The sequence below is a fragment of the Schistocerca nitens genome, chromosome 1 (genome assembly GCF_023898315.1).
Source record: "Schistocerca nitens isolate TAMUIC-IGC-003100 chromosome 1, iqSchNite1.1, whole genome shotgun sequence".
Classification (NCBI taxonomy): Eukaryota; Metazoa; Arthropoda; class Insecta; order Orthoptera; family Acrididae; genus Schistocerca; species Schistocerca nitens.
In genome coordinates this window covers 864,971,303-865,043,391 of record NC_064614.1, presented here as the reverse complement: position 1 = coordinate 865,043,391, position 72,089 = coordinate 864,971,303, and the positions used below count along the sequence as shown (strand labels likewise).

The 72,089-nt window shown below is 38.7% G+C and overlaps 1 protein-coding gene across 1 annotated transcript; it reads right to left on the bottom strand.

Annotated features, from left to right (window-relative positions):
• Nucleotides 1-58,966: 58,966 nt before the first annotated feature.
• On the bottom strand, nucleotides 58,967-66,861 carry LOC126263542 (leucine-rich repeat protein soc-2 homolog). The gene has a single exon (XM_049960638.1). It carries the CDS (start codon nucleotides 66,552-66,554, stop codon nucleotides 64,866-64,868), a length of 1,689 nt encoding a protein of 562 aa, XP_049816595.1. The 5' UTR covers nucleotides 66,555-66,861; the 3' UTR covers nucleotides 58,967-64,865.
• Nucleotides 66,862-72,089: the final 5,228 nt, after the last annotated feature.

The window sequence follows — 72,089 nt, the reverse complement described above, 5'->3', positions numbered from 1 at the left end:
TGAAACTGAACAAACTGCAAAAAGGTGGGAATTTAAGGAGATGGGACCTGGATAAACTGAAAGAACCAGAGGTTGTAGAGAGTTTCAGGGAGAGCATAAGGGAACAATTGACAGGAATGAGGGAAAGAAATACAGTAGAAGAAGAATGGGTAGCTCTGAGGGATGAAGTGGTGAAGGCAGCAGACGATCAAGTAGGTAAAAAGACGAGGGCTAATAGAAATCCTTGGGTAACAGAAGAAATATTGAATTTAATTGATGAAAGGAGAAAATATAAAAATGCAGTAAATGAAGCAGGCAAAAATGAATACAAACGTCTCAAAAATGAAATCGACAGGAAGTGCAAAATGGCTAAGCAGGGGTGGCTAGAGGACAAATGTAAGGATGTAGAGGCTTGTCTCACTAGGGGTAAGATAGATACTGCCTACAGGAAAATTAAAGAGACCTTTGGAGAGAAGAGAACCACTTGTATGAGTATCAAGAGCTCAGATGGAAACCCAGTTCTAAGCAAAGAAGGGAAGGCAGAAAGGTGGAAGGAGTATATAGAGGGTTTATACAAGGGAGATGTACTTGAGGACAATATTATGGAAATGGAAGAGGATGTAGATGAAGACGAAATGGGAGATAAGATACTGCGTGAAGAGTTTGACAGAGCACTGAAAGACCTGAGTCGAAACAAGGCCCCGGGAGTAGACAACATTCCACTAGAACTACTGATGGCCTCGGGAGAGCCAGTCATGACAAAACTCTACCATCTGGTGAGCACGATGTATGAGACAGGCGAAATACCCTCAGACTTCAAGAAGAATATAATAATTCCAATCCCAAAGAAAGCAGGTGTTGACAGATGTGAAAATTACCGAACTATAAGTTTAATAAGTCACAGCTGCAAAATACTAACGCGAATTCTTTACAGACGAATGGAAAAACTGGTAGAAGCCGACCTCGGGGAAGATCAGTTTGGATTCCGTTGAAATGTTGGAACACGTGAGGCAATACTGACCTTACGACTTATCTTGGAAGAAAGATTAAGAAAAGGCAAACCTACGTTTCTAGCATTTGTAGACTTAGAGAAAGCTTTTGACAATGTTGACTGGAATACTCTCTTTCAAATTCTGAAGGTGGCAGGGGTAAAATACAGGGAGCGAAAGGCTATTTACAATTTGTACAGAAACCAGATGGCAGTTATAAGAGTCGAGGGGCATGAAAGGGAAGCAGTGGTTGGGAAAGGAGTGAGACAGGGTTGTAGCCTCTCCCCGATGTTATTCAATCTGTATATTGAGCAAGCAGTAACGGAAACAAAAGAAAAATTCGGAGTAGGTATTAAAATTCATGGAGAAGAAGTAAAAACTTTGAGGTTCGCCGATGACATTGTAATTCTGTCAGAGACAGCAAAGGACTTGGAAGAGCAGTTGAACGGAATGGACAGTGTCTTGAAAGGAGGATATAAGATGAACATCAACAAAAGCAAAACGAGGATAATGGAATGTAGTCAAATTAAGTCGGGTGATGCTGAGGGAATTAGATTAGGAAATGAGACACTTAAAGTAGTAAAGGAGTTTTGCTATTTAGGGAGTAAAATAACCGATGATGGTCGAAGTAGAGAGGATATAAAATGTAGACTGGCAATGGCAAGGAAAGCGTTTCTGAAGAAGAGAAATTTGTTAACATCGAGTATAGATTTAGGTGTCAGGAAGTCGTTTCTGAAAGTATTTGTATGGAGTGTAGCCATGTATGGAAGTGAGACATGGACGATAACTAGTTTGGACAAGAAGAGAATAGAAGCTTTCGAAATGTGGTGCTACAGAAGAATGCTGAAGATAAGGTGGGTAGATCACGTAACTAATGAGGAGGTATTGAATAGGATTGGGGAGAAGAGAAGTTTGTGGCACAACTTGACTAGAAGAAGGGATCGGTTGGTAGGACATGTTTTGAGGCATCAAGGGATCACAAATTTAGCATTGGAGGGCAGCGTGGAGGGTAAAAATCGTAGAGGGAGACCAAGAGATCAATACACTAAGCAGATTCAGAAGGATGTAGGTTGCAGTAGGTACTGGGAGATGAAGAAGCTTGCACAGGATAGAGTAGCATGGAGAGCTGCATCAAACCAGTCTCAGGACTGAAGACCACAACAACAACCACCATACACTACTGATGTAGAGTCAGTACCAAATAGCCTAATTACTCACAACATCTCACTAATTCCCATAACAGTTCAAGCTTGGTGCGCATAGGCACTGAAGGGATCTCTGGCCATTTTAGCCTTTATTATATATATAAAAACAAAGATTATGTGACTTACCAAACGAAAGTGCTGGCATGTTGATAGACACACAAACAAACACAAACATACACACAAGGTTCAAGCTTTTGCAACCAATGGTTGCTTCATCAGGAAAGAGGGGAGGAGAGAGAAAGACGAAAGGATGTGGGTTTTAAGGGAGAGGGTAAGGAGTCATTCCAATCCCGGGAGCGGAAAGACTTACCTTAGGGGGAAAAAGGGACAGGTATACACTCGCACACATACACACATATCCATCCGCACATACACAGACACAAGCAGACATTTGTAAAGGCCTGTTCCAGGCAGGGTTCAATTTGGATAGTGTCTTGGCGAGTTGGATCATTAGGAGTACGATTAGGATCATTTTTCTTCGTGGCAAAGTGATATTTCCAGCAGAGAGTACGAGTGTAGGACAGTAAATCTTTGACAAGGGCTGTTTGGTTGAATCTGGGAGTAGGGCTGAAGGTGAGGCCTTTGGATAGGACAGAGGTTTCGGATTGGGAGAGAGGTTTGGATGAAAGGTTAACTACTGAATTAGGGTGTTGTGGTTCCAGATTGTGTTGATTAGAATTTTGAGGTTTTGGGGGGAGTGGAGCTGGAAGTGGGAGATTGAGTAGATGGGAGAGACTGGGTCTGTGTGCAATGAGAGGAGGTTGAGGTTTGCTGGAAAGGTTGTGAAGGGTGAGTGAGTTGCCTTTCCGGAGGTGGGAAACCAGGAGATTGGATAGTTTTTTGAGGTGGAGGGTGGCATGCTGTTCTAATTTGCGGTTGGCCTGTAGGAGGATGCTCTGAACAGCTGGTGTGGATGTGGGAGAGGAAAGATTGAGGACTTTTATTAAGGATAGGAGTTGACGGATGTGTCCATTGGCTGAGTTGATGTGTAGGTGAAGGATTAGGTGGGTGAGGGCAATGGATTGTTCAGTGTGGAACTGGTATAGGGACTGATGGAAAGAAGGGTTACAGCCAGAGATGGGAACTTTAAGTGTGAGGCCTTTGGGGGTAATGCCAAATGTCAGACATGCCTGAGTAAATAAAATATGGGAGCATAATCTGGCTAGGGCGAAGGCATGTTTGCGGAGGGAATGTAAATGAAACTTAATGGGGTCGTTGTGGGGATGTTGTGAGGGTGACATGGTATTCGAAGGTGGAAAGTGTAACAAGAGGCTGAAATGAAAATGAAAATAAAAATATATGGGGAGAGAAAAAGTTGAACTAGAAAGCAACTGGAGATCTGGTGTGAAAAAAGTCGAAAAAGTGTTGGTTAAAGCTGAGCTATGTTGATCCTGTGGTGAACTTGGGTTGGTAAACAATGATGTGCACAAAGGTTAGGTGGTTGTGTTGCCACAAAAACACGTTAATGGGTGGAGAAATGTGGGAAAATTTCGAAAAAACTGCATGTAAATGTATTAAAAGGAGTAGTTGTGCGGTGGCAGATTATGAAAATGAGGCTAACAATTGTCTGACGAAGAAATAATGACGTTAAAACCTGTGGGAAGCGGCTAAAAGTGATCAGTGATGTGGGAAAAACGGAAATGGAAATAAAGCAAAAGTTATTAGAACTAACCGAAATGGTTGTTTAATAGGTGAAAGGAACTGTTTGTGAACTGGGGATGGTGGATTTTATAGCAGTGGTAGTGTTGAAAGCTGAAAAAGAATTTTTTTTTTTTGGTTATGGTTTGGAAGTGGGTTACGTATTATTGAGTATATATAGGCGGGATAAAATTGTATGGTAGATTACCGTAAAAAGGAGAAGGTGAATACAAAGTGAAACTACTTGCAAAAACAGAAAGAGAAAGTAAGATGACAGAAAAGATTTCGAAATGCAACAGTGACAATGACAAACGTAATTGTTGGGTTCAAATTAATGATATGAATATAATAGAGGGAAACATTCCACATGGGAAAAATATATCTAAAAACAAAGATGATGTGACTTACCAAACGAAAGTGCTGGCATGTTGATAGACACACAAACATACACGCAAAATTCAAGCTTTCACAACCAACGGTTGCTTCATCAGGAAAGAGGGAAGGAGAGGGAAAGACGAAAGGATGTGGGTTTTAAGGGAGGGGGTAAGGAGTCATTCCAATCCCGGGAGCGGAAAGACTTACCTTAGGGGGAAAAAAGGAAAGGTATACACTCACACACACACACATATCCATCCACACATACACAGACACAGACACAAGACACAAGCAGACACTTGTAAAGTGTGTATGTATATATTGTGTCTGTTCTTTCGTATAGTAAAATATTGGGAAACAAAATACATGACAGTTCAAAGATGTAGAGATGCAACCATTCATACCCAATAATCAGTAAACATATATTTGAACACATTGAACAGTTCAGCTTCTGAGCACAATCATAGATGAACAAAATCAGAGACAAGTGGAAGTGAAAATGAGATTGCAAAATGTTAATAGAGCCTACCATTCCATACAAAAATTTTATGGACTAAACTACTGACAAGGAAAATTACAATGGGGCTGTCAAACAATGGAAAGTCCAGGATGGGATAACAATAATATTATGAAAAGGACAGATTGCTACTCACCATACAGAGGAGACAGTGATTTGCAGACAGGCACAATGAAAAGACTGCTATACATTTAAGTCTTTTGGCCAAAAGGCATTCCTCTGAAATAGGATTACTTTATTTCTCATTCGATCTGCCAGATACATTTTACAAAGAACAGATAAGATTAATATAAATCACAATAAACATTTGGAACTTACAATGTGGAAACAAATTATATCAGTTATTACATTACAATTATGTCAGGGAAACTACATTATTACATTAAATGGAACAAAAATCACATAAATTGAAGACAATTAATTACACAGTAACATTAAGATTATGGAGCCGTTTCCTGGCATTGTCCGTTAACTTGTGGAGGGACATCAGAGAGCCGTCTCTGAAACCATGAATGTTACAAACCAGAAGATGGTCCATTGTTTGTACCTCGCCACAGTCACAACACGAATTGTATGTATAGCTCCATTTGGTTGTTTGCTGTCTGCATCGTCCAACTCCCTTGCGAAACCTGTTTAGAGCCGACCAGTGTTTCCTGTTGAGAGTGAAGCCTTCAACCCTTTTGGTTGGGTCATTGATTAGGTGATGGTTTTCCATGACGCCTCTTCTCAGACCCTGTCATGCATTCTTCCATTCAACATCGAGACCCTCTGTGCCCAATGTTCCGATCCAGAGGATAGGTTTCCTGGACTTGAGTTTTGTGGGTCCTCCCATGTCAGCATGTATGGGTAGCCTTGGGTTTGCTTCAATTTTTTCTACTATGTCCTGGGTTGCTTTCTCTCTACATATGGAAGCAGGGGCGATGTTTGTCAGCACCGGAAGCCACTCAATGGGAGTTGGCCTGAGAGTGCCGGTGACGGTTCTCAGAGTGGCATTTAGTTGTACATCCACTATTTTGGCGTGCGGGCTTCTGCTCCAGACTGGGGCACAGTATTCTGCAGTGCTATACACCAGTGCCAGTGCAGCAGTTCATAGAGTGGCAGCAGCACAACCCCTAATTGGTGCCTGCCAGTCTGATGAACAGGTTATTTCTCATCTTTAGCTTTTGGACAGTATCAGTCAGGTGTTGTCTGAAAGTCATACTGCAATCTAGCTTAATACCGAGATATTTTGGAAAATTCTTGTGGCTGACAGCTTTACCATTTATAACCAGGCACAGTTCCCTTCTCGCTTCCTTGTTGTTTAGATGCATGACTGTACTTACTGTTTTTGTTACATTGATTTTTAGATGCCATGTGTCATAGTATTTTTTCAGTGTAGCTAGATCTTCATTTAGTGTTGATTCCAGGTTTTCAAACTAGTTACTTTGCGCTGTAATAGCTAAATCATCTGTGCAGGCAAATTTACGTGAGTGCAGATCAGGCAAATCTGCTATATAGATGTTGAAGAGCCAGGGAGCTAAGACTGATCCTTGCAGAAGACCAGAAGAAGAAGGTTTAGGGTATGGCACTTGCTGGTTTCACCATTTAATTTGACCCTGAACTTCCTTTCACTCAGAATGTTGTTCATGAGCTTCAACGTTGTTTTGCATTTGACTATCTTTGCCAGTTTTACATGAGACCATTTAGCCATACAGTGTCATATGCTGATGTAAGGTCAATGAGGACTATCCCTGTTTTCTTCTTTTCCTGAAAGCCTCGTTCAATGTGGGTGGTAAGTGCCAGCATCTGGTCGCAGCAGCTTCTTTCTTGTCTAAAACCTGCTTGCTCCACTGGTAGTTGTTCCTCCACTACTGGTTTAAGTCTTTCCAACAGTATCCTTTCACACAGTAATAAGATTGGCCTGAGGTTCCCTGCATCAGTTCCACTCTTCCCTGGCTTAAGTATGGCAATGATTTTGGCTGTTTTCTGTTCTCTGCGGATTTCACAGGTTTCCATTATTCTCATGAATAGTTTGCATAGCCATTTCAGCGCTTTTGGTCCAAGATTTTCCAAAAATTCAGGGAGGATGTTGTCTGGCCCAGCTGCCTTCCCTGCCCATGTGTGTTGGAGTGCCATCTTCACCTCTTCTTCTTGGACTGCTGCCGTGAACATGTCGGCTTTTTCTTCACATTCCTGCAGTGCCACAGCCATCTGAACTTTTATGTTTTTTCTTTGCTCAGGAGTCACTGTTATCTTGGCGTTATCCCTGAGTTTCTTGCTGATTTTGTTTGGGTGGGTACTGGCCTCTGCTGACTTCCTGTGGTTGGCTCCTCCCAGCTTTCCCATGAGACTCCAGCTTTTACGGCTTGAATGTGTGAGGTCCATTTGTTCCACCAGCTTGTGCCATCTTTGTTTTCATTCATCGTCCAGTAGGTAGGTAAGAGCCTGGGCAGTGCCCTCATCTTCTGTTCTGTTAAATTCTTCCAGTAGGTTGCTGCATTCTTCAGACCAGCACGGGATGTGGTATTTTCTGGCTCCTCGGAGGATATTTTTATGAGCTGCAAGGATGAGTAACTTACAGAAGCGTGCATAGTTTGCAGCAGTAGGTGGTATTCTCATTATCATTTTTTCCACACATTATCGATATGTTTCCCAGTTGGATTTTCTCAGATTCCAACGTGGGATGGGAGGGCTTGTTACAATTTGTAGCTGTAGGTTTATTTTTATTAACACTGGGCAGTGTTGGCTTCTAGGCAGGCGGTTTAATACTGTCCGTGATGCTGGCATTGCTGCTCCTGTATTTGTGCTGGACACGAAACATAAGTCGGGGGTAGTTTTGGTCTTCAATGAACTCGAGTGAAAAGTGGGCTTGTCTTTGGCATTGTACAGAAGGTGGTAGTTGTTGATTTCAGCCCAGTCTGCCCGAAAGACGCTATCACTGTTGTTCTTGCTGTATCCCCACCTGAAGTGATGACAGTTGAAGTCTCCTATGTATGCAGAGGGGTGGAGTGTCACAGGGAGCAAGGATGGAGACCAAGAGCTGGAGGGTGGCTTGTACACATTAAATATCGTATGTCGTTCACCTTGATTCCCACAGTGAAGTCATGGCTATTCTTTATTTTTGTTGTGTTGCTCAACAAGTTGTTCCTTACCAGGGTGGCTATGCCATGTTTTTCATGCCCAGCATAGGCAACTGTTGTGAAGCCATGCACTTTGATCTTGGAGATGTTGTCATCCATTAGGTGGGTTTCTTGCAATGCAAGTATGTCCACTTTATTGTTGTTCATGATTTTGGACAGTAGATTTCCTTTCGCTCCACTATAACCTTGTATATTAACTTGACACACAATCAATGTGTGTTTCACCTTTTCTTGGTGATGATTGCACTTATGCTTCTTCTTTTTGCGTATCTGGCTAGGCCGGGAGGCACAGAGGCATTCGGCCATCGCTAGGTCTGAAAAAAACACACACACACACACACACAGGATGGATATGTGATATGTCTCTTATACAGGGCCTATGAAATATATAGAATAAATGTGATGCTGGAAATGACCACTGTTGATGTCACAGTGCTGTGCTCAGTTCATCAAACTGTAATAGGCTAGGCGCAAATCGAGACACATATAGCACGTGTGACGTGACACGACACTACAGGGCGACACGCACATGCTGCACGAGTCGCGCGGGTGCAGCGCATATTGCAACGCGTACACCATACTTCACACGCGCTGACTGGCGATGCTCTGCGCTGACAGAACCGAAGCGCGCGCAACCTGTTATCTTTCTCAAATGATTTTACAGAAACTGTTCACTGAAAACATATGATTTTTGCCTTACTTGTAGCCTTATATGTCAGCTTTGTGGCAAAGTGCCCATCACCTCGCTAATGACCATTCTTATTGTGATGTACACATTTTAGTAAGACACTTGGCAAAACTCAAAAAGTTTGCAACGAAAATTAGGGGTCGCTATGATTTCGCGTTTGGTGTGTATTACACCATATGTTGCTGCATATGAAATTTAGCCAACATGCTGAATTTTTGTTTAGACTTGGGAGGAGGGCTCTATCTGCCTCCGATCTCGAGAAAATGGATTCCACGTAGCGTGCTCACTTCCGATTCACGCCCGCGAGAATGAAATACTCGCAACATATCTCATATCTCCTAAACCGCTCGACACATCGAAACGAAAGTTTGGCGAATGATAGCACACAAGGAGGAGAGTGTTTTGCCAATTCTTAAACACATGGAACTTTGAAACTTCCTGGCAGATTAAAACTGTGTGCCCGACCGAGACTCGAACTCGGGACCTTTGCCTTTTGCGGGCAAGTGCTCTACCATCTGAGCTACCAAAGCACGACTCACACCCGGTCCTCACAGATTAACTTCTGCCAGTATCTCATCTCCTACCTTCCAAATCGGGCGTGAGTTGTGCTTCGGTAGCTCAGATGGTAGAGCACTTGCCCGCGAAAGGCAAAGGTCCCGAGTTCAAGTCTCGGTCGGGCACACAGTTTTAATCTGCCAGGAAGTTTCATATCAGCGCACACTCCGCTGCAGAGTGACAATCTCATTCTGGACACGGAACTTTCTTATCTATGGCGTTATACCAGTATTTATACTTCCCTTTTTATTTATTTCACTCCAGTGACTGTAATTTTTAAGAGTTATCGACAGCTGGCAAAACAAGAGCTTCGTAGTATGAAAATAAACATTGAATTTCTTCTTTTATGTAACTGCAAACCGACACTATGAGGTTTTTCATAAGCTATTGAGCTCTGTGATTGCCAATTACTTGTTTAATGAGGCACTCCATTTCGGAATTGTCTCAATGGCTGCTGTGAGATGAGTTTGGCAAATTACACTGTGACGAAGGAAGTACAATTAAACCAGTCACCAAGAGAAATGTGGCCGTTACTCAAAAACGGTGATGCTTCTACGAATGAGAAAAGGTTAACAACTCACACAAAAATAGATTGCCAATTCTGTTGGAATTTTGGTGGAATCCCCGTAACACTGAGCGACTGGAATGGAAACTTACCAAAGGATTTTATTCCTTCTCTTGAATGGAGCAGTATTAAAATAATGACGAGCGTTCCTTCAGGCAGAATGATAGGCACATGCCAGATACTGGTTACTCACCCATGGCTTGCCAAACTGACAATGTGTGATCGCGAATAAAATAGTTGTTATTGAGAAAAATAAACAATTGAGCTGTCGCACAACACAGTGGTCAATGTATTGTCAGTAGCAGAGGATAATGCGCATGACAGGAATGCACAAGCTAGCCATGTGTGCACTATGCTGCGAGTTGGAGTTCGAAAAACATTGTCATGAAAGTAGATCTGCTTTTGTTAGCAGTACATTTCAACAAATTAAATATATCTCATCATAAAACTCTTTTAGGATATTCTTACTTTCGTAATAATACCGACCATTTTCTTCATTTGAGTAGCCTGTTGTTGTATAATTAGTTTATTAATGCTGATAATGCCCATGCAACAATTGAAATGCTTTTTCTCATCACGGCGAACCAATTAAAACATTGTTATTTGTGACTGCTTTTCGACTGTTTCTAGCTTGCAGTGGAAATATGTAGTTCACATGCATGTAGTACAGTGTGCTGTATTACATTATTACATACATATCAGAGTGATCACAGTGAGACTTCTATACTTCAGATCTTGGACGTTTTTTTACCAGGAGCAGAAAGGGATCACACCTGTGGAGATTATCCCTTTCTAAATTTTTGTAACAGATCATACGGATACGCCAGCATACTAGGCAGTGAGAAGATAACCTTGTTTTACTTTCATGCCTTGCTTCTTAATCACATGATTTTATAATATTCCTTGCTTCCTTATTCACTACTCTCTGTCCCTTCTTGCGATCTGAAAACATCGCGGATGCATATGATACAATTCCAGCGGCAAATGGCTCAACAGTTACTGAAGTATGCATTTTTCTTGACAGAAGAAAAACAAAACAAAACTATACAGATATAAATAACAGAAAAGTATAATGTACTAACGAAGAAAGCTGGAGCGTTTAAATGGCGAAAAACAAAACAATACCCAAAGGCAATAAAATTTAGTACACAATGAGGCAAAATTTATCGTATGGGCAATACTACCACTGCTCATATGCGCCGTTCCGATGTGAGTATATGGCTGGGCTACTTTTCCGCTCCCCGCCTCAAATTTCCCGCGCACGAGAAACTGCGACCTGGCGCAGGCTCGTGTCGCGTCGCAATTTGCACGTTCCCATTTGAACCTGTGATGTTACAAAAACAATAATACATGACAAATATTTAAAAATCAAACAAATAAGCTAATGTACCATTCCACAGGTCCCAAGTGGAATGATCATCAATTTATTAATGAACAGTACATGAAAGAATCATTTTACAAACATTAATGCCCACATAAATCAGTTGGTTCTACTGAGAAATTCATCAATGGAGTAGAAGGAATTGACCACCAATAAATCCTTTAGGTTTCTCTTAAAATGAATTTCATTGGTTGTTAAGCTTTTTATGGCTGCTGGCAATTTATTGAAAATGTGTGTTCCTGAATAATGCACACCTTTTTGTTCAAGAGTAAGTGACTTTAAATCCTTGGGAAGATTATTCTTATTTTTAGTATTGATTGTTCTCTCTTTACGAAACACCTCATGGACTCATGACAAGGTCATCAGGATGATGTGTGCTGTTGTTGCATTATGCTCCCTGTTGCTCCACCTTGCTGAAAATATCCACACTGTCAGTCATGTGCTGTGAGATGATACAATATGGACTGAACAGGCTTTGGACATACTGGTTAGCTTTAACAGGTTGAGGAAAGAATCTTGTTATGATGTGGATACCAGATAGAAATCACCAAATATCAATACTGAGATTATGCAGTGGCTCTTCAAAGTACTGATGAGGATTGTATGATGCATAATGGCACGTATTCTCTGAGTTCACATGAGCTGGCAGGCTGGGCCACACCTTACAAAAGAAAATGAAAAGCTGAGGATCCAAAAGTCATGTTTCCATGTCACTCATAAACCACCAGCAGAACTCAACATATGAAAGTTTTTCTGGATGTTTTCACTCATGTACAACACTAAATTTGTATGGATACAGACACTAGTCTTTCTGGTAATGTTTCAACATGCTCTCTTAATTCCCACTTGCACAGATAAGCTGCATCGAAATTTTATCAGACTTTTTTCCATACTTTCCTTCATTTAAGTGATGTTTTGTGGTGTTTGAATTCTTTTCAGGTAGTTACAGTTTTTTATTTGCTACAGAGCCCATTTAGCACCATTTTACCACTAAGTTTTACATTTCATACTTTCTTGGAGGTTTTACCAAAAACACTCCCAGCCTTAAGCTCTATCAGAAACAGTTCTGCACATATTTTCCATGAATTGTGCTTTACATAATACTTGACAATACTTTTATCATGAGCACTATTTTCAGCAGCTGACTTAACATGTCTGCTCCTCTCACTCAGATGCAGTGATAAAGTAAAGTACTTGGGACAGGAGATGCACAGGCATGTCAGGTCAAGTTTTATTGTACTCACCCCACATATCTTAATAAGGTCTTTGTCATTCACTATCCATCTCAGTAACAAAAAATAACTGAAATTCTTTGGCAATACAAATTACATGAACATCAACCATGTACACAAGAAATACAGATACTAAACATAGCGAGAATCCACATTTTAGGTTCCTTTTGAAAATAAGACTCCACTCACACTAGGGAGATGCTGTTAATGCTGTCACATTTTAATTTACCAAGTAGAATGTTATGCTCCACAAAATAACACACCTGTCTGTGAAGGCATTCATGAGGCCTTCAGCATACTGGGAAAGGGAGTTCTCAACACTGCAGATACGTCATCCATGGGAGGGTAGCCATGTACTCATGTTTCTTGATGATTCTTTCTATTCTTGAAAAATTTGGTTAGTGGGTGCCTCTGTAACTTCATTTATGACCCTACATTGAACTTGCTTTGATCAGAATGCATTTACCAGAACAAATTCTGTTGAAACACCATTCTTATGTGTTGCAGCTTATCTAGCAGGCTGTTGGAATCAGAGCACATATGCTCTATGTACCAGGAAGAATAAGAAGACACTACTGTAATGTGCAGGATAATGACCCCACACCCGTGGTCTAGGGGTACTGTCTTATGTCCTTGGTCGTGGGTTCAAATCCCACCACTGCTTAAATTTTGATTAACAATCAGCAATGGTGGCCGAAGACATCAGGCATAAGAAGTCCCCTTCATTCTGCCAATGGCCTTGTCAAAAAGGGTGGAGGAGTGGACAGAGGTTCAAGGCACTCTTTTGTCCTTGGGGTGGGATACTGCTCCTAAAGGCAGAAGAATCAGCAATGATCAATGGCATGAGGATGCAGAAGGCAAAGGAAACCACTGCATCATAGACATGTAATATTTATCCACAGGACATGTGACCTGTAATTGAAAAAGTGTCGTGATGATCCCTCCATTGGCAAAATATTCCGGAATAGTCCCTGATTCAGATCTCTGGGAGGGGACTGCCAAGGAGGACGTGACCACAAGAAAAAGAGTGAATAACCAACAAAAAGATAATGTTCTATGAGTCAGGACATGGAATGTAAGAAGCTTAAATGTGTTAAGGAAGCTATAAAATCTGAAAAGGGAAATGCAAAGGCTCAATCTAGATTAGTAGGAGTCAGTGAAGTGAAATGGAAAGGGGACAAGGATTTCTAGTCACATGAGAATAGTATAATATCAACAGCATCAGAAAATGGTATAACAGGATTAGGATTTGTTATGAATAGGAAGATAGGGCAGAGAGTGTGTTACTTTGAACAGTTCAGCGATAGGGTTGTTCTTATCAGAATCGACAGCAAACCAACACCAACAACGATAGTTCAGATATACATGCTGATGACAGAAGCTGAAGATGAAGAGAAATAGAAAGTATATGAGGATATTGAAAGTGTAATACAGTACATAAAGGGAGATGAAAATCTAATAGTCATGGGGGACTGAAGTGCAGTTGTAGAGGAAGCAGTAGAAGAAATGGTTACTGGAGAATATGGGCTTGGGACAAGGAATGAGAGAGGAGAAAGACTATAATTGAATCTTATCATAAATTTCAACTATCAATAGAAAATACTCTGTTCAGGAATCACAAGAGGAGGAGGTATACTTGGAAAATGCTGCACGACATGGGAAGATTTCAGTTAGATTACATCATGGTCAGACACAGATTCTGAAATTAGATACAGGATTGTAAGGCATACCCAGGAGCATACATAGACTCAGATCATAATTTCGTAGTGATGAAAAGTAGACTGACATTTAAGAAATTACTCAGAAGAATCAATACACAAAGAAGTGGGATACAGAAGTACTAAGGAATGATGAGATACACTTGAAGTTCTCTAAGGCTATAGATACAGCAATAAGGAATAGTTGAATTGGCAGTACAGTTGAAGAGGAATTGACACCTATAAAAAGGGCAATAACTGAAGTTGTAAAGAAAATCATAGGTGCAAAGAAGGTAACTGCAAAGAAACCATGGGTAACAGAAGAAACACTTTCAGCTGATCTATGAAAGAAGAAAGTACAAAAACGTTAAGGGAAATTCAGAAATAAAGAAATACAAGTGCATTAGGTGATCAAAAAGTGATTGTGATTGGTGTACAACACAGGCATGACCTTACAGAATCTTCTTGTGTAAATAAAGAGATTCAAAAAGCAAACAGGAGTTAAAGAATGCAATTCAAGATGGCAGCAGATATGGATCTACTGGTAAATCACTCAGTAAGTATCAGTAAACTACCATCAGTAAATTGTCTACCATGTGAAAAAAAAGTGATAAAAGGTGTCAGAACATGTGTAGCAACACATAAATGGTATCATTCATGTTGCTTCATGGAAGCAAATCTTAGTAAAAATTTGTCTGATTGTGGAACTGAGTGCAATGGTCCTGAAGCTGCTTTAGAAATGTGTAATTCAAGAGTCGAATTAAGTGAGAGGGAAGAACTACAAGCGTATATCATGTTCCACTAATGAGCAGATCTGAGATGTTAAATTCGGACAGTCAAAAGCCGCGAAAAAAATCTCAGTGCTGCAGGAAACTGCTTATACATATCTATCGACCAAAAAAGTGCCTGTGGCAACTCGTTACCGTTATATCCTGTTAAACATAAACATGGTATTAACACAATACATGACAACAAGGAATGGAAGACAGAAAAACAAACAGTGAAGGAAAAGAAGGACTTTACATTCTATCAAGGAGTGATGGTAAGGGACTAGCTACAATCATGTCCGATATCCAGTCAGACTATAAAGTCTCTAGAATTACAAAACCTGGAGCTCCTTTACGAGAAGTGCTGAAAAACTGTGAAACTGCAGTAAAAGGTGATGTGAACTGTCTCTTAATCGGAGGAGATAATGATGTGTATAAAAAGGAGAGTAACCTTGCTGTAAAAGCACTGAAAGAATCACTAGGAAAAATGTCACAAGTGAAAGTATTTGTTGTAACATCCTCACCAACTTGACTTAATTGAAAACTCATGTGTAAATAGTGAAATCATTGCAACAAACCAAAAACTCAGAAAGGTCTGCAACAGTTTTGCGCCCAAAAGCATCAATGAGGCAACCAGATCTGCCAGAGAGCATTTTACAAGACATAGACTGCATAAAAATCACCTAGGCAAGAATGTGGTGGCCAAAGAAATTCTCCAAGCAATAAATGCTGTGGGTTATACATGCACAAAAAACTTGCACTACCTGCAATAGATTCACTGCCAATGACAAAAGAAATGGAGAATGCACCAACAGCACGTGAGGAAGAAACATCTCTGGCTACATCTCTAGAAGAAATTAGGCCTACATCAGCATCAGAATGGGAACCATCATTGTTACCATTGGCATCACCAGAAGCAGTAATAGAAAATGTATCAGCTACAGAAGCACCTCCACAAACCGCAGCAGAAGTTACACCAGCAACAATAACTAAATCCCCGCCAAAAGGAAGGAAGAGAACTACAGCAGAAGAAGCAGTATGAAGTGCTGTGGGTAAGTAGAAAACAGTGTCTCCTCTCCATCTACAAGATTTTTTAGTGGAACACAGCAAGATGAAGAAGCCCATAAAATAGGTAGTGTAAAAGATATAGCTCCTAACTAAACTGTCCATTCTAAAGACAATAACAATTCTGATCTTAAAATTTGCTATCTGATCATTCAGGGAGTAAAACACAAAGAATTTATTGTAAATAATTTTGAACTAGAGAACAAATTTGATATTTTTTGTCTGAATGAACACTGGGCAACAGAGAGTGAACTTAGAGCTATCATATTTGATAACTATAGAACAGCCAACAGCTACTGTAGAAAAGTGCATAAAAGGGGTGATGTGGCATTGTATACTAACCAGTCACTCAGCCACTCCATCAATAGGTTGGATCTAGACTATTTGTGTGATGAACAGAATTTTGAAGCCACTGGTATAGTTAGTGATAATTTTAAGTTAATGATAATAGCCTTATACAGATCACTTAAGGGTAACATTAGTGTTCTTTTAGAAAAACTGGACATGCTGTTAGATGTATTTAGAAGACAAAATGGTTACATTATGACATTGTAATAGGTGGAGATTTGAATGCAGATTTTGATGTAACAACAGCCAAACATAGTGTCTCTGAGCTCATAAATCGAATAAGACAGTACAATCTGCACTTTATCTTTGTCAGTTTCAATATTACAGAAGAATCATGTGATGTGACAGTATTTCCATTGTCAGATCATGATTCTGTATCATTAAATTACACAAGTAGGTTCTGTGCTGATAAGAGTAACATTGATAAGTCTGTCCTAAAAATGGTAATCACTAGACCGGTCACAAAGGATAAAACTGACAGGTTTTGTAAGTCCCTTACTAAAAGAGACTGGTTTGGCCAATGGTCTGGTGACACAAATTATAGTCTATGTAAAGATCTGTCAGCAAAACTAATACTTGAAAGGTTTTTCAAAGCATTTTTGACACAATTCAATGAGTGCATTCTGATAAAGAAATGCAAAATAATTGACAAAGGCTCCAAAGGCAAGTATATAAACAAACAAAACCCATGGTATACTGCACAATTACAAATCTGGTTCTCCATATAAAGCACACTGCAAACCATTTTTTTCTGTGAACAAAAAATCCTGACTAATAAACCTATATATTTACTATGAATATAACAGAGGGAAACATTCCACGTGGAAAAAATATATCTAAAAAGAAAGATGATGAGACTTACCAAACAAAAGCGCTGGCAGGTCGATAGACACACAAACAAACACAAATATACACACAAAATTCAAGCTTTCGCAACAAACTGTTGCCTCATCAGGAAAGAGGGAAGGAGAGGGAAAGACGAAAGGATGTGGGTTTTAAGGGAGAGGGTAGGGGTCATTCCAATCCCGGGATTGGAATGGCCCTCTCCCTTAAAACCCACATCCTTTCGTCTTTCCCTCTCCTTCCCTCTTTCCTGATGAGGCAACAGTTTGTTGCGAAAGCTTGAATTTTGTGTGTATATTTGTGTTTGTTTGTGTGTCTATCGACCTGCCAGCGCTTTTGTTTGGTAAGTCTCATCATCTTTCTTTTTAGATATATATATTTACTATGTTTTACTCAACACAAAAAAGAAGTTATCGGAAGCAAAACATAGAGAAAATATACATTTCTACAACACAAGAAGGAGCAGATGCATTTATACTCCTCGCCACAGACTGTCAAAGTCACTTAACAGCTATGGACTGATGGGGCACAAATTATTTAATAAGCTTCCACAACATGTACAAGAACTACCTGGACAAGCATTCAAACAAAAACTGTACAAATGGCTAGTTGCTCACCCATTCTATGACATAAATGATTATTTCAAATGTAATATAATTTTGTAATATTAATGACATGCCTCTTGGTCTCTTTTTTTTAATTAACAGTTATATTGTATTATTTGCCTGATATTGTCTATTGCTGTAATGGCCAAATGACAATAAAATTACTATTATTATTATTATTGTTAATAGAAAGATCTGCAAGACCACTTCAAATGATTTTTTTCTCCCTGATGATGATTTAGAAATAAAACATTTCACAACACATGAAATGCATCTAAATAAATGGGGCAAATCACAACTCAGCCAGAAAATCAAAGCCTCAGTGAAAAGTGCTTTTTATGACAGTCATAAATGTGACAAAATTTCACTGCCAACTATAAAGGAGATGTGCAGAATATCTTCCCTACAATTAAATCCTGCTACAGCAGTACTAGAACAAAAAGAATCGACTATAGTGGGAAGTGTTGAGAAAGAAGTTATAAGAACAGTCAGGGCCAGAGAGCAAAGACACATCAAGAGTGACAACACATTCAGCTACAGAAGCAACTACATCGTCAGATACAACAGTAAAAATATCCACAAGGACACAACCTGCTATAGCAAGGCAACCACCATGAAGAAGTGAGGATTTTTACTGGCCACAGATGAAGACAGCATCTCCATAGTTCACTCCAGAAGTTTTCTTGAGATTAAAACAAAAGGAAGGCAGGAACAAATAAAGTTAAGTGATGAATCAGATATGCCAAGCAGAAAGCCAAGTTTATAATTGTCCATCAAAATGTGTAGTCATTGTGAAACAAAATTAATGAGCTGGAAGTATTACTGTCAGATCAATTAAAAGAAGCATCTGTTATGTGTTTTAGTGAACATTGGCTAACTGATGAGATGTTAGCAGTCACAAGTATACAGGGTTATGTTATGACATCTCATTTCTGTAGAAAAATATCTACACATGGAGGAACATGTATATTTGTGAAAGACAGTATCAGTTATTGCTGCCTAAAATCTCTCGAAAAGTTCGGGAAAGAAGGTGATTTTGCTGTTATGCTACCTTTTCTTCCATCCTCTTACGATTCCATTACTTATCACTAACACAACACAATATACACAGATAACACTGGAGAAACCTTGTTTCAAATATTTCTATACTAAAGTATCTTGCTGTAAAAAATCACATGAAAGTCGAAGACAGAATGTCTCTGATTCACTTATAAACTACAGATATGCTAAGAGAAGAGTTTGACAGTCCCAGGAAACACAAAAAATGAGACAGACAGCTGGGGTAAGCATTATCACCACATAATGAATCCAACACAGAGTGTTGAACCCCTACTTGCTATTTGCACAAGAAACTAGTCCCAAATATTACATCAATGCTGAGATTTTGAATCATGAAGAAATTGTGCTTCAACAATCTGTCCTGTCAGTTCCACAGTTAATAGTACCTTTTGTTCCTTCAATAGCTTACCAGTAGCACCAATAATTTTTACACCAGAAACATGCATCACTACTATACCCTATGTGTTGTTAATAGATTCAAAAAATGACTGTGAAATGCCATTCAAATCACTACCACTGTCGTGTCAACACTTAACGTGTATACCTTGTACACTTTCTCTTATTACAGGGTGCCACGCTTTCTTTTTACTTACCATATGATCTTCTACATACAACAATTCCTCATTAATCCATTCCCTGGAAAAACTAGCATCCTGCTTACCAAAACAAGTATCAGATACAGTCAAATGACATATAGCATGGTCCTCTTCCTCATTACCACTCTCATTAAACACTAACTCATCCTTAGGCCTAATATTATCCTTCTTTATTCTTTCTTTACTTAACACATTGCCATCATTATCAATTATAAATTCAAATACCTCATAAGGCGGCACATAATTTTGGTGCATGGAGGTAGGGAGAATAATCAGCATAATTTTCGTGTGCAAAAGTAAGGTTTAATTCTGTGCAGAGCATGAGCTAAAAGTTGGAAGATCAGTTTCATTGGGGTAGCTTTAATTTATTATAAGTATTATTTTGGAGGGGTTTTAATATGTTTATATGTGATGTTATTGCTGGAATAACTGTAGTATGTAAAATTCATAAGGGGAAATTATTTGGGTTTGAAAACAAATTGTATGGATGGGAGTATGTTAAGATTTGTATCGTGCAACCTACATGCTGATATAAGAAACTTCAGTTGGGAGAATTCTGAACAGAGTAATTTAATTGGAAAGTTTTGATTTTGGCAGATTTAGTATTGATAGTAGGAATATTAGTTGCTTGCTGTCTCTAACAGATCTTAGTAACACAAAAGCCATATTTTCTTGTGGAAACATGAAAGGAATGTTATAATAAATTTTGGTTGAAGAAAGTGTATTGTGCCAAAGCTTTTTTGCATTCCTATTTTGTCTTGTAAATGTATCAATTCTGATGAGAAGGTGTTCAGGGCCTGATCCAAGGGGATCTGCTATTGCATTTGATTTTTGGGGACAGTACCACTTTCGTATTTCAACAGCTTTAATTCTTCAGTCCTGATGATGGCTGCAAATTGTCGCATATAGGGGTGTACTATGGGGTTGCTGGCACCATGAAAGTAGGAAAAGGCATCAGAAGAATGAACAATACTGAATATTGATGCCAGAACATCACAATTGTGCAGTGTAAGAGAGTCAAACTGCATCTGTATTGTGCAGTGTAAGGGTGTCAAACTGCAGTGAAACAATGTGCCAAAATGTTAAATGATACAGCACACTAGATAACTGGAGTCAAAATTTTAATGGTTCCACTGAATGCCACATATCTATTCATATTTTGTTTATTGAGTTATTGTGCGTTTTATATTCTTTCAATTACATAAATGTGTCAGGTCATTGTAGTCCCCATCACACAGCAAATGAAAACAGCATAGCATTGCTTATATTCTGATGACTTAACCATGTAACATAGTCTGAGCTCCAACATAATGGGGTATCTTGAACAGAATGACCTCCTCCATGCCAACCAGCATGGATTGTGAAAACACTGATCATGTGAAACCCACCCCACACTTTTTTCAAGTGACATACTAAAAATTTGGACCAAGGTAGTCAGATAGATGCAGTATTTCTTGATTTCTGTAAACCATTTGACTCAGCACCACAGTATTCTATGACTATAAAATCAATGACTCTCTGCTGGAGTTGGCCAATGTGTACAAATCTCTGGATGTTACACTTTGTAAGGATATGAAATGAAATGATCACATAGGCTTACATGTGGGTAAAGTAAGTGGTAGACTTTTGTTTATTGGCAAAATGTAGGGGAAGTTCAATCAGTCTACAAGGGAAATTGTTCACAAATCACTCGTACGACCCATTCTAGAAAATGTGCAGTCTCTTAAGAATAAATGATAAACGTAATGAACTTCAGTACTGGATGGAAAACTGAAACTGCACTGTGATTTCAACACATGAGCACTGGTTTAGCAATGAAGAACTAAAATTAAGTGTGCCATTTGGATATGGACTAGCAACCAGCTACTGTAGAACAATTGTTAAGCACGGTGGTGTATCTGTATATGTTAAAATAGCATAAACTTAATCTACGAAGTTCTAAATGCAAGTGGACTGTGCACAGAAGCAAAATTTGAAGCTGCAGCATAATGTTCCTGAAACAGGAAACTATAGTAACTTCAGTATACTGCCCCCCAAAATACAGGGAAGATCTGTTTGTGGAGTTTCTGGAGAAACTGATACTCTTGCTACTCAAATACGAACATTACAGAATACTAGTAGATATCAATATAGACATGTTTAAGAATATAAATATTGATATTTGCCAAATACATTAAGATCCGTTAACTTCCGTTGCATAAATGTCAAGCCCACAAGGCAGGAAGCATGTCTAGATAACATAATATGTAATTTTCATCTAAACAAAACAGAATTTGGCACAACAGAACTATGGATACTGGTCATGAGGGACTAGGGCTCAGACAAACTCTTACTAGCAAAATAACTGAAACTTCCACTGAACACAGAAAAATTATAAGACCAATCAATGAATCAAAGCTAACAAGTTGTTAAGTAAACTGAATTTAATACAGTGATATAAAATAATCACTACAGTTGCAGATGAATCTACTTATAAATTTTTATAACTGTTAACTGAACATTTTGAAGCATGTCATCCTAAATGCTACAAGAAAATACTGAAGCAGAATTGCTACACCAAACTGCAGAATCTAAAACAGTGGTACACCCCATAGCTAAGTAGAAGAAGAATCAAAATGCTACTCTATCATGATAGGTCTAAGCATAATAATGCTGACAAAGAAATGCATGTGAAAGTGAAAAAGATTTAAAGGTCTGAAATCAGGGAAGCAAAGAGCGAAGCAAATGACAGATATATACTGAACTCAGCTGAATAAATGCAAAGCTGCAGGGGATATTATTAAAAAGAAATAAACTGTGGTGATAAAGTATACCAGATACCAATTCCACCTGATATTCTAAATGTATATTTTTTTCAGTTCTGTCAGACAACAGCATCATGGAGGATGTGAAAAACCAGGGGCACTGCTTCCAGAAATGAACAGTAGCACACAGGCAGCTATTCCTGGACTCACGTAACTGAGAAGATGGTCAATGAATCAATAGCTAAGCTCAGTAATTCTAGAGCAGAGGATTATTATGGCCTCTCAAATTAATTAATGTGCAGTCTTTTAAGAATAAACTTAATGAATTTCAGTGCTGGCTGGAAAACTTAAACTGCACTGTGATTACAATAAATGAATACTGGATTAGCAAAATAATCAATAAAATTGTAAATGAAGGCATTCATCTGGAATGTTTAAAAGTATCTGTAGTTAAACTAGTACATAAAAAAGGAGATATAGTATCTCCAGATGGCTACTGACCAATATCACCTATACCCATAATATCAAAAGTAATACAATAGTGCATGGATAAACAGATGAGTCAATATTTTGAACATAATGTTATACTTACCTCCTCACAGTATGGTTTCATGTTCAAACTTTCTACAGTCAGAGTAGTTGAGATCATGGTAGCAAAAATATACAATTGTTTTGAAAATAAAGATTTTATCTGAGCAACACTGTTGGACCTCAGGAAAGCTTTTGAAATGGTCTCCCACAATATTCTCATAAAAAAACTCTACCAACTACAGAATGAGAGAGAATGCTCTATGTCTAATGCAGTCTTACCTGTACAATAGAAAACAGTTAGTTAAGGTAAAAATCAAATGTCAGAATGTCTTCCAGTTGTAAAGTGTGTACCTCAAGGATCTGTTCTTGGACCTTTCCTTTTCATAATTCACATACATGATTTACACACAGTTGTACCATGTGATGTAGTGCTACAACATTCAACACATGTGGTACCAACTTTGAAAATGTGCATCACAGCATGGCAGTGGCAGTGGCATTGGAGAGCTGTACTGCCTGATTTGAGGCAAATGTATTGCAGAACAGTGATAGCAAAACCAAAGACATTTGTATTCAGTCTGAATGCTCCCAGTCATGATAACAAAACAGTAAAATTATTAGGATGTCACATAGATCAAAAGCTCAACTGGGATACACAGGGAAAATATGTGGCAGATTAGCATGTCATCTACCTGCTGTACAAGATAAGGAGCAGTGATAGTCAAGAATTTCTGTTATATCCATGTTTTGCATTCTTTCATTACCACTAGAGTTATGGGATACTGCTATGAGGCAGTTCTGTAGGGTCAGTTCTGTAGGCTCAAAATTAGTGTTTAAGTGGCAAAAGAAAGTTATAAGGAGCATTGCAGGATGTAGCCCATATGAATGATGTCGAGATTATTTTAAGAAACGGAATATAATGACAGTGCCTTGCCTATACATTTACAACTGCCTTGTCTTTGTTAAAGATAATCTAAGTAAATTTGACCTCAGGTGGATAGTTCATAACCATACCACAAGAAGTTAACATACAATTAATGTGCCATAGGCTATGCTTTGGAAAGACTCATAAAAATTACAGATAACTAGATCATGTCTACTTCAACAAATTACCTGAAAATGGCTATGCCACACCAGTAAATAAATTTAAAACTAGTCTTTTGAGATAGACGAAAAGTAAAGCAATTTAGTCTGCTCAAGACCCACATTTCTTATGGGAATGAAGAATAAACCAACTACAAACTTTAAATATTGCACAGTGTGTAATTATTTTATTACTGTTTCATATACTTAGTGTTAATTATTTGTTTGATTACTTAGTATCTTTGTCACTCACTTAACTAAGTAGTTCATTTATTTTGTAATTGCTCCGTTAGGACACTTTTTGTTGTTATTGGCATTTATTTAAATATGTAGTACACCCATCCCAAATTATTTTCTTATATATACTCAAAGGCAAAATAAAACATTCTGTTCAAGATAATATTTTAATTCATTACACTTAAACTTCTAGATATAGGTTAATGTATATAACCTGAGCAGGACATGCAGAGAAAGACCTTCATTTAATATGTATGTCATATTTGTAGTTTATGTATAATTTGAATAGTGGTCAATTTTCTATATTTTAAGTACATTCTGAATTTCTTGGGGTGGGGGGTGGGGGTGGGGGACTGAGAGAGCTTAAAAAAGCCTGGTCAGTCCACATTTAATGATTAGTCTGTATCAGTAGGTCTTGAGGTAATGTCTCAGAGACACTTGTAAAAGTGATGATGTTGAGCGACAAGCAGCTGTGCGACTATTTTACTATTCATTTCAAGTGATGCGGGTCGTAAATACTGAGAACTGTCTGAAACTGTGGACTTTAAGTACTTATGAGCTGGTGAATACCTTTGTGTTTAGTGTAACAGAATGTGACTCTGTTTCATGCATGCCAGTGCCAGGTTGGGAATCTGATACAATTCTAATTATACATTCAAGTAAACTTTACTGCATTTGAAAGTTACTATTATTTTATTTTCATATTTAAATGAATTATTTACTCCACCATTTTAATGATTTCATGTCTTTGGCTGACTGAATAAATGATAAGTTCATTCAATTACCTCAGGCAGGAGATGAAAATTTTTTGATGCTGTTGAGTCACAACCATGCAATGCTTGTTAAAAGAGTGAACCACCATTTCACTGTGTATTACTATATTTATCTTCTGCACTATCTGGATTTTAGCTTTTATGCCATTATCAAGTACAATGCTAGAAGTTGTTAGACCATTATAAGTCTTATCTGTTAAGGCAGTCCAAAGCACATAAATGAGGCTAACATATGCTTTTAAGATGTAACTGTTTTGACAGCTGAATCTCAAAGACGTGTGTTAGCCTAGTTTACCTGCTCTGGAATGCCTTAATAGATATGACTTAATAATTGTCTAACAACATTCAGCATTGTACTTCATAATGGCATACAGCTGAAATCCAGATAGTTCAGAAGATAAATATAGTAATACACAGTCAAATGGTAGTTTACTATTTTAAAAAGATAGGAGATGACTCAGTCGGTAGGGCACTAGCCTGGGAACAGCAAAGGTCCTGAGTTCGGGTCTCAGTCCAGCATAGAGTTTTAATCTGCTTGGAAATTTCATCTACATCAGTTATTCAGAAGAATAGAAACCTTTTATCAACATTATTCTATTTTATTATAATTTTTTACTTCAAAAATTTGCATTATGTCCTAATTATTGGATAATTAGACTGAAGGATCGAAGGCACAACTACTTTTATAGCAAGTTTAGCTGCTGGGCATGTATGGCTTGGGGTTAAGACTATAGCAAGACACAATTCTAAATAGAGTGAAGCATTGCCCACTGTCTCTTAGTGCTTAATCTCTTCTCAGGCATTTTATTTGACAGACAACATGAGGGCAGGTATGTTGCAAACTATACAGAATTATTTATCCTTTGTGCAAGATCATGTAAAATATTAGAAATTAAAATACATAATTATAATATAATTCAAATTTATTCAGTTCACAAAAAAACTTCTGTTAAAATTCAGATAGAAAAGACACTCTCACCGAAATTACATTTATATTAAACATATTTGTGTATTTTGTAAAACATTTGTGAACCATAATTTTTGATTATATGTTAATTATTGTAGAGGTTTTAACAACTGATTTATACATTTGCATTGTTACGATATTATTTACTGTACAATGGCTGAACCCATGAGATTATTTTCAAGTTATTTCTAAGTTAGTGGCTGATTAGTCCAAGTTAGTTCAATTCCATGTACATGCATGGATGGATGGGTGGATGGATAGGTGGATGGACTGATTGATGGTGTTAAAGGGGCCAAACTACAAGGTCACCGGTCCCTTAATCCTTAATGTGTCAAGCTTGGAATAGTCCCCAGAGAAGAAGAACACAAAAGACAAATCACAATGGACTCAATTATATCTGAGAATCAAGATAACCAAGAGATAAGTAGAAGTGTGAAGTGAGATTGGGTAAAAGGTTAAAGGTGGGAGAGTTGTCCTATCCATGAAGTAGCTGCAGGCCCCCGGGATATGTTATGCAACTGGAGACATGCCCTCTGCATTTAGCTGGTGCTTACACACCTTCCATTACCACAGGAAAACTCGCTACATGGACAAGACAAAATCTCAGGAGAGAGAACAATGATGATGAGTCTGTCAAGCATCACAGGTGTAAAAGAATAAAAAGAATTAACGAGGTGGAAAGGGCAGGAGCCAGGCCAGACCATCAACCATAGGCCACTTGGGTCAGAGCAGGTTACAGAGTACCCCTCCAATCCTTCAAGCAGCAGATGAGGCTAATGTGCCCTAAGTCAGAGAGATGAGTAAAAACCACTTTCATGGATAAAACATAAAACCAAATCAGCTGTTTTGGCATTATCCACTAGCACCAGGGGTATGAGGTCAACAATTTACGGTTTCACCATAAGGTGGCCAAATTAGGACAGGCCAGTAGGACGTGGGCCACTATGAGACAGACAACATGACAATAGTGGGGTGAATCCTCACGTTAGAAAATGTGGCCATGGGTGAGCTAAGTGTGGAAAATGTGAACACAACAGAGAACAGTAGATTCCCTGCAAGAAGCATGAAGGGAAGGCTGCCACATGGTCATGATCACCTTTATGGTTCACAGTATATTTGTTGAACCCAGGTCACACCAGTCTGCATTCCAAGCCTCCAACAACTGTAGCCTTAAAGTCAACCCAAGGTCCAGCTACAGTACTCCCACCTCCAAAGGCAGCATCCTGGTAGCCAACTTGGCCAATCAATCTGCACGTTCGTTCCCTGGGCTCCCAACATGAGCAGGGGTCCATACAAAGATGACTGACCTTCCAGCATGGTGGAGGTCATACAGGAGATCCTGGGTAGTCACAGCCAATGGGTGTCAAGCATAGCACTCATCAACAGCCTGAAGACTACTCAAGGAGTAACTGCAGAATAAGTATGACCTGCCAGAGAAAGAACAAAGGTGGCTGAAAGCTCAAGCAATGGCCACTGATTCAGCAGTGAATACATTGCTTCTGTTTGGCATGGAATGTAGTTCATTGCATCTCGCGTGTGTGTATGCAAAACTGGTCTGTCTGTTGACCACAGAGCCATCAGTGTATGCTACACCTGAGCTGGGAAATGTATGAAGGACATCCAGGAACAGGCAGCAAAAAACCATAGTGACTATTGAGTCTTTTGGTCCAAAGGAAAGATCGAAGCATATCTGAGGATGGGGTACACATTGTAGTGGGTGCAGGCAATTTCTCCCTGATAAGAGGTGACAGTGGGGAAAGATGGAGTTCAAAGCAGAGACTCTGTATGCAAAATGCAGTCATGACTCCAGACCTTGGTCTCCATTGTGAGCAGCAGATCTCCCTATCAGGAAGACAGACACAGTGCTTTGGATGCTCAGGGAAGCATCAAATGGGTATTCCATAGTTAAGCAGCAGTTGTTGATGTCTGACCTTTAGGGGAGGTATGCCAGCCTCCATGAGCAGACTGTTCACAGGCCTGTTCTGAAAGGCAGCTGATGCATGTTGGACACCACAACAGTGCATCACGTCCAGCATCTACAATGCTGAAGGCAATGCTGAGCCATACACCAGGCTCCCATAATCAGGACACAAAAGGATCAAAGTTTTGTAGAGCTGCAAAAGTGTACAGTGATCTTGTTCCGCAGCTGATGTTACTGAGTCAGCAAAGAGTATTAAGGTGTGACCAGCATGTTTGCTTAAACTGGAGAAGATGGGGAAGCCACGTCAACTAGATGTCAAAGAGTAAGACTCCACCACATTGAACATTTGGTCACCAAGAGAGAGTTCTAGTTGGGTGTGGACAGTATGATGGTGACATAAGTGCATGACAAGTCTTGGCAGCTGAAAACTGAAAGCCATGGATGAGAGACCAGGACTGTGTCTTTCAAATGACATCCTGCAGTCAGCATTCTGCAAAACCCACAGTTGAGGAGCAATAGTAGATGCAAAAGTCATCAGTGTATTGGGAGGGTGACACTGTACACCCCATAGCTGCAGCTAGACCATTGATAGCCACCAGAAAAAGGGACATACTCCATACAGAGCCCTGTGGGACCCCATTCTCTTGTATTTTGGAAGTATTGTGGGAGTACCAACTTGAACCCAGAAATAATGGCAAGACAAGGTGTTCCTTAAAACAATTGGGAGTTGGCCCTGGAGACCCCATGATGGAGAGTAACAAGGATGTGTGACATCACATGGTGTCATAAGCCCTGTGCAAATCAAAGAAGACAGCAATAAGATGTTGATGCTGGGAAAATACTGACCAAATAACAGTTCCAGGAAGACCAAATTTTCAGCAGCAGAATGGCCTTAGGAAAAGAGCCTTTGGCTCAAGGTACCAACATAGCCATTGGCTCCTCATCCACTCAAGAAGCTTTCAGAGAACATTAGTAAGGCTAATCAAGCAATAGCTGTCCATCTCAAGGGGGAGTTTAATCATTTTCAGTACTGAGGTGATCACACTTTCTCACCATGAGACGGGAACTCACCCTCACTCCAGATACAGATGAAAGTGACAAGAATGTGAGGTTGGCAATCCACTGGTAAGTGTTTGAGAATTTGGTTGTGGATGGGGTCTGGCTATGGAGCTGTGTCGAGGCAAAGTACTAGGGCACTGAGGAATTCTCACTCACTGAATGAAGCACTACAAGATTCCAGGGGATGTTCAGTAAATGGTAAAGGAAGTCACTCTCCCCTCTATTTGAGGACATGAAATGCAGGTTAATAATTCTCAGATGCAGAGAATCAAGCATAATAAAAAGCAAAATGTTTGGAAATAGTATGTGGATAAGTGTAGACATCAGCACTTTCAGAGATACTAGGTACACTCGCAGGGTACTGGTGTCAATGCAGACGTTAAATCCACATCAAAGCTGCGAAGGAGGCGTACATGATCCAACTATAGCAACATACTGCTCCCAGCATTTGTGTTTCAGTCATTTTATTGGTGGCACACATGGGCACATAGAATTTAAAGGCACTGAAGAACCCATATGCAATCTCTAAATGCCACGGAAATTTCAGGAGTCTGTCATCTGATGGGGGGATCCCAATGATGAGGAGATCATTAAGTCAGCTGTTGATAGAATGGCTGCAGTTGTGCACTGGACAACCACATTGATCACTCCATCTGGTAGGGTGTAAATGGTGACAGCAGTGGTGAAAGTATCCCAATCAGATTTAGAGAGAGCCCATTTGGATGGACACCTAGGCAAGTGACACTGGGGGAAGGTCAGAATGATCAGAAAATGATCACCATGGCACAGGTCATTATGAATGTTCCAGTGGATGGGCAGGAGAAGACCTGGGCTACAAATGGAAAAGTCAATGTCTGAATAAAACCCTTGTGCCACTATGAAGTGTTTGGGAACACCTGTATTCAAGAGGCAAAGATCAAGTTCTTGAAGCAAGTTTTTGACATCTTTACGGTGGCCAGTGGTCATAGTTCCACCACACAAAGGGTGTGGGCATTGAAGTCAGCCAGTAGTAGAAAGGGAGGGGGAAGCTACAAAAACAGTCCACATAACACTTTCTGGGAAACTTCATAGTGTGGGAGGTACATATTACAGATGGCAAATTCCTGATCTGTCTTCACATGAACAGCTACACCCTCCAAAGTTGTAGTGAGTGACACATGTTCGCTGTAGAGAGTCCAGGATGTATGTACAAACACCACCCATTGCTCTTTCATAGTCAGTGTGACTATTAATATGTCTTAATAGCCATGGAGGATAGTGGTCCACATTGTTGAGAAACAAGTTTCCTGGAGGGCGATCCAAAAAAACAGAGGAAATGCACAAAAGACTTTGTAGCTCAGCCAAGTGGTGAAAGAAACTACTTCATTTCCACTGGAAGCTCATGCTAGCAATATCCTGTCAGGGCATGAAGGGACGAAGGAGGCAGTTCATGTCTTAGTGCTGCCTGCTGCCACTGGTTGTGAAGATACACCATTAATATACATTTGTTACAAATCAGGTTGTGTGGGGAGGGGGGGGGGGTTATAAGGGGGAACATTTCTGGTATGGCAGCATGACAGCCACCAGAATCTCCGTTTTGGAGGATTTCTTTGTGTTTTTAGATGACAGACTTCTGTGAGGGTATGTCTGCCCCCATATTCTGGGACACAGGAGTCCTAAAACCTGTAACCTGTGGCTCCTTCAGCCACCAGCTAGCATCTGGTTGCAGGTCAGCCGAGTCCAGGGAAGAGAGCATTCTGGAGCACCCCTTCCTGGAAAGGGGTGCCAGAGGAGGGTTTTGATTTCCTGGCTAGTGGTTGGGAGCTGATGTCTCCAGCTGACAGGGTGTCAGTGCTCCCGAAGGAGGTGTGGAGGAGGCAGCAGGAGGAGGACCCCCAATCACCAGGGGAGTAGGTATAATTGAGTGCCAAGAGGGCTGAATGTAGAAGACATGGTTGGGTGATGGCAGTCACTAAAGAAGATAACAACACTGTAGCAATAGCATACTTCATTGTCATACATGTAGAATGTAGCTGATGGTATTTCTTTTTGGCCTCTTGGTATGTGAGGCAGTCAAGGGTCTTGTGTTCCTGGATTTTCTATACTCATATCAAAATGGTTTAGTCTGGTGAACAGGGGGACTGGTGCTCCCACGTGGGAAAAATATATCTAAAAACAAAAATGATGTGACTTACCAAACGAAAGCACTGGCAGGTTGATAGACACACAAACAAACACAAACATACACACAAAATTCAAGCTTTCGCAACCAACGGTTGCTTCATCAGGAAAGAGGGAAGGAGAGGGAAAGACGAAAGGATGTGGGTTTTAAGGGAGAGGGTAAGGAGTCATTCCAATCCCAGGAGCGGAAAGACTTACCTTAGGGGGAAAAAAGGACTGGTATACACTCACGCACACACACACATATCCATCCACACATACACAGACACAAGCAGACATTTGTAAAGGCAAAGAGTTTGGGCAGAGATGTCAGTCGAGGCGGAAGTACAGAGGCAAAGATGTTGTTGAAAGACAGGTGAGGTATGAGCGGCGGCAACTTGAAATTAGCGGAGGTTGAGGCCTAGCGGGTAACGAGAAGAGAGGATATACTGAAGGGCAAGTTCCCATCTCTGGAGTTCTGACAGGTTGGTGTTAGTGGGAAGTATCCAGATAACCCGGACGGTGTAACACTGTGCCAAGATGTGCTGGCCGTGCACCAAGGCATGTTTAGCCACAGGGTGATCCTCATTACCAACAAACACTGTCTGCCTGTGTCCATTCATGCGAATGGACAGTTTGTTGCTGGTCATTCCCACATAGAAAGCTTCACAGTGTAGGCAGGTCAGTTGGAAAATACCTGGGTGCTTTCACACGTGGCTCTGCCTTTGATCGTGTATACCTTCCGGGTTACAGGACTGGAGTAGGTGGTGGTGGGAGGGTGCATGGGACAGGTTTTACACCGGGGGCGGTTACAAGGGTAGGAGCCAGAGGGTAGGGAACATGGTTTGGGGATTTCATAGGGAGGAACTAAGAGGTTACGAAGGTTAGGTGGACGGCGGAAAGACGCTCCTGGTGGAGTGGGGAGGATTTCATGAAGGACGGATCTCATTTCAGGGCAGGATTTGAGGAAGTCGTATCTCTGCTGGAGAGCCACATTCAGAGTCTGATCCAGTCCCGGAAAGTATCCTGTCACAAGTGGGGCACTTTTGGGGTTCTTCTGTGGGAGGTTCTGGGTTTGAGGGGATGAGGAAGTGACTCTGGTTATTTGCTTCTGTACCAGGTTGGGAGGGTAGTTGCGGGATGCGAAAGCTGTTTTCAGGTTGTTGGTGTAATGGTTCAGGGATTCCGGACTGGAGCAGATTCGTTTGCCACAAAGACCTAGGCTGTAGGGAAGGGACCGTTTGATGTGGAACGGGTGGCAGCTGTCATAATGGAGGTACTGTTGCTTGTTGGTGGGTTTGATGTGGATGGATGTGTGAAGTTGGCCATTGCACAGGTGGAGGTCAACGTCAAGGAAAGTGGCATGGAATTTGGAGTAGGACCAGGTGAATCTGATGGAACGAAAGGAGTTGAGGTTGGAGAGGAAATTCTGGAGTTCTTCTTCACTGAGAGTCCAGATCATGAAGATGTCATCAATAAATCTGTACCAAACTTTGGGTTGGCAAGCCTGGGTAACCAAGAAGGCTTCCTCTAAGCAACCCATGAATAGGTTGGCGTACGAGGGGGCCATCCTGGTACCCATGGCTGTTCCCTTTAATTGTTGGTATGTCTGGCCTTCGAAAGTGAAGAAGTTGTGGGTCAGTTAATGAGGAAAGTGCCACCCTACCTAAAATCATATGAGCAGCTTCATGTGAAACATCCACACAGCTAAAGGTACATGCTGTACTGGGCTGTTGGTAACAGAATTTAAATTGCAAATCAGGTGAAAAGCAGATTATAATAATAATAATTATTATTATCATTATTATTATTATTACCTGATTACAAAGATAGTTCAAAATTGGAACACACTTTTTTTAAGAAAAGAAGGTAAAATATGTATGTCAGTCCATGAAGATCAGACAAGTGGGATTATGTAGCACATGTCATATAAGCACAACACATACTACCAAGGATATGCATATTTTTGTGGTTTAGTAAATCTTGCAAGTAGATGCAAATATGGATGCTTTTAGTGGGACTTATGTAAGTATCTACCTATGTCATACCCTGAAACTGTATACCTTATTGAGCCATAGTGGGACTGTTTGATTTACCTTTGCCTGAATATCCTCTTTGCCCCTCACATCATTAGCAGTTAACTCTTTAGTTGTGGCCAGAGCGTATAATGGAGGCGAGGAGATGCCCAGGAGTGCCTACTTATTGAGTGACAGTGAGAGAGAAAAACAAGGTTGGATCGCATTTGTTGAGATGGCATGAGCTCTGATGCACTCTTTCTTTTGTGTGCATGTGATCAATTAAAGGTGGCATTAAGATCCTATTTCTCCTCTGGGTAATTTTATGTGCAATATATGTGTTTTAAAGTATTATGTATTTATTAGCTAATCCAGTCCCTCACCACTTCGCCACCTAGCTCCTGGCTACTAAACCATTACGCTTACGGTATAACATATTTCTTATATCCTGTGCTGATTAATATATGTAGACATTAATGCCTACAAATATGTGGTTTCAATGTATTACCATTAAAAAATATGTTCCTATTTTAACTCATCTAACCAGATAATAGTGCCATACGTCCTTATGATTCTTTGAAAAGGTGACACGTAAGAAAAGCTTGAATACCTTTTCACTCTATGTTGTTGCTGTTGTTGTTGTTGTGGTCTTCAGTCCTGAGACTGGTTTGATGCAGCTCTCCATGCTACTCTATCCTGTGCAAACTTCTTCATCTCCCAGTACTTACTGCAACCTACATCCTTCTGAATCTGCTTAGTGTATACATCTCTTGGTCTCCCTCTACGATTTTTACCCTCCATCCTACCCTCCAATGCTAAATTTGTGATCCCTTAATGCATCATAACATGTCCTACCAACCAGTCCCTTCTTCTTGTCAAGTTGTGCCACAAACTCCTCTTCTCCCCAATTCTATTCAATATCTCCTCATTAGTTATGTGATCTACCCATCTAATCTTCAGCATTCTTCTGTAGCACCACATTTCAAAGGCTTCTATTCTCTTCTTGTCCAAACTATTTATCATCCATGTTTCACTTCCATACATGGCTACACTCCACACAAATACTTTCAGAAACGACTTCCTGACACTTAAATCTATACTCAATGTTAACAAATTTCTCTTCTTCAGAAACGCTTTCCTTGCCGTTGCCAGTCTACATTTTATATTCTCTCTACTTCAACCATCATCAGTTAATTTGCTCCCCAAATAGCAAAACTCCTTTACTACTTTAAGTGTCTCATTTCCTAATCTAATTCCCTCAGCATCACCCGATTTAATTTGACTACATTCCATTATCCTCGTTTTGCTTTTGTTGATGTTCATCTTATATCCTCCTTTCAGGACACTGTCCATTCCGTTCAACTGCTCTTCCAAGTCCTTTGCTGTCTCTGACAGAATTACAATGTCATTGGCAAACCTCAAAGTTTTTATTTCTTCACCATGGATTTTAATACCTACTCCGAATTTTTCTTTTGTTTCCTTTACTGCTTGCTCAATATACAGATTGAATAACATCGGGGAGAGGCTACAACCCTGTCTCACTCCCTTCCCAACCACTGCTTCCCTTTCATGCCCCTAAACTCTTATAACTGCCATCTGGCTTCTGTACAAATTGTAAATAGCCTTTCACTCCCTGTATTTTACCCCTGCCACCTTTAGAATTTGAAAGATTGTATTCCAGTCAACATTGTCAAAAGCTTTCTCTAAGTCTACAAATGCTAGAAACGTAGGTTTGCCTTTCCTTAATCTTTCTTCCAAGATAAGTCGTAAGGTCAGTATTGCCTCACGTGTTCCAACATTTCTAAGGAATCCAAACTGATCTTCCCCGAGGTAGGCTTCTACCAGTTTTTCCATTCATCTGTAAAGAATTCGCATTAGTATTTTGCAGCCGTGACTTATTAAACTGATAGTTTGGTAATTTTCACACCTGTCAACACCTGCTTTCTTTGGGATTGGAATTATTACATTCTTCTTGAAGTCTGAGGGTATTTCACCTGTCTCATACATCTTGCTCACCAGATGGTAGAGTTTTGTCAGGACTGGCTCTCCCAAGGCCGTCAGTAGTTCTAATGGAATGTTGTCTACTCCCGGGCCCTTGTTTCGACTCAGGTCTTTCAGTGCTCTGTCAAACTCTTCACGCAGTATCCTATCTCCCATTTCATCTTCATCTACATCCTGTTCCATTTCCATAATACTGTCCTCAAGTACATTGTCCTTGTATAGACCCTCTATATACTCCTTCCACCTTTCTGCTTTCCCTTCTTTGCTTAGAACTGGGTTTCCATCTGAGCTCTTGATATTCATACAAGTGGTTCTCTTTTCTCCAAAGGTCTCTTTAATTTTCCTGTAGGCAGTATCTATCTTACTCCTAGTGAGATACGCCTCTACATCCTTACATTTGTCCTCTAGCCATCCCTGCTTAGCCATTTTGCACTTCCTGTCGATCTCATTTTTGAGACGTTTGTATTCCTTTTTGCCTGCTTCATTTACTGCATTTTTATATTTTCTCCTTTCATCAATTAAATTCAATATTTCTTCTGTTACCCAAGGATTTCTACTAGCCCTCGTCTTTTTACCTACTTGATCCTCTGCTGCCTTCACTATTTCATCCCTCAGAGCTACCCATTCTTCTTCTACTGTATTTCTTTCCCCCATTCCTGTCAATTGTTCCCTCATGCTCTCCCTGAAACTGTGTACAACCTCTGGTTTAATCAGTTTATCCAGGGGGGTTGGGTTGGGTTGTTTGGGGAAGGAGACCAGACAGCGGGGTCATTGGTCTCATCGGATTAGGGAAGGATGGGGAAGGAAGTCGGCCGTGCCCTTTCAAAGGAACCATCCCGGCATTTGCCTGGAGCGATTTAGGGAAATCACGGAAAACCTAAATCAGGATGGCCGGACGCGGGATTGAACTGTCGTCCTCCCGAATGCGAGTGCAGTGTCTAACCACTGCGCCACCTCGCTCGGTCTCAGTTTATCCAGGTCCCATCTCCTTAAATTCCCACTTTTTTTGCAGTTTCTTCAGTTTTAATCTACAGTTCATAACGAATAGATTGTGGTCAGAGTCCACATCTGCCCCTGGAAATGTCTTACAATTTAAAACCTAGTTCCTAAATCTCTGTCTTACCATTACATATATAATCTATCTGATACCTTCTAGTATCTCCAGGGTTCTTCCATGTATACAACCTTCTTTTATGATTCTTGAACCAAGTGTTAGCTATGATTAAGTTATGCTCTGTGCAAAATTCTACCAAACGGCTTCCTCTTTCATTTCTTACCCCCAATCCGTATTCACCTACTATGTTTCCTTCTCTTCCTTTTCCTACTCTCAAATTCCAGTCACCCACGACTATTAAATTTTTGCCTCTCTTCACTACCTGAATAATTTCTTTTATCTCATAATAGATTTCATCAATTTCTTCATCATCTGCAGAGCTAGTTGGCATATAAACTTGTACTACTGTAGTATGCGTGGGTTTCGTGTCTATCTTGGCCACAATAATGCATTCACTACGCTGTTTTTAGTAGCTTACCCACACTCCTATTTTTTTATTCATTATTAAACCTACTCCTGCATTTCCTCTATTTGATTTTGTATTTATAACCCTGTATTCACCTGTCCAAAAGTCTTGTTTCTCCCGCCACCAAACTTCACTAATTCCCACTATATCTAAGTTTAACCTATCCATTTCCCTTTTTAAATTTTCTAACCTACCTGCCCGACTAAGGGATCTGACATTCTACGCTCCAATCCGTAGAATGCCAGTTTTCTTTCTCCTGATCATGACATCCTCTTGAGTAGTCCCCGCCCGGCGGAGATCCGAATGGGGTACTGTTTTACCTCCGGAATATTTTACCCAAGAGGATGCCATTATCAAGCTGCATGCCCTCGGGAAAAATTACGGCTGTAGTTTCCCCTTGCTTTCAGTCATTCACAGTACCAGCACGGCAAGGCCATTTTGGTTAGTGTTACAAGGCCAGATCAGTCAATCATCCAGACTGTTGCCCCTGCAACTACTGAAAAGGCTGCTGCCCCCTCTTCAGGAAGCACACGTTTGTCTGGCCTCTCAACAGATAACCCTCCATTGTGGTTGCACCTACGGTATGGCCATCTGTATCGCTGAGGCACGCAAGCCTTCTCACCAATGGCAAAGTCCATGGTTCATGGGGGGGGGGGGGTAACCCTATGTAATGGATGAAATTATGGGCAATATTCCTGCTTATATGGTTTATACTTCAATAGAAATATCTGGATTTTTTATGATGAAAAGTAATATAGCTACATCGGATGCTGCATTGTGCTCTAGAGTGAAATACATTATTTATCTATCTAGAGTAGTTTCACAGATTACATGGATTTGCGATGAAAAGATATACTGTGGTCTTCACATGTAATTTGGTTTGGTTTCTTATATGACACTGCTTAGTAGTTCCATAGTGAAACCATGTATTGTCAGTATTGAACAGTTGTACATCAATAGTGTACCACTCTATAACAAAAGGAAAGTTGCCACTCGCCATATAGCAGAGATGCTGAGTCGCAAATAGGCACAAAAAAAGACTGTCACAAATAACAGCTTTCAGTCAGTAAGGCCTTCGTCAGACTTAGACAGCAAACACACACATACAAGCTCATGCAAATGCAACACACACACGGGTGTGTGAGTTGTGTTTGCGTGAGTGTGTATGTGTGTGTTTGCAGTCTAATTCTGACAAAGGGCTTACTGGCCAAAAGCTATTATTTGTGACAGTGTTTTTGTTGTGCCTGTCTGCAACTCAGCATCTCCATTATATGGTGAGCGGCAACTTTCCTTTTCACAATATTAAACAATGGAAAATCCAGGATGGAATGTAACAATACCAGAGAAGGGAACTCACCATATAGCGGAGGTGCTGAGGTGCGATAGGCACAACAAAAGACTCACACAATTATAGCTTTTGGCCATTAAGGCCTTTGTCAGCTGTAGACAGACATACACACATATGTGAACACACACACTGACGCAAAGGCAACTTGCACACATGTCTGCAGTCTCAGAGAGCTGAAACCACACTGCAAGCAGCAGCACCAGTGCATGATGGAAGTGGCGACTGGGTGGGGGTAAGGAGGAGGATGGGATGGGGAGGGGGGCAGATAGTATGGTGGGAGTGGTGGAAAGTGAAGTGTTGCAGTTTAGATGGCCGCCATCATCATGTGAGTTAATGCTCGTGCACTGCCTCGCCGGAACATAATTGGATCTGAAGATGACAGTTGTACCTGTCAAAATCGGTCAATAAAAATAGTTTTGAATGTGATATTGGCTGTAAACTATTTCTTTAATGTAAATTTCATTCATTAAATGCCTATGTAAAAAGTCTTACGAAGATTCTCTAATACTAGATAGACTTATCATGCACTCAACAGATAATACATTAAAGAAGGACCTACCTAATCTAAACAATTCCCCTTTAGAAGACTGTCTGGCATTAATTCTGGCATAGAAACAAACACATGTATCTGCTGAAGTGATACAGTGTGAGGATACTGACGTGTTCTCTATGCGACAAAAACTGACAAAGCCAAGTGACCAGTGCAATCAGACCCAGTAAACACAGAGTGAGCATGCTACTCAACTGAGACAGTCAGCAAACAAGTTCATAAAAACTAAATTACAATCCTGTGCATGTTGTTGCATAGACCACAAAAGACACAATTGTTTCTGTAGGAATGCCTGTTGTAATTCTTGTAAGACAGAACATAGGGAAGAGGTGTGTACAAAGATGCACAAACAACAAAAATCAGAGACTGGAGCATAGTTCAGTGGTTAATAATGAACATGTCTAAATTCAAAAACATTCACTGACAAAAAGTCACATGAATGTCATCTTTTTTGTGAATAAGTAGTCATTTTCTGTAATGCAGTAGTTAACATAGTGCCAGTCAACTTCCAAATTGACCAGGGTCATCAGTTTCAACCATCAACCAACAGGGGTACTGAAAATTAGGATCACCAAAGAGGTTTTCAAAGTTCACTGTTCAGTTACAGCAGTGAGTAGATTCCAGTAAAAGTGCTATTTTCAACAGATGTTCCATATAAAAATTTATGAAACATGTTACATTTGTTGTCAGTTCAAATAAGACAACTAATTTGCTCTAATAATTTACACTTCACTATTCACTTAGGAGCAAATCAAATTCAGACTGACATTCTGAATGGAAAGTTACAAGAACTGTTGCCGAAGGAACTATTTGAATGGAACAGAAATCAGTAGATGCAATGTACATGTACAGATAAATAAATGATTTCAATTTCAGACAAATTGGATGATTTATTCAACTGAAAGAGCTTCACAAACTGAGCAAGTTAATAATGTGTTGGTCTACCTTTAGCCCTTATTCAAGCAGTTATTCACCTTGTCACTGACTGGCAGAGTTTTGGATGTCCTTCTGAGGGATTTCAAGTTAATACTTTCCAATTGACATTTTAGCTCACCAAAATCAATAGCTGGTTTGAGGGCCCTCCCCATAATGCTCCAAATGTTTTCAAATGGGGAGAGACTCAAAAACCTTGCTGGGAAAGCAGTAGAAACTCTTGCAGTTTGGGGGTGGGTATTATCTTGCTGAAATGCAAGCCCAGGATGGCTTACCACGAAGGGCAACAAAATGAGCATAGAATATCATAGATGTACAGCTGTGCTTTAAGCCTGCTGTGAATAACAACCAAAGGGGTACTGCTATGAACAGAAATGGCACTCCAGACCATCACTCCTGGTTGATGGCGATATGGCAGATGATAGTCGGGTTTGTATCCCACCTCTGTCCAGGGTGTCTCGAGATACATTTTTAGAGATGCCCCAAACAGCACTGTGATATCAACCTGACTGTCACTCACCATACAGCCCAACATCCAGGAGTGATGGTCTCGGGCACCACTTCTTTTCACAATAGGACCCATTTGGTTGTCACATGCAGCACCCTTACAGCACAGCATTATGTCAACAATATTCTAGGCCTGTTTTGTTCCCCTTTGTGGAAAGCCATCCTCTTTGTGATTGCCAAACCCTACCTTAGTCAGCAAGGTCACTGGATATCTCCCCAATTGGGGAGAGAGATTCAAATCAATAAAACATTAATCTACCTCTGGCCCATATGCAAGCAGTTATTTGGCTTGACATGGATTGATAGAATTGTTGGATTCCCTCCTGAGGGTTATTGTAACAAATACTGTCCAATTGGCGAGTTAGCTCGTCAACATCCCAAGCTGGTTGGAGGGCCCTGCCCATAATGCTCCAAACATTCTCAATTTATCCACTTATTTCTGGATTTATTCCCACTATGTCTCCTGCCAAATAACTCCCAGTGGGAATAAATCATTCTATTTTCCTGAAACTGTATTAATTTGCTTGGCTGTATTCCTACATTACATCTACCAATTTCCTTCGTGGTGCATTGTTTTATTGTCTTAGAGTGTACATGATGTTATTTTTCTCAAATCAACTAGTAGTGTTAGAAATTACTAGGCACACGTTACACTGAACCTGAATGCAGGGTGAAAATTTTGCAAAGCACACAAAATTTCCTTTGCATTAAAGGATAAAGTAAATCAGGAACTTGAAGGTTGAAGCCATAACCAGTAGCTACTGGGTAACATTAATAGTAGTTATACAGGAACCGAATGGTTCAGTGTGCACCTGCACAGATTTCGAAGTGATGGTAATGCACGATCTATTATTGACTCTTATCCTTTTCTCACATTGGAATAATTTATTTCAAAATTTGTGTGTAATTTGCCAAGATGGATCTTAAAGAACTGTATTTGCAAATTCCACTGGGAGAAGCCACACAGAGATTTATGCTATTACAAAAGGTTAACATTTGTAATAACCAGCACACTGAGTTTGTCTCAGTGGTATTTAAAACAATTAATTTGGAAAGCTCCAAAAGCTGTGAACTACCTGGATGACATAAGTGTCTTAGGAATGACTCCAGAACTCTTATGGAATCTGAGATTTGTTTTCGAAATTCCACAAGCAGAAAATCTGAAATGTAACAAAGACAAGTGCTTCTTAACCCTTTAACTGCCCTGGACGTGTTAACGCGCGCACCTTTGTACCTGTCCCTGTGTGCTCTGAACGTGTTTACGTGTGCCAGCAGTCCTTCTACCTGGTACTCTTAATGTGTCTACATGTAGACACATTCAGAGTACCAGGTAGAAGGACTGCTGGTGCGTGTAAACATGTTCAGAGCACACAGGGACAGGTACACAGGCATGTGCTTTAACATGTCCAGAGCAGATAAAGGGTTAAAAAGTCAAGGGCAACACTTAGGATATATAATGTCCGTACACAGCATCAAGCCAATTCTCAATATGCTGAAGTGGTTCAAAATCTTTTAGCTCCCAAGGAGATCAAGCAATTACGTACCGTATTGGGACAAATAACTTATTATAGTAAGTTTATTCATCATGCGGCTTCTGTCTGTCAACCAATGCACAAGTGATTACATAAAGCCATCAAATGGATTTGGAATAGTGAATGCCATCACACTTTTAATAAATGAAAACAATGTTTGCTTGATGCCAAATGTCTACGACATATGATCCTAACAAAATGCTGACTATTGCAGTGGACGCATTGGAATATGGCACAGATGCTGTTTTGTCCCACTGATGTCATAGATGTGAATGAACAATAGCATTAAGGACTCTGACAGTGGTACAAAGAAATTAGTCCGCTCTGATGATCATTTTCATAGTAAACAAATATCATTGGTACATTTACAGGCATAAACTCATCCTCCTCATCAACCACAAATCTTTAATGTCTTTATTTGGACCAAGTTACACTGTTCCTACAAGGTCAGCTCAATGTTTCTGGGCACTATTTCTGGCGATTATGACAAAGAGAACAAGTGAAAGCAGATTTCCTTTTACACCTGCCAATAGGGCAAGACAAAATGTTTGTCTCATCAGCTGATGTTTGCTTTTCAATAGATATCAGTAGCCAAGACACTATGGGAAATTTCTTAGTAAATCCTAATTTAATTTCAAAACTTGCACCCAAACGCCCTCTTTTGTCTAGAGTAAGCAGTATATTCAAATGGAGTGGTCCAATGATAAGAAGTTCATTAATCAGCAAGAGATTAATCTTATTGGAGTATGAGGCATGCACTTACAGTTCCTAAAGATGTCATTCTGGTGCATTCTGAATCAGGCAAGACATGAGTGGTTTTCCTCTCGTGCATAAATCTAAAGTACTACAAATGCTACATCAATGTCATTGGTGCTAGTTCACACCAAACACATTGGCAGAGACCACTGATATTGGAAAAATATAGACAAAGAAACTGAATGCCACTTATGTCAAAAATACTAGTCAGCTCCACCTTGACAATATTTTCCATTTCCAAGGATATTAGAGCCCTGGTCACATCTACACATTGATTTTCCAGGAGCATTTCTAGGAATCTACTGGCTAATCCTTATTGATGCTTTCTCTTAATTTGAATTTGGGTACACATGTCATCGATAACTTTAACAGAAACGGTTCAGTTTTTGTCAGAGTTCTTCTCTATTGGAGGATAGTCAAAGTCAGACAATAGCCCTCAATTTTCTTCTCAGAAGTATTATGACGCCAATGGACTTGATGAAAGATTCATACCCAAACTTTCAAGTCACACATGACAAAGTTTGTTCAACAGTACAATAAAGACAACGCTTTATTGATTTTCATCTCTCAGTACAGAGTTACTCCACAAGATGCAGAATCTCCAGCTGAGAAACTCTATGGGAAACCGAAATGCACATTAATGTCAATTTCAAAGGCACTCATGCATCCACAAGCCAAGCTACGATGACAGCCAAAATTAAAAGATCTTTAAAACAAATGGTCCAGTACTCATTACAATGTACAAGTATGGGAAAAAGACATGGGTACCAGGCATAATCATAGAGTACCTGAGAAATGTTACGTTTAAAATAAAAGTTCACATGGAGTTGCTACAAGCCATAAAACAAAACCTGGCCACACCACACTCCCAAGTTGTTTTCTTTTACAGACTCAGAAGACTTGTATGCACCCAGCCATTTGAGAGATTTTCAGATGCAGCTGCCAGCAACCACTGACAGTGATTCTTGCAGTGGGGCCCAGCTGCAGCCAACCAGTGATGACGCGACTGAGGTGGCAGTCATGTCTTACATGTCAGATGAGCCTATGGATGTGGAAATGGCAAATACTTTACCGACTGCCCCCACACTGTGGTTTTGTGTGGGTATCCTGTGGTGCCGGAAGTGAATTCTAGGGGGAGCAACACATGTGCTTCCATCAATTTGCATGTCGGCAAGCAAGGAAACAGGACGTTAGTGAAGCCAAGTGGCTTCATCAGCTTTCTCTCCACTGAATGGGCACTACGTACATATTCCAAGAGGTACATAGCAACACTATGAGAGGCCACCACCACACAGGCATTGTATTTGCGTCACCACCCAGTTCTGAGAGGCCAGCTCCAGATGGCACTCACATAACGTACAATAGATGGAACACAATAAAAGTAATGACATATACCATGTAAGTAAAACATTACAGGTGCAAGACCTAAAAAAATATCAACAACAAAATAGAATATACATGTGTGGTAGTATTGGCATTACTTTTTGTATTTTTTAGTCTCTATTCTATGTTGCACTGGCATCACTGTTTATATTTTGTTTGGGTCTTGCACATGTAATGTTTTACCTACATGGTTTATGCCAATATTTTACTGTGTTCTGTCTCTTGTATGAGATATTATTGTGATGCAGAGGTTGTAGCTTAATCTTGTGTTACAAACAGGCCCTACAAATGCTTGGTTTGTAATTGACCTTTGTTTATTGTATTGAAGTTTCAGTTAATTCCATTTAGAGCCCCATGTTAGCACACAATTTTCTGTTGTCATTTCAGATTGTCAGATGGCTGGAGAATCAGCTGAAACTAGTGATCACTTAAACTTATGTAATTGTAAAATTATCTAACAAAATATTTTGTTAGGAAATTCTTTACCTTTATCCAAAAACTCATGCTTAATAGAATTTTCAATGGGAGAATGCATAAACAACACGGTGTACTGAACATCTGTTGTAAAACAGCTCTGTCTCAGAAGAAGTACACTATGATGCTCCACAGAAGCACCAAGAGTATATGGGGTGATTGAAAAGGCTGTGATATTCAGAAAAAAAGAAGAATGTTTTATTTGAAATATCCTATTCATTTCTCAACATTGTTCTCCTTTTATGTTAGCACACTTTTTTCAGCTTTTTCCTAACTAACTCCTTTTAGCATTTTCTTCTTTGCTTCTAAGGGACCCACAGCTCTTGTGCCGATCTTGTCTCCAAATGCTTCTACTTGTGCTGCTTTTGCCAATTATTTTTTGTGTATTTTTAAATTTAATTTATCCACTTATTTCTGGATCTCCCACTATGTCTCCTGCCAAATAACTTCCGCACTGTTGAAACCACTTACCACTTGATCCTCCTCCATTCTCATCAGATAGCATTCCCACTGAGGTCTCCTGGAATTTATTAAGCTCATTATTTTTACCTATTGTGACAATGAATAGATTTCTGTATTTTTTCTTCTCTTCCAGCTCTGGTATTCATTAACATAGTATGGACCAAAGATTTTCCTATAAACTTTGTTTAAAAATACTTGTATCTGGTGTTCTTCCATTCTAGTTAAACTCCACATTTCTGCTCCATACGTTAGGACTGGTCTGATGATTATGTTATACAGCTTCATTTTAGTTTTCCTTGTCACAAGCTTTTGAATAGGATAGTAATATCATAGTATTTTTTTGAACTTCTACTTGTCTCCAATTTTGTTCCCCAGGAATTTTGAACTGTTCAATGTACTTGAATTTATGTTTGGCAATTATTGGATATGATCGGTTGTCTTATTCATCTCTACCTTTTTGAACTATCATATCATTTGCTTTTAGGCCAAGTTTGAATGCTGCTTGTATGAGCTCTACAAATACTGTCTAATCTCTAGTTCTATTTCTCTTTCTCCAGTGAGAACTATACCATCTGCATGAGCTAAAACTTTAACTTTTATGCCTTTGGAGATCTCAGCAGGTACTGGTTTTATATTCCATTTAGTTTATGTTTGCATCCAAACAAATTTTACAGAGGTTCAAAAGTGTAATTGGAAATAACAACTCTGTCATTATATTCTGCTGGCTTTGCTGTGAATTGAGTTATAAGCTTTCATAAAATTGATAAACAAGTAATTTATTTTTGTTTACATTTTCATACTTTTTCATTTCTGATTACAAGTATAATGTTAGTAGTACACCTATTACTGTGAAAGTCATTTTGCTAATCCCTAATTATATTTTCTGTGTATAATTTCAAGTGGTTTAGCAATAAATTGGATAAAAATTTAAAGGCTGTCTTAACAAACACTATTCCTCTTCAGTTTCTAAAGTCTTCTCAATCTACTTTTTTTTTGCATTGGACCCATTCATGATTCTTTCCATTTTTTTGTATGGTTTTGGTTTTCCTCCATGTTTCAGTTCCCTTGCCATTTTTTTAGGTGTTTGTTTCTTCCCACAACCTCTTCATATGTCGTTCCTGGAACTTAATCATTATTAGGGCTGTTACTAGAATTTGTTATTGGTGATTCCAGATCAGAGCAGTTCAGTAGATCGTCAAAATACTACAGTGTAAAATATTCCTTACTTGCCGATAAAATTTTGCATAGTTCAATAATGATATTGCCTTCCTTATCTTTTATCGCCTTAGATTTGTTACTAAAAGTAAAAAAAAAAAATTTAAAAAAAGTGTGGAACTGCTGGTTTATCATCGGGCACCTCCCTAGATGGCAGACAGGGGAATTCCCATTAGATATGAGGGATACTGGAGAAGTAAAATGCTCAGGATGGACCAAAACCATCACTGCTGCCTTGTGATGGGTAGAGAAATCTACAAGGTCAAAGGGAGGACGACCCCTACAGAGAAAGACCCTGTCCTCCACATTGGGTGTTGTATGTAGAGCTAATAATCTGGCTATGGAAAAATTTTAAGATTACGAATGTCTCACATATGCCTCGGACTAAATATGGTCACCAAAATATGACAACATTTGAGTGGAAAATGGACATATGATTTGGAACATTGAATGCACAGTGTATGTCTAACACAGGATCCTTCAGGACACTCAGTAAACAACTAGACATTTACAGTAGCAACAATACAGGAAACAAGACTCTGTCAGACATGAATACACAATATATCGTTAAATACACAATTTTTAACACATTGGAGCTGATGGACGTACTAGATACATTAATTATGTTTAATCACAATATTTGATAGGCATATGTCTACGTTCTTCACTTTTGACTTATTTATTAGTGATTTAAACACTTGTTTCACGTTTGTAAGTGGTGAGACTAATTGTTTGGCTTGTCGTAAGTGCATTGTTGATGCTTAGCACATGCCAGTCTCTCGTGAAGGGTACCAGTGTTATGTGAACTGCACACGCGCTCTGAATATTGTTGAAGATTATTTTATTCTATGTCAGCTGCCATGTTTTGCTATTGTGTGCATCCTTCCCATGTGTAAAAAATATAAATAGTGAATATGGCTAACAGACATCACTTGTCAAACTCAGAGATTGAAGAACTCTTGAACAATGGCTCAGAACTTGACAATCTTTTGGACATCAGCAATTTTTCAGAAGATGTGAGCTGAAGAGCGAGATGTGAGCTGGAGAGCGAAACCTGTGCTGCTGATAGAAACGATGGTAGTGAATATGAAGAAGCTAATGCACAAGTTTCTATTAGTCAGGTTTGTCATTCGGTTCAACAGCCTGCCCTTCATAATGAATGATGTCATTTTGATGCAATCCCTGAATTACCTCTGTTCGAAGAATCAAGTGGAATTCAGGTTCCTGTCAATACATTATCAACAGAACTAGACTGTTTGTTGCAATTTTTTGATCACAGCATGCTTCTTAAAGTAAAGTCAGAGACAAATATATATGCTACTGATACTATTTCTGAACTTCACCATCAGAACAGAATAAAACCACAATCTTTGTGGAAGAAATGGAAGGCAGTGAGGATACATGATGTCCATCAGTTTTTGGAATCATTTTGCATATGTGTGTTGTAAAGAAATATAAACTTAGGGATTATTGGTCTGAAGACCCTGTGCTTGCTTCAGCATTTACTTCTCAGCTAATGTCACGAGACAGATTTTTTGCCATCTTCAGGATGCTACATGTGAACAATAATGCACTATGGATACTTCAACAAGAACCAAGCCATGACCCTGTGCATAAAATAAGACCTGTATGGGATTTTTTCACAGAAAGATGCAAGAAAGTCTTTTATCCAACACAAAATCCACCTATGGATGAAGCAATACGTCCTTTTCCAGGAAGAACTGGATTCCATGTTTATATGAAAGACAAACCAGAGAAATACGGGAGAAAAGTGTATGTTGTAAGTGATGCTCAAACAGGTTACATGTGCAATGCTGAAGTTTGTACTGGAGGAAAAGGAAATGTTGAAAATTCTGTCAAATCCCTGCTGCTGAGCTATGTTTCTCTTACTTGGGAAAAGGACATGTGATATACATGGACAGATTTTATACAAGTCCTGCAGTCCTTGAAGAACTATGGGAAAGAAATACATTGGGAGTTGGAACTGTGATGAAGAACAGGAGAGGTTTGCCTAGAGACCTAATAAATCAGAAACTAAAGAAAGAAGAAATGACATTTTGTCACAAAGGACACCTTTTCTGCATGAAACGGAAAGACAAACGTGATGTACACATTGTCAACACAGCATAAGATGACTGCTTCACATGTCAGTGTAAAATCCAGGAGTGGATATACTGAGGTAATAAAGCCAAACATACTAGACTAAAACTTATCTAAAACAGGTGTTGACAGAGGAGATCAGCTGATGAGTTACTATCTCTTCCAGTGAAAGCCTGTGAAATGGTGGGAAAAGATTTTCTTCCGTATTTTTATGAGAGCAGTTGTGAATACAAATGTTATTCACAATATTAAAAAAGTGTGCATTAAAAGATCTTATCTGTAAATTAGCAAAGCAACTGGTTCAAAAAGGAGTGGAACTAAATAAAGACACACATTTAGCACCTGGAGTTGCAAGTGCAAACAGACTCACAGCATGTCATTTCCCTCAGAAACTGATACCAATACAAAAGAAAACAAGCCCAGCTGTTGGGAACAAGGGAAAGTTGCAGGAAAAGTAGTAAAGAAAGAGACCAGATACTACTGTAGGCCATGAAACACAGGTCTTTGTGTTCCTGGGTGTTTTGTAAGATTTCATACCTGAGTGAAGTTCTCTAATTTGTAAAAATGAGGAAAAAATTTCACAATAAAACACTTTACCTACAAATGAATCATTTAATATTTCCTGCTGACAAGTGATTTTAAATCAATAGCCTACCATCCCCTAAGACTTACGAAAATTTTGTCCACTTTGGGGAAAATAAAAATACTCAAAAACAGTATCGTTAGAGTAGTATCTACAAATTCCTGTACAACTTATTTGCGCTAAGCTTACACATATTCACATGAGGAAGGACAGAAGGTTAAGCTGATAAACTGCCTAAGGAGGTAAGTGGATTAGTAAATTTATTAAAAAATTGTAAATTGTAGCAAATTCCCTCAGGATCTGGTTATCAACTGGATTGCAACCCATTAGGCTACAAAGTGTTAACAGTGGTAAAGAAAGAGGTTCCCATCAATTTGGGGCAGCCTTCTGCATTCAAAACAGTTTTCTACTCATAGTAATATCCTACAAAGTAGCTGAAGAAAGATAATGTTATCTTAGACTGAGATCCAAATGGTTCAACTTGTCACTAATAAACTATCATGCACCAACTAATGACAAAGATGATGCATAAAGGGTAACTTCTGTGAAAACCTGTCAGATTTATGGAACAAAATACCAAAGCACAATGTGAAGATGGTAATAAAAGATTTTATTGCAAAAGTAGAGAAAGAGGATGTCTTCAAACCTACTATTGGAAATGAATGTTTACACGAGAAAAGTAATGACAGTGCCATTTGTTTTGCTACATCAACAGACATGATTATTAGCTGCACTATCATCTCCCTTTAACGCATACATAAAGAAGTGGTAAGAAAACAGTAAATCAAAATGACCATGTTCTCACAGATAACATACACAGAAAAACAATTAGTTACGTACAATCCTTCTGAGAAGCGGAAATGTGGTCAAACTACAACCTAGTAATAAGTACAATTAGATTCAGGTTGTAAGTGACACCTAAAACGAAAATACAGATCTGGAAATGTGACCAAATTTGATCTAGAAAATGTTATAGGGATGGAAGAAATGCTAAAATATAAAGTTGAAGCTTCAAACTGATTTCATGTTTTCAGCAGCATGGGAGAAAATCATGAAACGACCACTAATGAGTGCTGGAATAGAATAAAAGGTGTCATCCTCACGGCTGTAAGTACAGAGAGGAATGAAAAGCAGGAAGAAGTGGTTTGGAGCAGCATGTGAAAAAGCTGTAGACAAGATTATGCAACAATGCAGGAAATGGCTACAAGCAAATAAGAATCCTGAAATAGTACATATGTACAGGCAGGCACAAAAGAAGGCTAATAAAATAAATCACAAGAAAAAGGAACAATAACTAAAACAATAGATTGAATCTATTCACATACATCACCAAAATAACAACATTCAGAAAACTTATGGCACTGTCAACAAAATTAAAAGCAGCTTTTTCTTTTTAATTACTACTTTTAGCATTAACAATGTAATTTCTTCAGGTTTACAGAATAAAATTTATCACTGACATTACCGTTTACTCTTGGCACAAGTGGTAAAATACCAGTGGTCACAGGTGTCAGAGGGATGCCTTTTTTAGGATAGGGAAGGGGGAAAGAAAACGAGTTTTAAGAGAGATTGGCAGACACACTCAGATTGAGAAAACAGATGAACAGGAGTCAGATTTTATCATACAGCCTCCATTTAAACAGTGTTCAACAGAAAGTAATCAGAAACTGCCAGTTCATCTTCGCCAAAGCAGTTACAATCCCATTAGTATGCAGTATCAGTTATCTTTATTACACCAGAACATTCCGGGACTTAGGAATAAAGTTGATGAACTACTCATTTGTATCGATGAAATGAATTCATCTAACCAAATTGACATAATCTGCCTCTCTGAACATCAAGTGACCACTGATATAGATATGTTAGACATTTCAGGATTTAAGCTAGCTTCCTACTTCTGCAGAGTAGATATGGATGGAGGAGGAGTTGCCACATTTATCAAAAACTGCCATAAATTCAAGAACATTGACATTAATAAATTCTGTTTAGAGCAGCATCTAGAAGCATGTGCAACAGAAGTAGAGTTCCATAACAGATCCTATTTAATAATAACTATTTACCGAGCACCTGCAGGAAATTATAATCTATTCTTAGATCATCTAGAAGCTCTTTTGGGTTATTTAACAGGAAGAAACAAAGAAATTTTGATTGCTGGCGACTTTAATACAGATTTTCTAATGCAATCTTCCAGTAAACATTAACTGCAGTTAGTAATGTTGTCTTTCAATCTAACTCACACTGTAAACTTTCCAACTAGGATCACTAAATCCTCAAGGACAGCCATTGATAACATTTTTATAGACAAATCAAAGGAACGAAATCATATCATAAAACCTGTTATAAATGGACTATCAGATCATGACATGCAGCTCCTTGTTTTAGATGTAAATTCTAAGCAGATTATCAAGACTGCTAAATCTGAGTACAGGAGAGTAGTCAATCAACCAAAAATTGAGTGTTTTAGAAAACTGCTCAAAGATATTAACTGGAAAGATGTTTGTAGTGCTCATGACATGAATGAAAAATATAACACATTCATGAACAATGTCAGTACCATGTTTGAAAACTGTTTTCCTCTAAAAGTTACTCAAATTAAACAGAAGTCTATAATAAAACCATGGACTACACAAGGAATAAAGATTTCCTGTGAGACAAAAAGGAAAATGTATCTGTCGACCAAGAATAGCTCCAATGCTGATGATTTAGCTAAGTACAAGGAATACTGTAAAACATTAAAAAAAGTAATTCAGATATCTAAACAAATGCACTGCGAGAAGAAGATAGCAATGTCAGGGAACAAAATAAAAACAATATGGGATATAGCGAAAGAGCAGACTGGTAGAACCAGAAAGGAACAGGAGCAAATAGCACTAAGGGTAGATGACACATTAGTAACTGATGGGCATAGTGTGGCAAATCTATTTAACAAGTACTTTATATCCGTTACTGATAGAATGGGACTTTCAGGATCAGTAAATAATGCCCTTGAATATCTGAAACTAGCCTTCAAAAATAGCTTCAAGTACGTGAATATATCACTCACTTCACCAAAAGAAATAACGTCCATAGTAAAATCTTTAAAAACAAAGCATTCTAGTGGGTACGATGAAGTATCAACAAAGTTAATTAAGGCATGTTCTTGTGAGTTTAGTACAATTCTAAGTTACTTGTGTAACCAGTCAATTATAACTGGAGACATTTCCTGACTGGCTAAAATATGCAGATGTTAAGCCTCTACTCAAGAAAGGGGATAAAGAGATACCATCAAACTACAGACCAATTTCACTTTTGCCAGCATTCTCAAAAATTTTAGAAAAAGTAATGTACAGGCAGCTGCTCAACCATCTGACCGCAAATAACGTATTATCAAGAACACAGTTTGGATTTCTGAAGGGTTCTGATATCGAGAAGGCTATTTACACCTACAGTGAAAATGTACTTAATTCATTAAATAACAAATTGCAAGCAGCAGGTATTTTCTGTGATTTGTCAAAGGCATCTGATTGTGTGAACCACAACATCCTTTTAAGTAAATTAGAATTCTATGGTGTCACTAGCAGTGCTGCAAAATGGTTCAAGTCATACCTCACTAACAGGAAACAAAGGGTGTCAGTGCAAGGGACTAGTGAATTAAGTCATCAGTCATCATCAGAATGGGAAGAAATTACATATGGTGTCCCACAAGGATCCATCTTAGGGCCATTGTTTTTTCTTGTGTACATTAATGATCTCTCATCAGTTACACTGCCAGAAGCAGAGTTCGTTTTGTTTGCAAATGACACAAGTATTGCAATAAATAGTATGTCAAGTGTAGTTCTAGAAAGATCTGCTAATGATATTTTCATGGATATTAATAAATGGTTTAAAGCCAACTCACTGACATTAAACTTCGAAAAGACTCACTATATGCAATTTAGAATCTGTAAGAGGTTTCCACCCAGCATATGCATAAAATACGAAGAAGAGCAGATAGAAGAGGTTGACAGTCTTAAATTCCTGGGATTACAACTTGATAATAAATTCAGTTGGGAAGAGCACACCACAGAACTGCAGAAAGGCCTTAACAAATCTTTATTTGCAATTCGAGTGTTAGCAGACATGGGCGACATAAAAATGAAAAAGCTTGCATACTTGGCCTACTTTCTTTCCATAATGTCATATGGTATAATATTTTGGGGTAACTCTTCAAGTCAAACAAAAGTTTTCAGAGTCCAAAAGCGTGTAATATGTATTATTTGTGGAGTAAATTCACAGACGTCCTGTAGAAACCTCTTCAAAGAACTGGGTATACTAACTACTGCCTCTCAGTATATTTACTCATTAATGAAATTTGTCCTAAATAATATATCTCTTTTTCCAACAAACAGCTCAGTTCATACATACAATACCAGGAAAAAAATGATCTGCACAAGGACTTAAAAGCACTTACTTTAGTTCAAAAAGGGGTCCACTACTCAGGAACACTCATCTTCAATAATTTGCCAGTAAACATAAAGAATTTACTTACAAATAAAGATCAGTTTAAAAGGAGCCTGAAAGACTTACTAGTGACCAACTCCTTCTACTCCATTGATGAATTTTTTAATAGAAACAAATGATGTATTCTATATATATTCATACTATTAGTATTGTTATTTCAGCTTAAAAAAAAATTACATGTTCCACATCCACGAGGATCTCCTCTGCACGGATCTATGGATTAATCTAATCTTACATGACACTGCTCACAAAGAGCCATTTCTTGTGATTTGTGTTAATAGTAGTACAAGGGAGAAAATTTGGAAAGTAGTGAAATTTAAGAATTTTGGACAGGGAAATGGGAGGAGATGCCTGAGATGACACACAGTCTAAGTGAAAGAAAAGGTTTTATTTGCCACGTAAAGTCATGTTTCCATCAATCTTATCAAAATTTGTTGAGTGCATATTCACAATATGGAGCGGTGACTTTTTCTTCATTTCCAGGTAGTTCATAAATTTCATATCTTGTGGTTTCCCAAACCGCTTGTTAGGAGTTTTCAGTTGAGAAGATGAGGTTTTTCTTCTACGTGACGCAATTGGAAGAGGAAATCAACTGTTCAGACTGTTCCTTGCTCCGAGTTTTGAAGTGACGTATACAAGTTAAAGAAAATGTGACTTAATGACTCCCTTCTGTGTGTGTAATTCAATTCATGAATTAGATTATACAAGATTTCAATGGCAAAATACTGCCAACTGGTACTGTCTCTGACTGGTCAAAAGCATTTGATTGTGCAGTTCACATTATTGTATTAGATAAGCTCCTATGTTATCCTTATCAGGTGTAGTACTGGTTACTGATCTTTATCCTATCTAACTAAAATACTATTGACTGCCACAATAACCCTTGGGCGTGTACGTAATGAAAAAGCATTTTCAAATAGGAGGTGTACCACAGACATCAACTTTGGGTATTCTGTTGTTCTTGTTGCATATGTCATGATATAGCCAAGAATGTGAAACAGTTGTCTTGGCTGGGGATGCAAGTATTGTGAGCAAACCTAATGGAGAAACTCTGACACTTGAAACTGTAAACAAATTTTCGTGAAAATTAATAAACAGTTCTCTGCAAATGGACTGTCACTGAACTTGTATAAAAAAACAATAAATATAATTCTGCACTGCATAAATTCTGACCACAAAGTTAAGAGAAAATCACTAAATGAAACAGAATATACTAAATTCTTAGGTACATATGCTGACTAGCCTCTTCCCTGCTGCTTCGTCCACATACTTGTTCGACATATATATTGCATGCATCTTCTCCTCCCTTCTCTCTTGGTCCATCTCCCCCTTCTACCCCCTCTGTCTGACCACCTCCTCCTTCCCCTATCTCTCTGTCCTTACCCCTCTCCTTCTCATTCACCTCACTGCCACTCTCTCCTCTATTCCTTCTCCTCCAGCCATCTGTCCTCCCTCAGTCTCTCTCTGGCCACCTACTCATCTTATCCTTTCTGCCCATCCCCTCTGGCTCCATCTCTCTATCCATCTCCTCCTACACCCCCCTCTTAACCTGTCTTATCTCCTCCTGCCCCTATTTCTCTGTCAATCTCCTCTTGGCCCCCTCCCCCTTCCTCCATCTACTCATCTTTTCCTGCCCCCTCATCCTACCCACATCCTCCTCACCTCCCTACCCACCTCATCTTCATCCCTCCCTCCTTCCCCCCCCCCCCCTCACTCAATCGATCTTCTTCTCCTCTCCTCTGCCTCTCTCTCTCTACCTCCTCCTGTCCATTTTATCTGTCCACCCCCTCCTTTATCCAACTTAACACTCCACATGCTTAGCCCCTGCACAACAGGACTATGAACGAGGATGATACTACTCCCACAATGTGCCTATCATGCAGAGCAACCTTAACATTAGAGGCCTGAAAATCATTTGCCACATCTGATACATAGGCTACCCTGCACAGCAGGTCGATATGGCAGGCCGATGATATTCCCATAGAGCAGCAGTGGGAACCTGGTGTTCATAATCCGTAAAATTCTGGATATGTTTTTCACTGTGTTCTTATGCACTATCACGCTCTTAGTTTTTTTCTTCTTAATACAAGTTTCTGATGCCTATTTATACTCTGCAATCCACTATGCACTACATGGGAAAGGGTATTTCGCATTGCACCATGTATTAGGATCTCTTCCTGGTCCAGTCACAGTACGGAAGCTTCTGCATATGCCGTAATTACTCTAATCTGGCATTTGCATTCCCTCACATATATATCCTAGATCCTCACTTATACAGAAGCTTTCACAGGGTACTTTGTGTCTATCTTCAAGCATCTGTCACTTCAGGTTTTTCAACAATTTTGAGACACTATCTTGTGGGTCAAACAAACCTGTCACTACGTGTACTACCTTCTTCACATTTATTGGGTAATATCTGTTAAAGTAATTGGTATGGACCCCAAAACACTTGAACATTATTCTAGGATGGGTCATACCAGTGTGTTCTAAGGAACCTCCTTTGTAGACCGACTGTATTTTCCCAACGTTCGGTGAATGAACTGGTCAGCCAGCACTTTTACCTACAACTGAGCCTAGGTGATCATCGCATTTCATATCTCTCAAAATTGTTACCTTTCCACATACTTGAATGAGTTGGTTGATTCCAATAGTGACTCACTGATTTAAGAGCTGCAATATACTATATTTTTGCATTTTGTGGGTTATACTATTTTTCTGAATATTTACAACAGGTTGCTGGCTAAAGTGCACTTAAGGTGTCAGCAGCTCTATTTGAACACTTGACTTGCAAAGAACTTCCCTGGTGCACACCTGATATTACTTCTCCTTCTGTTCATGAATCTCCATCCAAAATAACATGCTGAATCCTCCCTACCAAGAAACACTTAACCTAGTCTGGTAGCCCATATGACTGTACTTTCATTAATCAGTGTTGGCTGGTAATGAGCCAAATGCCCAGCGGAAGTCAAGAAATGCAACATATATCCAACTGCAATGGCTTTCATGGTGTCACATGACAAAAGTGCGAGTCGGGTTTCACACGACCACTGTTTTCAGATACATCCTGTTTGGTACGAAGGAGATCATTCTCTTCAATATACATCATTATGTCAGGTCAACAAATAAGTCTAAAATTCTACTCACTTGATTTTGCACTTATCAGTCATCTCTAATTTGCAGTAATTTCTTATTTCCTACAACTAATATCTTGACTTTTAAGTAATGATGTCAGACTTCAACACATACTACTCTACCAACTGAGATCTAATTTTAACAAATGGGTACTTGTTCCATGGCAAAAATGTAAAATTTGCTATCAGAATCTTTTCTTACCAACGCAATACTGCATCAACACTAACGGATGGCCAACAGTCAACATCAGCAGTCACCATTATCCTTCTTCTCACTGGGTTACATAACAGTACTATAACCCATGTGTCACCTCTCCCCTACTCTTTTAACAGGTTTTACATGCATCATCTATCGTTCCATCTCTTAGCTGCCACCATTTATTTTAATTTTTTTTTTCCTCTATTAATAGTTGGTTGATTTGGGGGAGGGCACCAAACAATGAGGTCATCGGATTACGAACGAATGGGGTAGGAAGTGAGGCGAGCCCTTTCAAAGAAACCATCCCAGCATTTGCCTAGGAAAACCATGTAGAACCTAAACTGGGATGGCTGGATCCGGGTTTGAACCAGTGTGCAAACCACTGTGCCACCTTAGTTCCATGAATTGTGTTACCTATCTTCCCATCATGTCTTCACGATATTTATGCAGGATACAACACATAGACAAGCCTGTATTAGCATTTTTCTATCTTGTTTGTTGCATAAAAGACAATGACTGACTGAACAACTGCTACCTTGGGCTCATTAAAAGGAATATTAGGGTTTAATGTCCCATTGGCAATGAGGTCATCAGAGATGAAGTAAATGTGCAAATTGGTGAAGTAAATCTGCCAATTGGTGAAATAAATCTGCCATGTCCTTTCAAAAGGCACATTCACCTCCATAAATCAGGGAAAGCATGCAAAACCTAAGTAGAGATGGCCAGATAGGGATTGAAACAATTCTGTTTGCGTTGGCCCAGAGGAGGTGGCTGCTAAAAACTATAATGGTTGCATTCCCGAAAAGAACAAGTTGCACCTGCACTTCCTACTGATGCAATGGTTTTCACTTACTAAACTGAAGTTTCAGTACCTTATTAAACTAATCTGTTATCATGACTGTATCTATCTCTCGACAACCTCCTGCCATTTTCTTGCAATAGTCTGCAGATTTTCCCTGTCACATCTTTTTGAAATATAGCTGTCATAACCTATTCCTTCTCTCTGAGGATCCACTATCTTTGCACACCAGCTCAGGCCAATTTTCTTAAAGCACCTAAAAAAAAAAAAAAACACACAAAGACCTGAAATCTGATTCTTTCCTTCCATTTGTCATTAACAATTTTCATCCCATCATTCAGGTCTCTACGTTGGTATGCAAAGTACATTTTCTTCTAGTTCAGTTGATTGTGTCAGCTCTTCTGTTTGAATTAGCATGGTCATGATAAGCAGTTCAAACTTGTATTTTACAAGCTTATAAACAAGGTCCAATATGCTGTAGGTAAGGATTGGCACATGGTTGCCATATTTCATAAATTTTAGGAAGCTCTGTGTTCCATCTATAGATGTACATGGCAAAAAGTCACTAAGCCTCTGCACATCAAATTTCTCCAGTTTTACTATCATGATCACTTCACGAGATGTATATGGGAGGAATTAATAGTCTCACTTAGTTCCTACTTTCAACAGTAAGCCTTTCCACAATGGGACAATGTCTAACATGTAGCATCTTGAAATTGGAATTGGACGAGTACCTCATGTACAGATTAAACAAACCTATGGCTAAATATGCAAATCCACACTATTGGCGATTGAGTAAAGTGGAAAAATGAGAAAATTTAAAAGTACAGTACTCATCACCTACAGTTGCAATTCCTTTTACTCATGACAGAAACATTTACAAGCAAAAAATAATAATAGTAGTTTTTGGAACTACAAATTTCTTCAGAGAACCAATCTACAGTATAGTTATGGACAACAGGATTATCATCTTGAACTTTCAAGTATTTCTATTAGCAGTGCTACAAATTGTGCTCCCTGGACATAAGTACTGTTCAACCATCTTTCTCTATGTAATTTTAACTACTGTTTACTATACCAACTTAGAGAATATAAAGTAGGAAATATGACTGAGTTAACAAATTCCTGTCAAGTAGACCACCACCGTAATTTTGGATGGTAATATATCAACTCATGACACATATACAGCATATAACAGATAATAATGTAAGCAGCTATAGTGGGAAGTCTGTGGAACATAATGAATATATAATTAATTGAAGGAGTACCGCTAACAATTCATCAAATAGAAGAGACACTGAATCATTGAAAGGCACATAAACAAGACTGAAACTTTGGCTAGCTGTTGAGCAAATCCTTCTGAGACGCCACAGTTTTATGACGCAGTGACACAGGTAGTCAGCCAGCACAATGTTGTAGACGCATGTGTGTGTGTGTGTGGGGGGGGGGGGGGGTGAGGGGGAGAGAAGGATTTGTCCAAAAGCTAGCCACATTTTCCGTGTTGTCTGTGTGCATTTTAACAACTCTATGCTTCTACTACTCGGTTAGTTGTTATTGTATTCAATTATTTACAAAGTCAGTAGCTATATTAGTAGTACTGGCACTATTCTGGATTAAATGATCTCTTGAGACTAATTTTGACTATTTAGATGTAAGCAAATGCAAAGTAATGCATATAAGTAGAGAAAAGTTGCGAGTACTGTTTCAGTATCTGATCATTGATAAATAACTTCAATCACACAATTGTAGTACAACAAAGTGCTTTAAAATAAACACTTGACATAACAAGAAAGGGAAAAGGCCAGACTGTGATTTGTTAGGATGACACTTATTAAGGAAGTACCACAGAAGATGGTGTTTGGATCCATCTCTCGTTAATATATATCCAGTCAACTTCATTGAAGAAAATAATAAGTAAAAAATTATCGCATATTTGTGGCTGGTTTATCTGCTCAGTGTCAAAAATGATAAATATATTCCAACAGGATAACTTGTAAGAAATATATTGCACATCATGTGCACAGCTGCTTTTATAATTTCAAAATCTTAACAGAAGATGCTAGAAGATACAGGTCCCCCCAAAATATGTATAACAAATAGACCGAGGTGGGGGAAAAAAGCCTGTTCAGAAGCGCAGAAGTCACTGTTCTCAAAGGCAGGAGTACTGAAAAGTCACCTTAAAATTAACATCTGGGGAGACACTGTTGTGTGAAGGTACTATGGAAAATGTGTTTTGTTTTGCACAAAGATGCTACATAAGGACTGACAGCAATATATGCCAAGGAAAAATAATTTGCAAGAATTAGCTTCTGAAGCAGTAAGATACAGATATATTTCATAATCAACGTTTATACATTTCAAACATATATATTTAAATGTAGATGTTAATTTGTATAGCACACACATCAACTTTGGAACTCCAACAGTTATACATGATCCTCAATATATTTTATTGGCACTATAGAGATCATAAGCAAATAATAACAATTCACATATAATACACACTTTACAGTGTATTTCTACATAATATATAACAGCAGTATTCTAAAAATATACTTTCAATCTTTATCTTAAGTGATTTTTTTTTTTCCAGTACACATTTCGTATCATTCTCAGGGACTGATTTTGCCTTTAAAATATAGAGTGCTTAACCAACCCTGAAACTGTCTTATAAATTTCAAACCACTAGTTGCAATAATCGGATGTAATAATACTAATGCAGTAACTGTTACAATACATAGCAAATTACACATCAAATTAAAAAAAAAAAAAAAAAAAAAGGGGGGGGGGGGGGTAACAGGAAAAAGTTGACAGGGTCTGAGCATACTTTGCTTTCAACTGCAGCATAAAAGAATGTCTGTGTAACAGTGGGAATGATAGGAGACAATGCGAAATAGCCATCGGCAATGGTGGTGTCTTATGGATGTTAACTGTCACAAAAAGCCAACACACTTGTGACAATCATGACTATCATGTGGGGACCATACTGCAACATATTAAAAATCATACCCGCACATATCTATCTACACAGCTGTCAGATGGTGACCATCTTTGATTTATGTAATTACACCTTGGGCCTCTCATTCTGTTGGTGATAGCTTTTGGTGGTTTCAACAACTGTGCACAAATATAAGGTAGTGATATCAGAGATGGAAACAGTGAAAGGAAGCAGAGACCATGTTGTTGAAATGATAGAAACTGGTGCTATTGCGTGTTAAGGGAGGGGGGGAAGTGAGTGAGTGAGTGAGTGAATCAATGAATGAATGGAACACGACATGGACAATAATGGATCTTATTTGTAACTCAGATAAAACACTTGAGAAGGAAAAAGATTTTCACTGAACACCACTCTCAAAATTACTTTTCTTGAAAATACCAAAAAGGAAATTAATTACTTACAGATTCATTTACCTGCAAATTCTTTATTTAATATCCCATTCCACTTTTCTCCAGTCAGCTTGTATTAGTCCAATTTAAAGCAACTTTCATGCTAACAAAACTACATTGTTCTTGGAGCAGCATTAACATGTATGGGTGTTCGCAAATTTTCTAGTAACAAAATCATTCACCCCACAATATTTTGTCGGGCTACGACTGCTTGCCTACCAAGTGGCTGCATATGCTTGTATCAACTCTGCACCTTCTCAGGAAGCACTAAGCCAATGTTTCGAGGCTGAGTCGGCACTGTGTGGTTACTACCTGGTACTCTGGCATTAGTCGCAGTTTCAGACTGCTGAAGAGGAAACACTATGAGAGGTGCACCAAATATGACTAAGACCAGTATGTTAAAATGTTTTTGCATAAACTGAATAAACCTAAATTATCCATTGTTCAGAGTAATTCCTACCTTAGTGCCTCACTCTCTAATCAGTCTTCTTTATGCTTAGAAAATAAAAGTTTCAGTGGGTGATAAATTAGAGGACAGGAAAATATTCAAAGTCTGTCTAGCTACATGAGCAGCATTAAAGATTGAGGACAAGAGATTCATAAAAGTAAAAAATGCAATATCAACAACATACTCACAATCAAAATGAAGCTACATAGTTCACCTTAAATTACAATGGCTTCGCAGAGTGAAATGGTCAAAACACTCTTGTGGACTACAAGAGGCAAACACTACAAAATACAAATAGTACAAGTAGAACACTGAGAACAATTCATCAGCTTTATAAAACAGAGAAGTTTTGCTTTTACTACGCAGCATATCCAACAGCCACAGAAGAATATAACATACCTACTGAAACAAAATTTTAAAAAATACAAAACTGTTAAGGAATCATTTAAAATCAGTAATACAAGTTGTCAACTAACTGTACGCTACTCCTATGTACATTCTGTAACACATACAACTGAGAATGACAGAAATGTGTGCTCTCACTTAAAAGGATACTTCACATATGCAAGTCAAGACTACTTCTCAACAGACACTGACAGAGAAACATCAACAGTTGAAATATAAGGTACTTAAAACAAGAATACTTTTATTACCTTTGTGTGGAATTTTCATCTATACTTACATATCTATCAAATTTGCAATGTACAAAAACCACATTTCTGCTTTGATCCTCACATAAAAATTTGAGATATAACTGCAAATATGTGGGGAATCAGTAAATTTTTATGTTTTAAAATATGTTCTGTTTTGCAATATTTGCCCACCTGGAATACAATATCAGATACTTTCTATGGGTCTATTCTTCAAAATCTATTTCTTCACCCTTTTTGTTTTATTACTAATGATAATTATCAGCAGTCTCAATATCACCACCCAGACAGAAAATGTGTGTGTATGTATGTTGTAGTGTCACTGATTTAAGCAAGTCATTAAGTTACCTCCACTTGTTACAGAATCTGTATGTGTTATCACTGTGTGGCTTTGGACATAGTTACATACATTTCGTGCTTACAGAAATATTGCAACAACAAATCGAAATATAAATACATTTTCTCTCTATCTTGCATAGCACAGCCAATCATTTGCATTCAAAAAGTTTCAGCACCATTCCAAAGTAGTAATTCAAATAATACGGTGACTTGCCGTTTCAATGCAGTAACAGCAGCACCACACTGCCACAGTTTTCACTACTTTAAGAACTCTTACAATTTCATTCTACATCATTATTACAATTTCAACAAAATATTTAATCATAATCCCCTTGCATTGATGCATTCATACAGTCTCAAGTTGGGGAGAAAAATAATGGTAATAAGTGGTGGAAAATAATTTTAAGACATCAATTACTTGTTTTGATTGAAATATCTAAAACTTGTATGTGCACGGATTTAAAGGTAGTGGGACCAAGTACATTGCAACTAGAAACAGACAAATAGTTTTTCCTTCAGTTATTACTACAATGAGAACACAAGACAAAAGCTTATTTCTTGACACAGCAACAAGTTAAATTCACTATTTTAATTTTTCTTAAATATCTACATTCTTTTCATGCCGTTTCTCAATTAAGCAAAGGTCTTAAAACCGATGCAACTCATTTACATCTTGACAGTCATAGAGCAGCTACCAATAACTTCTCTTAATAAAGTACCTAAAATTCAAAAAACACCAACCTTATAAAATAGGTATTCAGAAAAGGACTGTTGATTGTGAAGAACAATAAACTAATGCATGCTATTCAATAGATAAACATCTTCAAAATGTTACAAAGCAGACATTTATTGCACTTTTCCTGGTCATGAAATTACCTAGGTGTCACACAAACTTCAGAAATGAGCTAAGTACCAGAAACTCACCATTTAATGTAATACGAAAACACATAGAAATTCCAACATGTATAAGGATTACTGCAGTAGAATGGATTTATACAATGTATAACATCAAAATATCAATTCCATTAAACAGTATTCTTTAATAAATGTTGTAATGTCACAAGTTTACACTCTGCACAGAAGTAGTAGTATTGAAGGTGTAGTACAGTTATGTAAGAAAAATTATAAGAACGCTCTAGTGAATCACAATTATATTCTACAGTGATGTAAACAGTCCTTCAATAGTTTATATACAAATGTTAAAGACTGTACATTGAAACATTAGGAGTAACGCATTAAGACATTTAAGTCAACTGAAAAAGAATTAAACCACAAATAGTGACAAAAATTCTTTTTTACTCTTTTGTTATAACAACACATGAATAAATGAACAACACCGCAACTGCAGAAAAAACACACACACACACACACACACACACACACACACACACACACAGAGAGAGAGAGAGAGAGAGAGAGAGAGAGAGAGAGAGAGAACAGAAGCTTATAACAACAGATAACTACACGAATGTCTATCTAGTACTTTTCAGTCAAGTTACAAATATATCACTCATCACACACATGAGACATTTGCTTTGGTATAAAGTGTGAAAACACTGAAGGACCACAGTATAAGAAGCAAATACTGCTAATATGTTTACCTGCCAGCAGAAAATACTTAAAACATAACAATTTTTTTGTCAAATTGTTCAAAAATTCACGATTCATTTTCCTGTAGCAGTGTACATTCATATTCAATCACCGTCTTATCACAAATATCATCAGACACATACCCCTACCAACCTATTACAGATGTAATACATGTTAATATTTCGATGATCAGTCTTCCACAAAGAGTGTTTTTCACAAATGCATTAGATTGGCACAGCTTTTAAAAAGTAGCCTACGTAGCACACTACTTGTCCGTAACTCAAGTTTGTTTATCACATATATAAAAAAAAAAGAGTAAAAATTGTTAACATCTGCAAGAACATACAAAAAAATAGCAATTTAAAAACATATTTACAACACAGTACACAAGGGACTTAATAATAATTTACCTAGTGCTAAAAGTATGTAAAGGGGGAAAATAAAATATGTACATGAAGCAATTATACTGTCTCAGTTTCAAACATTCACAGAAAAATATGACATCAGTTGTTCAGTACCATTCTAACATCAAGTGCTGAATTTTACAGTGGTAGTGGAGGTATCCTAAACCATTATAAATTTCAACACCGAAGACTTGGGTGATACATACATGGCACCGAAAGAGGTATGATGTACACGAATCGTGTAATTTGTACTACAGTACTAATATGGTACTATCTGAGCCTGATCCGTTATTGAAGCAATCCATTTCATCTTAATGGTGTAAAAAATAGACCAAATCCCAAAGCACATGTGCCCACTATCAGAAATGCACTACTCTACAAAGTTGACCTAAGATACCTGTCTACATTAATCTGCTTTTCTTACTGCCATGATTATTAGTTTAAATCTGAAGTAATCTGACAATTCCTTGGAAAACATACAGAAATTGTACTTCCGATGGCTGGCATAACAGGACACAGACTGCAGTCCAAGCAAAATCTGCACCTTGTTTAATGACAAGATGAGCCACAATCTTGGGCATTTTAAGTAGAAACAGTAGTTCCACCACTGCTGGCTTTTCAATGTTTCATATCTACATAGAGGAAATTGTGTGATTTGTCTGGGATTTGGTCTTCTCTATTTTAGCAGCCAATTATTTTTTCCTCCCTTTTTACATATACAAAGGAAACATATGTATACAGATACAACTTATAAAATGAACTCTATAAAATGATTGCACATATAAGCTCCAAAAACTTTACACCGTAGTAAAACAATACAGCAATAAAAATAATAAACATCCATCATCGCTCGTTAAATTGAAATACATTTAAATCTAGCCATGTGCGAAATGTGGGGAGGAATACATTACACTTAGTACATATGTCATTTTATCACACATATGATAAAACAAAATGCTAATTTGTCTTGAATCAACAAATCATTGATTTATTAACTGTACAGTTTAAGAGTTTTGATGGCTTTTCTCATCAGAATATAAAGGTCACAAAACAAAATTCCGTTGGAAGTATATAATCAGAATTACAAAACAAATCTCATTCACAATTGCACTAAAATGAAACAACAAATCCCCTCAACATACATATGTATTAATAATACCTATAACAAATTAAAGTTAAGGAATACAATATTAAAAAATAAATCTTACATCACATTTGGCTTCAAACGTATCAAAGAAAAGAAATCGATTAAGTCTGAATCTAAAAGGTAGTCTTCAGACCATGCCATTCTTTCCTTATTACATAATGACCACATAAATACATTAAAATGCATCACTATACATAAGAAAGATTGCGCTCCACAAGAACAAGCCTCTTTCACGTTCACATTGCACGATATGGTCCTTGCATTTTTAGAAAATGTATTACCAGTGATGGACCACCAGCTACAATTTCCGGAGGTATTTGGGTCAATGGACAGTTTTCAATACTCATTATTTGAAGATTGCTGCAAAGTGCCAATTCAAATGGCAAATTATGGAGGTTTGGGTTATCATTAATGTACAATGATTCTAAATTTTCCAAGGTACCAATTTCTTCTGGTAAATAACTTAAATTATTTTCACCAATACTTAAATAATCCAAATTGGTTAAATGCCCTATAGCTCTTGGTAATGTTGTCACTTGGTTTGACTGAAGAATTAGTTTCTGCAAATCTTTTAAAAATCCTATCTCATTTGGCAAAACATCAATTTTGTTCTCTTCTAAGTCTAAAACTCTGAGTTTCCTCAGATTACCAATACTAGCAGGAATCCTTTTCAATAGGTTATTTGAAAGTATCAGCACTTCCAATGAATGAAGATACTGGATGTCATCTGGAATTTTTGTTAGCTGGTTAGTGCCAAGATTCAGCTCCACCATATTTGTCCATGTTCCAACATCCAGGGGTAGTGATGTAAGTTGGTTTTCTTTCATATTTAATTTTGTAAGGTGTTTTGCACGAGAAAATATGCCATATGGGATTTTATCTATTTGATTATGTTCCAAATTAATGGAATCTACATTTGTAAACTGTGCTGGGCCACCTGCTGGATATGATGTAAAACCATTTCTGGACAATGTAATACTTGTTAAACATGAGAGGCTAGATAATAGCCCATCAGGAAGTTGTGATATATTATTACCTTCCACATTAAATTCATCCATGTGAACACAGTTACTTAATGATTTTGGGACAGCTGTGAGTTGATTGTATCGAAGACCAAGCCTGATCAATGCCTGTAAATTTCCAATAGATTCTGGTATATCTAAAAGATCATTGTGTTGAAGATCTAATGTGGAAAGCTGGACACAATTTCCTATCTCCTCAGGAAGGTGCTCAAGATGGTTATGTGATACGTCAAATGTTACAAGATTAACTAACTTCCCAATACCTGCAGGAAGTTCTTTTATCTTATTCTCTCTGAGACTTAACATTGTTAAATTTGTCAGGTTTCTAATTCCATCTCCAACCACTTTTATTCTGTTAAATCTTAGAAACAATGTCGTCAAAGAGGTCAACTTGTACACAACATCTGGTATTTCATTCAATTTGTTGTGTCTCAAGTCAAGAACTTTAAGAGATTTTAAGCCTGCTAGGGAATCCGGCAAGCTTGTCAATGAGTTTTCACTCAGTGCAAGTGTCTGCAAATTTACTAAGCAACCAATTTCTGGAGGCAAAGTTGCCAATTTATTGCCATACAAATAAAACTCTACCAGATGTGTCAGATCACGGACTGTTGCAGGAAGCTGTGTTATACTTGACTTACTCAAATCCAATCTGGGTACGCCTCCTTCTTTGCATCTTAAAAAGTCCTTCGCAACATCCAGATCGGCTAATATTGGCTTATTTTTCTTCACAGTAGGTTTGGGTTTGTTTGATTCTGGATGTTTTACGGTGACAACCTTCGGTCGAGCACCATCACCGCTGCCTAAAGATCCGGAAGACAGTTTCTTCTCTTTCACACTTTCCTTACCGTCCTTAGAAGAAGCGTTGATGGACGATCCTGACGCCTGTTCTGATGATTCCGGCATTATTGCGGCTTGCAACCACTGGAAAAAGCTACTGTATCTTCTAGGCAGCCGCTTTTTATTTCCACTTCTGAACTTCACGTTGCACGCACTAACGACAACGGCTTTCACGAACACAAATAGTGTGCTTCTGTAGGGCTATTGCCATTTTTTTAGAACGACGACGCTCCAAGCCAACACAGCAGCACTGTCAATATAATGTCACCAATAACTTTTAAACCTCGTTGAGCATCACTTTTAAAACCCAAAAACGACAGCAGAATTCTAACAGAACACAATTTCAGTTCCTGACGCCTCAATTAACCTTACTGCGTATTTCGTACCCAAAGATATTATAGATCTCAATATGAAACACCTCTGACAAAGCGTGCCATAATCCAAACAACTACAAAATTGACAGATAGAGAGAGATGAACCGAGACAGTCGACGTTGCCAGTTCTTACTAAAGCCCGGTCCACACGAAACGATCTGTCTGCGCAGACATTGGCGCAGATGCCTGTACATGGAAAAGATCGCTGCAAATGTGGTGTGTTCACACGACACAAACCCCAATCTACTATTCACCCGCCATCTGTCGGTGTAGAAAAGAAATATCAGTGGCAAGCGACTACGCTATGTTCTGTTGTGGTCTGTGTTCGCAACTTGCGTTGCAAAAAACATTCAGACCAACCGCAGGAAACAGAGAAAGCGGTCAAAATGGTGTAGACAGTGGCTGCTAAAGCGAAAGCAGTTTTCTCACGTACATTTACTGCGAGAGTTGCAGGGCGAACCTGTTTTGTTTTACATTACCTCGTGTTCCATTTCCTGGCACATTGACACACCAATTTCATCTTCAATTGTACTCCTGCTTGGTCTTGGCGTTTCTTGATCACTAAGAAAGCCAAGCAGATCAAAATACCATAACGTTGGCTGGTATACTTGATCTACTCTTACACCAGATCTTCTAGATTTCTGAACTTTGGATAACTCTTTTCGGTAAACAGTTCGCTGACAGACTTAATTTACTTGACTTGCCTTCATGAACTCATCCTTCAGGACAGCGTAAATAGCTTCACATGTGTTGGGTTTTATTATACTCAACGCTTGTTTCGATATTGCAGTCGAAAATTCCAAATCCTTGTAGCTCCTTCCTGTTGCTCGGAATCTTAATGTTGCCGCCAGCCGTTCATGAGGAGAAATTGCCCTTCTCATACAAGTATTTTTTCTCATAAGATGAGAGGTTACAAGCTTTAAGAGATAATTATAAGTTTCCACATCCATCCGCAAATAATTTCGCCAGTTCGCAACGAATTATTATTATTATTTCTATTACCGTTTCTCTGTTTGCAGAGGCGTCAACTGCCCGCAATTTTTCAATCAGAGCATTGTATGCTGCTGTCTTTTTGTCTCGGTCACTATATGCTTTACTTTTAATCTTCCACAAACATGGGTGGTTTCTATATATTTCAATGAATTCACTTACAAACTCTCGAGAACACTGACGAGTATCAGCCATTTTAATGCTCTATGCGCACAAATACAAACACTAGACTGAGCAAACAGCTGTTTCGCGCCAGATTTGCGGCGATCTCCTGTCCACACGCTCCAACTTGTCTGCGCAGATGTGGTTTGAACCCACAGATTTGAGAGGTTTCGCTCAAACCTCCAACTTCTAGGTTTGCACACACCTCAGTTTGGTGCAAATCTTCTGTCCACACGCAACGATCTGTCTGCGCAGATATGATGTGCGCAGACATTTGCGCAGACAGATCGTTGCGTGTGGACGGGCCTTAAGACATGTCATCCGCATGATTTCTTCAACCATGATCGTCGGAGAAGTGTTCTGGAAAAGAATTCTCAAAACAGATTCCATTTCTGAATTTTTCTCGACATGAATAATATACTATAGCAGTATGATAATTTTATCGTCTAGTGAGAATGTTACAATGATACAGAATCTCATAACTCAAGTCCGCCCATATTTCTTCTGTGTTGACTCATCGTAGCGTGTGGAGAGGAGATGTCGCAGATACGAACTGTACGAAATCCTGGAATTGGAATTATGAGCAACATAAGGTTGTGAGCGCGAATCGAATGTGCACACATACAACACAACATGTGGACTGGAAATCACCGCAAATCTGGCTTGAAACGTGTCTGAGTCGGTTGTTTGTTCACACTGATGTGTCTCGTCGTGTTCTGGAAAGTTCATTGCTGTATTTAATGAAATACATAGGGGCCATATATGTCAGTGGAAAGTTAAGAGGAAAAAATATAGCAATTGGGATACGATGCTAGCTGTTTGTAATTCTAAGGATCTGTAACAGGTTGCTAGTAGACTTCAAGCAGGGAACTGAAAAATCCCCAGATAGTTAGGAACAAAGTAAAAGATACCATATTAGCCACTCCTATGATCTGCTAAAATATGTGGAATGTATTAGGATATAAGTAGTATTAGAACGTATTGAGTTATCAGATATGTGAATATAGCTTAGTTCGTATTACGTACTATTTCGCTAAATGCCTGCTGGGACGTTAGTCGAAGCTTCTAAATGCTTAAAACTTCTTCCTGTTACCATGAACTTCAGTGTTACTGTCAGAGACTTACGTAAAGTACAGCTTCACATGGAGGCTCTGTTTGGGCAGTAATTATCGTATGGAAGCGAAACTTGGTAGATATGCTAATGCGTTAATGCGGAACCGATTTATGCTGGAATAAAAATAATTCCAATTTTGGCCACAAGGTGCAAATCTGGTGCTGTACACTCTCTGTATGACATTGTATGACATCCACACCGTTATTTTACAAGCCATAACATGAATAAACACTATGGCTGTCGAGCAGAGAGACTGTGTGCTATCAATGAAACTGTTTATGTGGACAGCAGCAATTACAGTGATGCATTGTGTGAGTGTTGCCGACGTCAAATCTGAGGAGAGGACCGTTGCCATTAAAAGGTTTAAAGAAGATGATAACGAAATTCGAAAATATGGGTGAGCTCGGTGTGGCACCTGGAAGAGGAAGGTGTTCTATCCCAGTGGAAGTTATTGACAGATTTTGCGTCGCTGTAAGTTACCATGCAGAATTTGCCCCAGCAGTGGTAATGCTCATGAAACAACACAAGAATTGTCTGTCCCTTGGTGAACAGTATGGAAAGTTTTGCCGTCTATTTTCTAATGGTACCCATACATGATCCAGACGGTGCAGCAACTGAAACCTCATGATTCGCACAATGTTCTGAATTTGCTCTTCAGTTTCTGGCAGGGATCAAATTTGATGACATGTGACCAGATAATATTATCTGGAATTATAATGAAATCCAGACCTTTAGCTGCTTACAGGCGTTGATAAATATCAGCTGGGACGCTCGAAAATTGTATGCCCAGATCGGGACGCGAACCCAGGACCTCCTGCTTACATGGCAGATGCTCTAACCGACCTCTTTTTTGTAGATCTCAATTTGTTCTATATTATTCGTTGAATTTATTCGGGGTAGACGTTCGATGACACCCATTCAAGTTCTTCGTTGATCCGTTTACTCAGTTTTTTTATTACAGAGGGTAGCTAACCCTGTGACCGAGCATGTTGAGCTATAGTGCCGGCGCCGACTGAGACACTGAGGACACAGACAATAGTGTGATACAGGGACTTATCTCAACTGTCTCCGTTGATGTTCCTAAACGCCTGTAAGCAGCTGAAGGTCTGGATTTCATCATAATTTCATTCTTCAAGAGCTACAAGATCACCAATGGCCTCTGTACAGCTACCAGCGTCATAATATTATATGGAGCGAAGAGGCACATTTAACGTTACAAGATGTAGTGAATACACAGACTGACGAATTGGGGTACTGTTGAACCGCATGTTGTGGACACAGAGCAATTGCACTCTCCATATGTGGCTGTGTGGTATTGATGAACAAGCACCTGTATTCTTGGTCCATTCCTCTTAGGAGAGAATACGCCCAGAGGGCCTGTCAAGTGCACTGTGGCAAAAGCACGGTACTGAGACCTCCTTGTAAAGCATGTGATTTCTGCTTTGGAAGAGCGCTACTGTGTGGTAACCACTGTTTTCATGCAAAATCGGGCAACACCTCATGTCACTCGCCCAGTGAAAGATCTGCTTAATGCAGCCATCCACGAAAGTGATATCTCTAGAAATTTCCAAGTTGCATGACCTGCAACGTCACCTGACCTTAGCCCATGTGATTTTTGGCTCTGGGATATCTAAAAGAATGCATTGACTAGGGACATATTCGGTCACTGTCTGATCTGAATGCCAGTATACAGGAACATGTTGCTAAGATTCCACCAGAACTGCTGTGAGCAACAGTAGATCACAGTGTTTTAATGGATGCAGACTCTCATTGATGTCTCTGGTGCTCATGCTGAAAAAACTGTATAAGTGGTGGTTAATAATAATATCAAAATTGTGCCATCCTCATTTGTCTGACCTTTTCTGTCCATGTCTCGTTGCTAATCCACTACATATGGAAACATTTTTGTTCGTATTTCTTGAATTCACAGCGCCAGATTTACAAAATTAGAATTTTTTTTCCAGTGTCATTCGGTTCTACATTGAAAATTTAGAATATCTGCCAAACTTTTGCTGCCATATGATAATTACAGTCCACACTGGATCTCCATGAACAGCTACACTTTAAATTATGACCGCCCAGTACTTTGCTGTATTATGTTAGAGTTACAAGTGTCGATAATTGATATTGTATGCCTCTATGACCATTCGCAAATAATTTCGTCAGTTGTTGTGTTCGCCCTGTAACACACTAAGTAAATTAATATGTGAAATTACCACCGCATAAGGAGAAACAGAATTTAAATGGGAGTATTTTAAGTTAGACTTGAGTGAAAAATAGAATTTACTGTACCCAACGATATTAATTTGTTTCCAACACATTGAAAAACGTACATGATCTTAGATTGTTACATTTTACATGTCAGTCTTTCTGCCAAAAATTAGCAGCATGACACTCTGGATTTAAAATCCACAGATTATTAAGTTACAAAGGCATAGTTAATGAAAACTACTAGCACAAGAGATCACACCTTTTTTAGTGTTTCAGAATTTATACTAAATTATTGTTTCCACTACATGTCTTAGAGGATTATACTTCGATCAACAGGTGGATTTATGTCAGATAATAAGGTCTTATTGCCACCACATGTTTCAGATTAATATTACTCAACTGTCAGTTGGGTTTATGTCAGTTACTATGGCTTTATTGTCACTACATGTTTGGGGTGATTATACATCAATCATCAGGAGGATTCATGACAATTATTTCTTAATTCACGAGGTATGGTTTTTCAGACTGTCTGAGAATTTGCGAATTTCATGGGAATGGTGATAGAGAAATTTCACTTTCTTTTAAAATGAGGCAAGATCAGCTGTCCAGGAACAATATTACTATGGAAAGAGTGGTGTCAGATGGTTTAAGAGATGCTTATCCAAATCGATTTGCAAGGACACTGAGCGATAATACTGTACTGTAGCTTCCTGATCTTCTTGCTGCAACCAGAGCTCTTGGGCATAATGT

Bases quoted from the DNA above. Each gene is read 5' to 3' on its own strand.
- LOC126263542 (XM_049960638.1), bottom strand. From the start codon at position 66,554: ATGCCGGAATCATCAGAACAGGCGTCAGGATCGTCCATCAACGCTTCT.